We start from the raw sequence: 72089 nt of genomic DNA on the forward strand, positions 1-72089 counted from the left end.
TACTCCAGCATTCGTGGGTCCCTTTTCAGGGCAGAAAGCATCTGCCAAAATTTGGTTTAAAATCATGGATCTAACAGAGTGACAACCCAGTAGTCAGCAGTATTTCTAATCATAACAATATGGTGATCATGTTGCAGATAGTGCAGCAAGAAGGCACATGCTCATCTGTTCCATGAGGTCCAAGCCCATGCTGTGTTGGTGGCTGGGTAACACTGATGCTTATTTCCTTCATCCCCTCCTGCCAACCACAACAACAGAGAGGGGATGATTATCCTCTTCAACTCCTGACAGTTGTGTGCCCATCACCTCTTTCTCCTTGATTTGTTCCTCGGCCCTTTCACCTTCACTAACAGTTTGTCTGTTATCACCAGCCTCCCTCGATCACAGTAATCCACCCTCCCTTGGTACCCACCTGTGTGATGACAGTCTGGAACTTTGAGACAATTTTATCCCTTCTGCATCCTTTTTTACTTTCTCCTCTTCCTCTGGGACCATCACCTCCTCCTGTAGGCTATTCAAAGTCTGCTCCAGCAAATAGATGACCAGAATAGTGATGCTGATGATGAAATCATCAGCAATAACCATCTTAGTAGCCATTTTGAAACTGTGAAGAAATGTGCAGAGGTCCTTAATCTGTGCTCACTTCATAAACATGATATGTGTCATACTGCATGGGACCAAGCTATACAACATGACATACTGCATCTGGGCTCATCGCTGCTGCTACAGTCGCTGCAACATGTGCAGAGAGGAATTCCACCATGTCAGCACATCGCATATCAACCTATTTACTGGCATCGACAAAGACCTCTGTATATAAGCAAGTCGATGACCTGAGGAGTGCAAAAAGCAGAAGTGACCACACATCTCTCGTACTTCTGGAGCAGCTCACCCATGCCAGGATAGTAGAAGAGAAAACATTGTACCACTCAGTTGATGACATGAGCCATGCAAGGAACATGTGTGAACTTGCCTCGTCATAGGGCCGCCACAAGGTTCACACCATTATCGGACACGGCTTTCCCTGGATTTGGGTTCAGTAGAGTCAACCATTGCTCAACTTTTCAGCTGTATGACTGTGATCTTAAAGGCATATCAATTTTAACACTGCCTGGGTGCGCACTGCGGAGGTGGTGGAGATTTTCTCTACACTGTTGGAACGTGTGTCTCATTAAGGCAGAGTTTGAGGGCGCAGTTGGGGGCCCTAAAGGAGGTGGATGAGTCAGAAGCAGTGGAGGAAGTGTGATATATATACAGTTAGGTCCATATATATTTGGACAGAGACAACATTTTTATAATTTTGGTTATAGACATTACCACAATGAATTTTAAACAAAACAATTCAGATGCAGTTGAAGTTCAGACTTTCAGCTTTCATTTGAGGGTATCCACCTTAAAATTGGATGAAGGGTTTAGGAGTTTCAGCTCCTTAAAATGTGCCACCCTGTTTTTAAAGGGACCAAAAGTAATTGGACAGATTCAATAATTTTAAATAAAATGTTCATTTCTAGTACTTGGTTGAAAACCCTATGTTGGCAATGACTGCCTGAAGTCTTGAACTCATGGACATCACCAGACGCTGTGTTTCCTCCTTTTTGATGCTCTGCCAGGCCTTCACTGCGGTGGTTTTCAGTTGCTGTTTGTTTGTGGGCCTTTCTGTCTGAAGTTTAGTCTTTAACAAGTGAAATGCATGCTCAATTGGGTTGAGATCAGGTGACTGACTTTGCCATTCAAGAATATTCCACTTCTTTGCTTTAATAAACTCCTGGGTTGCTTTGTCTTTATGTTTTGGGTCATTGTCCTTCTGTAGTATGAAATGATGACCAATCAGTTTGGCTGCATTTGGCTGGATCTGAGCACACAGTATGTCTCTGAATACCTCAGAATTCATTCGGCTGCTTCTGTCCTGTGTCACATCATCAATAAACACTAGTGACCCAGTGCCACTGGCAGCCATGCATGCCCAAGCCATCACACTGCCTCCGCCGTGTTTTACAGATGATGTGGTATGCTTTGGATCATGAGCTGTACCACACCTTCCCCATACTTTTCTCTTTCCATCATTCTGGTAGAGGTTGATCTTGGTTTCATCTGTCCAAAGAATGTTCTTCCAGAACTGTGCTGGCTTTTTTAGATGTTTTTTGCAAAGTCCAGTCTAGCCTTTATATTCTTGATGCTTATGAGTGGCTTGCACCGTGCAGTGAACCCTCTATATTTACTTTCATGCAGTCTTCTCTTTATGGTAGATTTGGATATTGATACGCCTACCTCCTGGAGAGTGTTGGTCACTTGGTTGGCTGTTGTGAAGGGGTTTCTCTTCACCATGGAGATTATTCTGCGATCATCCACCACTGTTGTCTTCAATGGGCGCCCAGATTTTTTTGCATTGATGAGTTCACCAGTGCTTTCTTTCTTTCTCACGATGGACCAAACTGTAGATTTTGCCACTCCTAATATTGTAGCAATTTCTCGGATGGGTTTTTTTCCTGTTTTCGCAGCGAAACATATGACATAATGACATAGAGAAGGGATTGCCCACACCTGTCCATGAAATAGCCTTGGAGTCAATTGTCCAATTACTTTTTGTCCCTTTAAAAACAGGGTGGCACATGTTAAGGAGCTGAAACTCCTAAACCCTTCATCCAATTTTAATGTGGATACCCTCAAATGAAAGCTGAAAGTCTGAACTTCAACTGCATCTGAATTGTTATGTATAAAATTCATTGTGGTAATGTCTATAACCAAAATTAGAAAAATGTTGTCTCTGTCCAAATATATATGGACCTAACTGTATATAGGTTTGTCCTGCAAGCCTTGGAGATTCCAAGACTTGTGGAGCAGCGCCTAACCCAACAGCCACCAGAATCACCCAGTGCTCACTCAGCGAGATGGACACCTTTGGCCACGCTTACTTCCTCCAAGTGTCTATGGTGAAATGTTTCCGTGGCCAACAGAATGGAGATAGTGGAGTTCAACCTCTTAGGTTTTTCATGCGTAGGTTGAAACAATCTTTTACGTGATAACAACTGCAGGACTGTGGGTTGACTGCAGTGCTGAGAGAGGGTGGAGCACATCCAACTGGACAAACTGCTGGACTGTGAGGGAGATACAGGTGGAGATGTTACGATGGATTGGTAAAGTTGAGGTTTGTTCGTTCTCTGAGATCGGTCAAAAACAGCAGGCATATCCGCTGCCGTTACAACTGACAGCGGGCTCTCTATCAGCTTGACTGGAGCATGTAAATAACCTGAGGTTCTGCGGTCAGAGACCTGCATCACAATATTTGGCACAGTAACAGAGGAGGAGGAAAAAGCAGCAGATGCAATTGATGGGGGGCTGATGGATGTTAAGGTCTGGTGGTCCACATTTTGGTGCTGTGGGATTCCCAGAGTAACGCATGTTGATTTTGCATGTGAAGGTTCATACAGGTTGTAGCCAAATTATTGCACTTTGTCCCTCTACTGATTTTTTGCAAAGTTGCCAGATTACATGAGTTGAATCATCCTTTGCGGTATCAAAAAAGGCCCAGAATAGGCAACACTTGTCACCCCTGGGAGCTGCAAATCTGCTAATGCTGCTAGTCATAGCCACAGTTGTGGTTAAGGATGCATTGCTCATTGTGGCTGCATCACTACATGTATGCGACATACCAACATTACCTCCTCGTCTTTCTCCTTAGATGACCTACTCAGCTGTGTGCCTTTGTGTTCAGTCCAACTGGGATTTAACACATCCTCATCCTCTTTGTTATCACATTCCTTGCCCTTAGTGTCACCCTATTCCTCTTCCTGCACTGACAGCACAGTAAAGTCCGCGTGGACCTCAGATATCTGAGTCTCATCAGGATCACCTCCCTCCCTGGGGAATAACGTCTGGTCACAAGGGTCAGGATGCTCTTCAGACCCTACTTCATCTTGCCCTGTGTCTAAGCTAGAAACATTTTGGGCATCACTGCAGATTTCCTCCTCTTGACTCTTTGAAGCTTTTGAGTACACTTCTAATACCCATGGCATCAAATGTGTGAACAGCTTTTCAGACTCACCCATCTGTGGTTCCCTACAGAAGAATTGAGTGATTCCATAATTTTTCCCCTATGCTCGGTTAAAAAAAGTAACCATTACTGACTACCACATTTTTTGTTCTTGATATCTTTTAGTGTTTCTTAAAGCCAGAAAGTTGCCATTTGAAATGACTTTAGTTTTGTGCCATGTCTGATCTGATTTTTTTCTACAAAATTAAACAACTGAATGAACATCCTCCAAGGCTGGTGATTCCATAATTTTTGCCAGGGGTTGTAGATAAACTGTCCGAGTAAGAAACAAATGCCTAGCTTACTGTCCAAAATCTAGCTGCTAAGAGTGTCTGGCGTCAAAATGACGTGAAAACAAAATGTCTGCTCTTTATTTGGTGAGGGACATGTGATTTCAGCAGCCAATGACACAAGCTGTTGTGTCAGGACATTGTGGATGCTTCCTGTGCCCTGATTGGCTAGCCGCAATGTGCACACATAAAGTTAGAAAAAAAATACTGTTTACAAGAATGCCGCGCCTCTGAGCTCTACAAACCTCCTCACCTCATCAAACACATGACCCATGCTCATGATACACCACCATTATCGTAGCCAAACTGCAGAAAATACTTTTGTGGCAATGCAAATATTTTCCAACACTTTTACCCAATGTTACCGTTTTTTTTCAAATTTTATAAAATTGTGTTCATGTTTACGATCATGAATCCGAATATGCCATATTAGTACTGAACATATAACACACACTGCACTGCTATTACACTAGCATGTATGGATTTTTATTATCACTGAATCCGGAGCAGAGGGGTGGGCAGGATTATGGGAGTGAGGAGCAGTGCATATTCATTTTGGATTTACATATGCTTGACTAGCAGGTGTGTGGCTGTAAATTCTCTGTTGCTTACAGCAAGAAAACAGGAGAAGCTACAGCAATAAAAGTTACATATTCTGAAAGGGTTATCCAAGCCCTATTTCAAGATCCCATTAGTATCCTACTATGTATAAAGTCAAATAAATAATTTCCATATTGCTCAAGAAAATATAAAATGCAAAGTTTATGTCAGTATTGCCATATAATTCTCATATAAAACAGAAACATTTTACATCTATATGTGATTATTAATTTAGCCTTATTGCTTTATACTTTTTTCTCCTATTGCTAGCATGTAATTTAAGATAAAAAATCACTGTGTATTTTATCTAATATTGTCTAATAACATAATTTTTTGTCAAAGCATTTGAAATTTCAAATAAACATTTGTGATAGGTACACATTCAAAGAAGGCTATTTTGAATATACTGTAGCTCATCATATCTCCTAGTAGATTATATAAATTATATAAATGGTAGTTCTCAAACGAGCAGACAGAGCTAAGTAAATTCCATATTAAATTTTCCACCCTTACCTTACTGTGATCTGTCACACTAAGCATCGAGACCTTTCTGTTATTAAAAAAAAAATAACTTCTAAGCTAGATCAAAAAAGATTATTTTTTACCTTTTTTGTCTTATAAGCTTTATTTATTTCAGATTTTTGGGTATTGCTTTTATTGCAGATAATCTTAAATCTGACTCTGTCTTTGCAACTGAACTCATAAAAGAAAACTGGTTGCAACGTGATAATAATTACAAGCAAAATGCAGTTTTAAACCTTGAAATGCAAGAGACAAGAATTAATTCATAGTATTATTCAATTTGTTTCCTAAAAGAAAAAAATACAAAGATTTTACACTATAGACAAGTTTATGATTAAGATTTGCAGCAATAAATTAACTCAAGATTTTTACACTGGAAGACACTTGAACAATTAATGAAATTATCATATGCTCCAGTAGTTAGCAATAAAAATAAGTATGAAGTGTGTTGGGTGCTATCACAGTTTGCATTGTGCTTTAACTTAACAGAAAAACAAAACTGAATTTTGAAAATAAAATCTATGTATCTATTCCATCAGATATCTAAAGATAAGAAGAGGCAGCACTCCATTATTAGGCAAAAAGTGTGGACTGTATTAGTCCATGTGGCGATATTTCTGTCCTATCACAGAGCCTTTATCAAGCAGATAAACGTCGCCATATGGGCTATTAAAGTCCACACTTTTTGCCTAATAATGGAGTCCTGTCTCTTCTTATCCTCATCTATCTATTTATCTATCTATCTACAGTGAGGAAAAAAGTATTTAGTCAGCCACCAATTGTGCAAGTTCTCCCACTTAAAAAGATGAGAGAGGCCTGTAATTGACATCATAGGTAGACCACAACTATGAAAGTCAAAATGAGAGAACAAATCCAGAAAATCACCTTATCTGATTTGGCAAGACTTATAAACCTGTCACAAGCAGCCAGCCAATTATAACCCGAATTCCAACATTTACAGAGGAGAGCAGTGATGTAGCGGATATAATTAATACATTTTGGGGGATGCTTGCCAGGTGCCTTCCAATGGTGGAGTGATTTAAAAAAACACCTTTTTTCATATAGGAAGAGCAGGAATATTAAAGACCATCTAGTACAATCAGACCAACACTTCGTTACATTTAATCATACTGAGAAACAGCTTCGGTTCAGAATAATTGATATGATTCCACCGCAGAGAAGAAGAGGCGATAGGGTGTGTCTTCTGAAGCCTAGGGAATAGTGTTGAGCATTCCGATACCGCAAGTATCGGGTATCGTCCGATATTTGCTGTATCGGAATTCCGATACCGAGATCCGATACTTTTGTGGTATCGGGTATCGGTATCGAAACAACATTAATGTGTAAAATAAAGAATTAAAATAAAAAATATTGCTATACTCACCTCTCTGACGCAGCCTGCACCTTACTGAGGGAACCGGCAGCGTTGTTTGCTTAAAATTCACGCTTTAACTTCCTTATGCGAAGTCCCAGCTTGTGATTGGTCGCGCGCCGCCCATGTGGCCGGGACGCAACCAATCACAGCAAGCCGTGACGTAATTTCAGGTCCTTCAGGATTTTAAAATTACGTTCCGGCGTTGTGATTGGTTGCGTCGCGGTCACATGGGCGACGCGACCAATCACAAGCCGTGACGTCACGGGAGGCTGGACATGCGCGCATTTTAAAATGCGCGCGTGTCCAGCCTCCCGTGACGTCACGGCTTGTGATTGGTCTCGTCGCCCATGTGACCGCGACGCAACCAATCACAACGCCGGAACGTAATTTTAAAATCCTGAAGGACCTGAAATTACGTCACGGCTTGCTGTGATTGGTTGCGTCCCGGCCACATGGGCGGCGTGCGACCAATCACAAGCCGGGACTTCGCGTAAGGAAGTTAAAGCGCAAATTTTAAGTAAACAACGCTGCCGGTTCCCTCGGTAAGGTGCAGGCTGCGTCGGAGAGGTGAGTATAGCAATATTTTTTATTTTAATTCTTTATTTTACACATTAATATGGTTCCCAGGGCCTGAAGGAGAGTTTCCTCTCCTTCAGACCCTGGGAACCATCAGGAATACCGTCCGATACATGAGTCCCATTGACTTGTATTGGTATCGGGTATCGGTATCGGATTAGATCCGATACTTTGCCGGTATCGGCCGATACTTTCCGATACCGATACTTTCAAGTATCGGACGGTATCGCTCAACACTACTAGGGAACTAAAATGGATTTATGACCTAAATACCCTTAAACCAATGAATTTGATTGTGGATTTTAAAATCCACTCCATTATTTAATCATTATCATAGTTTGCATCTTCCCCCTCTATGATGTACCACATTCTCAGTAGTATATATGGGGATCTCAGTATCTTATAGGATATCTAAATATTTTATTTTTTTAATTTTGGTTGTGTATGTTTATCTTTTCAGATACATCACTATTGCTCGAGAATCACCATCACGTTATATACTCACCTAAGAGGATACATTTCTATATGGAGGATGGAAATTCAACTTTTCCTTAATTTTTTCCTTATTATTTTTTTATTAAAATGATTTTTTTTATTACTCATTGTCTTGTCATAGACAGTGAGCCAATGTTAATAGATAATCGAGAATCAGGTTATACTTTCTTGCTCTAAATTGATTTTGGGGATATGTTGTGTTGGTATAGGTACATATACCCATTTTTACTTTTATGGAAACATTGGTTGAGGCATGTTGGTCCGAGAGGACTACATGCCTCCCATTAGTGTCATTAGTATCTGGAAGTGCCACCTGACAGGGGTCTGTCCGGAATGCCAGGGTAAGGGTTGATACCAATATCCTTATTTTCACTATACCCCATTTGTGTTGTATTACTTACCAATTTAGCCATTAGTATAAAAAGAATGGTGAGCTTTAGAAACATGTTATTATGATGAGAGAAAATGTACCCAGACATAATGTGATAAAATACATTGGTGGTGCTAGGTTAGATGGAGTGCGGAGCCTGATAATTAATTTTGTGCAGGCGCAGTGCTGTATTGTCGGTATTGACAATATTGACTTATGATTTATTCACACTGCGGGGCTGGGATTCACAGGCAGGGCTTTTGCACAGGCGCAGTCACCGAGACTGCATATGAGGCAAGACGGGCAGCGCTCACTGTGCCTGCCCAAAGCAGAAGAAAAGAGTGCAGGTGCCGGCAGATTTCAAAACAGCGGTGAGGAGGCGGCGCCCGGCGCCAAGAAGACATGACTGACGGCTGTGTGGCGTCTGAAGTAAGGGGGAAAGGCCTGCCTCCTTGAGTGAAGACGAGGTATTTTGGACAAATTACAAAACTGATTATTTCGGCAATTACAGCACCCAGAACTAAAAGAGCCACCTTGTCAGAATGCAGCATTACTACTGCACAAGGTGGCTCTTTTAGTTAAAATGCCTGGGGCGGGGGGTGACAGGTTCCATTTAATTGATAATTGTTAAACTATTACTATATATGGCTAGTTTCAAATTTGCGGTTGTGTCTGCTGCATATCGTCCGCAAACACAAACGCACGGAAAACCGCATGCAAACGCATACAAATGCAGCGTTTTTTAGCCGCATCAGCTTATGCATGCGGTCAAAAAAATGCAACGTTTGCATGCATGTTTACAACAGAGTATTTTTGACCTCACTGTGCTCTTTTCTGGTTCTGTTTCTGGTTTGCATGCATTTGCATGCATTTTGCATGCGTTTGCGCTTTTTATGCGCATGAGTTGTAAGGGTGAAAAATGTACCAGGAGAAAAATCTAGATAAACAAACACCACCAATGGGCGTGTCTCATGTGAATTCTTTATATAGACACTTTGTACAGCTGAAATATTCAGATTTTGCTCCTGTATTCTGCTTCTCGATGTATCTTCGCATGGAGAGCTGTTATTTCAACCTGGGATTAGATCTCAAGCTGTTTCTTGCCTTTGCGTTTGCTTGTGAGCAACAAAGAAACAGAGAAAGACAGAGAAGAACACGGCATCGGCATTTTTGGAGACACCCCATTATCGAAGTCCGGGAGAGCCGTGGTACCACACCCTTTACAGTGAGCTCCATGCCATCCCGGAGAAATTTGTGGACTATACAAGGATGTCTCAAGAGACCTTCCAGGATTTGCTTGATCGTGTCCAAGGAGCCATCAAGATATAGGACACCCAACTCCATCGAGCGATTCCTGCTGAGGAACGTCTCCTGGTCATATTAAGGTATGTAATATTTTAAAAAAGCCTGTCATAATTATTATTGTTCTGCCATGTATTATTGTTTTCCTTTATGTGTTTAGCATTAGCAAAACCTCATCATAAATATAATTTTTCGTAATTTGTTTATTTCTTTTTTTTGGCAGATTCCTGGCTACGCTCCATTTTCAGTACCGGCTTGGAATTTCCACCTTGTCTGGAATAGTTGCGGACACCTGCCGGGTTTTGTGGAACGTTCTCCAGGAAGAATTTATCCCCTTACCCAGTGCAGAAATGTGGTAGCAAATTTCTGAAAAATTCTGGCAAGTCTGTAATTTCCCCAACTGTTTGGGAGCAGTGGATGGAAAACACATTCAGATTATCAAACCCACCTGAACTGGATCTGAGTACTTCAACTCTAAAAAATATTTTTCTGTAGTGCTCATGGCGATTGCCATTGCTGACTGTTGCTTCGTTGCCATGGACATTGGAGCTTTTGGCCATTGCAATGACTCCCAGACTTTTAAAAACTCTGACATGGGCCAATGCTTGCATGGAAAACATTTTAATTTCCTCCTGCCACGACCTCTTCCCAACACTAAAGGCCTACCAATACCATTTGTTATGGTTGGGGATGAGGCCTTTCAGATGTGTGATAACCTACTGAAACCATACTCCAGTCGGGACTTGAACCACACCAAAAAATGTTTTAACTACAGACTGAGCAGGGCACGAAGAACTGTTGAGTGTACCTTTGGGATTCTTGTCTCAAAATGGTGCATTCTTGGAACAGCCATTAATCTAAAAATAGAGACAGTCGATGAATTTGTCAAAGCCTGTGTGGTTCTACATAACTACATAATGGCTAAAGAGCGACCCAACATTGAACTTGATGAACCAGTTTCAAACCCATTGCCAGATTACCAGCATCACCCTCTGTGGTCAACAGTAGAAGTTGCCCAAATGAGGACCCAATTTGTTGCTTACTTGGTTTCTGATATCGGACATGTGGCATGGCAAGATGGAATGGCTTAATAAAATGTTCTGTTGTGTTTGTGTATGTACTTGTAATGTTAAACTGTTCCTGTAATATTTTATGTAGCTAGAAAACCTGTTTTGAAACCTGTACCGAGTGCCCTCTGTCTTTAATCAACTCAAATCCACTTATGATGTCAGTTCTATGGCAGGTGACTTCTGATTCGATCCAGCGTCTCTTAAGTCTGCAGTATCTATTGGACGCAGAATGAAGGGACGATGGAGGTAATACAAGGCATATCTATACTCACCACGCCAGGTGTCAGAAATAGTGAAATTAGGATGCTAAGTTTTGTGCATCCTGAGTTCACTATTTCTGTCACCTGGCCAGGTGAGTATAGATATGCCTTGTATTACCTCCATCATCTCTTCATTCTGTGTCCAATACATTACGCAGACTGAAGAGATGCTGGAGAAAATGAAAGTCATATTTGTTTTTGACAACTCATAGCTCCATGACAGACACAAGAAACAAAGCTGCAGTGCAGTGCTTAAGTTGTGTCTGCCCTGGAGACATGAGGTGGCAAAAAACAAAGTGTATGGCGCAGTGTGTTTAGTCGGTGCATGGTGTGTGTTGCCAGCGGTGGAAAACAAAGAACCAAACAGTAGTAGGGCCAAAAAAAATACACATTTGTTTTAAAAAAATTGCATTAACTACGGCAACTTGGGGAAATGTGACGGAACTGGGGTGTGTTTAGCTTAGACGTTTGACTGGGTAAAGATGATAAAGGGGTTGCAGGGGAAGGGACGACAAAAGTAGTGGGGTCAGGGAGGTCAGGGATGGTAGTGGAGGCATGGGACGGGACAGACACACTGGAAGGGGGAGACAAACGAGACATCACCGACACATTTTGAGGTGAGGGGGTAGGGAATGGGAGAGTCCGTTGTTTTTTTTTCTTCCTCTCCGGTGTTTTGTGATGCTGTCTTCTGGGGAGTGTTGGCATGGTGTCTACAGACGGGATTGTGCGAGTGGATGGCCTGGCATCATCTGGTTGCTGCTGCTGCTGTGGCATGGTGCGGGTGGGCAGCCTGGCAGTATCCGATTGCTGCTTCTGTTGCTGTGGCATAGTGTGGGTTGACGGCTTAGCAGGGTCTGATTGCTGCAGAATGTCAGTGGTTTTATTTACAGCAGCGTGGCACTGCCATGGGCGCGGCCTGTGCGCCCTCCTTCGCCAACCTCTTTCTGGGATACTGGGAGAGGGAGATTTTTGGTGGAGGGGGCCCGAGGGCCGTGGACCATGTGCAGTGCTGGTTACGCTATATTGATGACCTGTTCATAATTTGGCAGGGACCTGATGATGCATTGCATGAGTTCATGCAACAATTGAATAATAACGCATATAACATCAAATTGACATATCAGATGAGTAAGACCGAGGTGGACTTTCTGGACGTCAAAATTGAGGTGGACAGTGAGCGATATCTACAGACGGATGTATTCAGAAAGTCCACGTCGGTCAACTCTCTCTTGCATGCTGATTCAGGTCACCCTCAGAACACCATTAAAGCCATCCCAGTTGGTCAGCACCTAAGGATGAGGTGGATCTGCTCCTCTGCCACCAAATTTGAAGCGCAGGCAGTGGATCTTAGGTCTAGATTTCAAAATAGGGGATACAGCAATCGAAGCATTAAGAAAGGCTATGTGAGAGCCAAATATACACCACGTGAGGAATTATTGTGCCCTGTGAATAGGGGCAGTAAAAGAAAGGCAGAACAACAGGACCTAGTCAGGTTCATTTCTACTTTCAATAGTGAGTGGCCCACGATGAGGAATTGTCTCCAGAGACATTGGGGTGTCCTTAGAAGTGATCCTACACTTTCCAAATGCCTGAAGGAGTACCCCTCAATGACCGCTAGACGTAGCAAAAATTTGAGGGACTTGCTGGTATCCAGCCACTATGTCCCTAAATTGCATGAATACAATTTTGGGTCTAGAGGTCCATTGAGGGGTTGCTTCCCGTGTGGCAACTGTATTTCATGCCCCAACATTAGTCGCATTGCCTCTTTTGACACAACAAATGGTGAAAGGACTTTCACCATAAACCATCATATAACCTGCAATACTATGCAGGTTATATATTATGCGGTATGTAGCTGTCCTAAAGTATACGTTGGGCTTACCTCTCGACGCCTCGGTACACGTATACGTGAACATGTACGTGATATAATGGCTGCAGTAAAGGAAACTGATATGGGAAAACTTAAGACCATACCACGCCATTTTAAGCAATTTCATAAATGTGATCCCAGGTCCTTTATGGCACGGGGGATCGATCACGTACAATGTGGCATTAGAGGCGGTGATGTTGGGCGTATTTTGGCGCAACGAGAATGCCGCTGGATCTCCACCTTGGGAACCATGACACCCAGAGGCCTCAATGAGGCACATGGTTTTTCATCATTTTTATAATTTATGCCTGAGAGGTTTTTATGCTGTCCCTGCTCCTGACCTTCAATTTTAATTTAGTTTCTTCATTTATTTTTTAACTTTAGTGCGGTTATATTTATGCCAGCGTCTATATGATATCTGATGATGAGGTACATATGACAGAGAATACATGATGGATGGATCAACTTACCTGCGGATGATAGAAGAATATCGATGTCTGTTGGTGGACGGTTCCACCTATAAGAAATCCACAGATGAAATTTATATATATATATATATATATATATATATATATATATATATGATGGGGATTACCATCTGATGGACTCTACAGTTGTAGAATATCATATTTAATGACTGCTCCATCTAAAAGAAATTTACAGATGAAATTTTTATAAAAATATATATATATATGGTGGGGGCCACCATCTGATGGACTCCACAGTGGTAGAATATTATATTTAATGATGTGTTATATGGTATATATATTTTTGTATTCTCTTATAGTTCTTCTTACAATTTATATCTATTGGATGCATTGAATGGTATATTTTAATGTTTTAATATAATGGTGAAATAAAGTTGGTATATTGCTTTATAATGATGTTATTCACTCGGTTATTTTACATCACTAGGCACGGGTCACGTTAATGTATTTTCACTTTTATAGCGTAGGTATATTTACAAACGCTATATTTACTTTTGGCTTTTAGCACCAACTTGAATATTTATTATAGTCACCTACATTTGTTATTTACCTTGGGTCTCTGTTTTGTTGCCGGCGGTCCGGTGTCATGTGTGGTGGGCGTGGCGCCGACCCGCTCATGTGACCCGGCCCTACCTAACGAAATCGAGGCTTGAGGCGCTATACGGCATTTTCACTTGCGGTTCACCGTAGCGCACTTTGTAAACATCACACATGATCGGAAATGAACTGTATTTATACCGGATGGAGAGCCGGATTTAGCCACGCCCCCCTGAGGAAGCGGCACCACGTGAACGCGAAACGCGCGTTGGGGTACGGGACCGGGACTCAGTTTGGACACTTCACCACTAATGGGTAATTAATCTATTCACCTCTTTTTTAACCTATACAATATGGGCAATACTGATGTGATGCATAATGATGGTATTGATTGTGGCAATATAGCCCTGTTAATATAGTTATACCCTGTTACGTGCGGACACATTGGGCCCATGTTCTGTGGGTATGTACTGAATACCCTTTACTATTTTGATTACTAGTGCCCTTTTTGCGTCCCGGTCTATGGGTTGCACCTGTTTTGATCAATCACTTTATACCAATTTTGTGTGAATTATTAGTTATTATGTGTATATTTATGGTAATAAGATTTTATTGGTTTCATAACCCTAATAAAGTATATCTTTTACATATTTAGGCGTAATATGACTCATTTTTCTCCAGTCTAAATAGAATGTCAGTGGTGGTGTTGGAGGATGACCAAGCAGGAGCAGCACTCGGCATGTTGGTGGTGCTGGTCTCTGGAGGTCAGCTTCCAGACGGTTAAGGCGCTGGTTGACATCCTGGAAAAGTGTGTTAATATGAGTCAGACCACTTTCCAGTCTATCTCCCAGTGCCTTTAGGCCATTCTGGAAGACCAAGCTCAAGTGAAGAAACTTAGGCATGAGTGACCTGGCTGAGGCCTTCTGCCACTGGAGGGAAGAGCCCCCTAAAAAGAGGCAGAGGACTAGGACAGGGGAACACCTGATGGACCAGCTTCTTGGTCTCCAGTCTGTGTTGCAGGCCCACTTGCTGCTGCGCTGGTGGATGGCTGGGACGGGTCCGTGGCTGTTCGATAAAGGACAGCTTCAGATCCAGGTTCGAGGGTGCTGCTCCAGGTTCTGTGAAATAAAAAGAAAAACATTAGTACCAAAAATTTACAATAGTAAAAGCACCATCTCCTGTGGACTAGAAAAAAAAACAGATTAGGGAATAAAACACCATATGATACAACACAAAAATACTTACGTTCACTGGGCAAGGACCAGTCTCAAAAGCACCAGCATGCGATGATTGTCATGGTCTCAATGGCAAGAGAACATAGCATAAGCATATATAGGAACTAGCTCTTGGAAGATGGGAACTGAGCTGACCATGAACTAAACCTAACGCACAACTAGCAGTGGCCGGGTAGCATGCCTACGTTGATTCTAGATGCCCAGCCCAGCCGGAGGACTAAATAAAGCTAGCAGAGGAAAATATTAGTCCTAGCTCACCTCTAGAGAAATACCCCGAAAGGAGACAGAGGCCCCCCACATGTATTGGCGGTGAGTTGAGATGAAATAACAAACGTAGTATGAAAATAGGTTTAGCAAATTTGAGGTCCACTTACTACATAGCAGAAGACAGAAAGGACACTTTCATGGTCAGCTGAAAACCCTATCAAAAACACCATCCAGAAATTACTTTAAAACTCTGGCATTAACTCATAACACCAGAGTGGCAATTCCCGTTCACAAGAGCTTTCCAGACACAGTAACGAAACTACAGCTGTGAACTGGAACAAAATGCAAAAACAAACATGGACAAGAGTCCAACTTATCTAGTAGTTGTCTAGGAGCAGGAACAAGCACAGAGAGGCTTCTGATAACATTGTTGACCGGCAAGCAACTAACAGAGCAGCAAGGTTATATAGCGACACCCTTCTTGATGGGAACAGGTGAACAGAGAAGATGAAGACACCAGTTCAATTCCACCAGTAGCCACCGGGGGAGCCCAGAATCCAAATTCACAACAGTACCCCCCCCTCAAGGAGGGGGCACCGAACCCTCACCAGAACCACCAGGGCGATCAGGATGGGCCCTATGAAAGGCACGAACCAGATCGGAGGCATGAACATCAGATGCATTCACCCAAGAATTATCCTCCTGGCCGTATCCCTTCCACTTGACCAGATACTGGAGTCTCCGTCTGGAAACACGAGAGTCCAAGATTTTCTCCACAACGTACTCCAACTCACCCTCAACCAACACCGGAGCAGGAGGCTCAACGGAAGGCACAACCGGTACCTCATACCTGCGCAATAATGACCGATGAAAAACGTTATGAATAGAAAAGGATGCAGGGAGGTCCAAACGGAAGGAAACAGGGTTAAGAATCTCCCTGCATCCTTTTCTATTCATAACGTTTTTCATCGGTCATTATTGCGCAGGTATGAGGTACCGGTTGTGCCTTCCGTTGAGCCTCCTGCTCCGGTGTTGGTTGAGGGTGAGTTGGAGTACGTTGTGGAGAAAATCTTGGACTCTCGTGTTTCCAGACGGAGACTCCAGTATCTGGTCAAGTGGAAGGGATACGGCCAGGAGGATAATTCTTGGGTGAATGCATCTGATGTTCATGCCTCCGATCTGGTTCGTGCCTTTCATAGGGCCCATCCTGATCGCCCTGGTGGTTCTGGTGAGGGTTCGGTGCCCCCTCCTTGAGGGGGGGGTACTGTTGTGAATTTGGATTCTGGGCTCCCCCGGTGGCTACTGGTGGAATTGAACTGGTGTCTTCATCTTCTCTGTTCACCTGTTCCCATCAAGAAGGGTGTCGCTATATAACCTTGCTGCTCTGTTAGTTGCTTGCCGGTCAACAATGTTATCAGAAGCCTCTCTGTGCTTGTTCCTGCTCCTAGACAACTACTAGATAAGTTGGACTCTTGTCCATGTTTGTTTTTGCATTTTGTTCCAGTTCACAGCTGTAGTTTCGTTACTGTGTCTGGAAAGCTCTTGTGAACGGGAATTGCCACTCTGGTGTTATGAGTTAATGCCAGAGTTTTAAAGTAATTTCTGGATGGTGTTTTTGATAGGGTTTTCAGCTGACCATGAAAGTGTCCTTTCTGTCTTCTGCTATGTAGTAAGTGGACCTCAAATTTGCTAAACCTATTTTCATACTACGTTTGTTATTTCATCTCAACTCACCACAGACATAGCTCTCCAGTCGAGGACTGGGTTGTGAGATTGCAGCCAAGGCAATCCTAGCACCAAATCATCATGTAGATTATACAGCACCAGAAAGCGAATAATCTCCTGGTGATCCGGATTAATACGCATAGTTACTTGTGTCCAGTATTGTGGTTTATTATTAGCCAATGGGGTGGAGTCAATCCCCTTCAGAGGAATAGAAGTCTCCAAAGGCTCTAAATCATACCCACAGCGTTTGGCAAAGGACCAATCCATAAGACTCAAAGCGGCGCCAGAGTCGACATAGGCGTCCGTGGTAATAGATGGCAAAGAGCAAATCAGGGTCACAGATAGAATAAATTTAGACGGTAAGGTGCAAATGGAAACAGATTTACCAAGCTTTTTAGTGCGCTTAGAGCATGCTGATATAACATGCGTAGAATCACCACAATAGAAACACAACCCATCTTCCCGTCTAAAATTCTGCCGCTCGCTTCGGGACAGAATTCTATCACACTGCATACTCTCTGGCGACTTCTCAGTGGACACCGCCAGATGGTGCACTGGTTTGCGCTCCCGCAAACGCCTATCGATCTGAATAGCCATTGTCATGGACTCATTCAGACCCGCAGGCACAGGGAACCCCACCATAACATCCTTAATGGCATCAGAGAGACCCTCTCTGAAAGTCGCCGCCAGGGCGCACTCATTCCACTGAGTAAGCACAGACCATTTACGGAATCTTTGGCAGTAAATTTCCGCTTCATCTTGCCCCTGAGATAGGGACATCAAAGTTTTTTCTGCCTGAAGCTCCAAATGAGGTTCGTCATAAAGCAACCCCAAGGCCAGAAAAAACGCATCCACATTGAGCAACGCAGGATCCCCTGGTGTCAATGAAAAAGCCCAGTCTTGAGGGTCGCCCCGGAGCAAGGAAATCACAATCCTGACCTGCTGTGCAGGGTCTCCGGCAGAGCGAGATTTCAGAGACAAAAATAATTTGCAATTATTTCGAAAATTCTGAAACCCGGATCTATTCCCCGAGAAAAATTCCGGCAAAGGAATTCTCGGCTCAGATACAGGTGCATGACAAACAAAATCTTGCAAATTTTGTACCTTCGTGGCGAGATTATTCAAACCTGCAGTTACACTCTGAAGATCCATTACAAACAGGTGGACACAGAGCCATTCAAGGGTTAAGAGGAGGTAAGAAGCAGCTAGACAGCAATTAAGGGCTAGGCAGCAAAACTCTGAGGGGAAAAAAAAAAAAAATTTCCCTTCAACACTTCTTTTTCTCCTGCTTCAGCCCAAACAATTAACACTTTGCGGGCCGGTCAAACTGTCATGGTCTCAATGGCAAGAGAACATAGCATAAGCATATATAGGAACTAGCTCTTGGAAGATGGGAACTGAGCTGACCATGAACTAAACCTAACGCACAACTAGCAGTGGCCGGGTAGCATGCCTACGTTGATTCTAGATGCCCAGCCCAGCCGGAGGACTAAATAAAGCTAGCAGAGGAAAATATTAGTCCTAGCTCACCTCTAGAGAAATACCCCGAAAGGAGACAGAGGCCCCCCACATGTATTGGCGGTGAGTTGAGATGAAATAACAAACGTAGTATGAAAATAGGTTTAGCAAATTTGAGGTCCACTTACTACATAGCAGAAGACAGAAAGGACACTTTCATGGTCAGCTGAAAACCCTATCAAAAACACCATCCAGAAATTACTTTAAAACTCTGGCATTAACTCATAACACCAGAGTGGCAATTCCCGTTCACAAGAGCTTTCCAGACACAGTAACGAAACTACAGCTGTGAACTGGAACAAAATGCAAAAACAAACATGGACAAGAGTCCAACTTATCTAGTAGTTGTCTAGGAGCAGGAACAAGCACAGAGAGGCTTCTGATAACATTGTTGACCGGCAAGCAACTAACAGAGCAGCAAGGTTATATAGCGACACCCTTCTTGATGGGAACAGGTGAACAGAGAAGATGAAGACACCAGTTCAATTCCACCAGTAGCCACCGGGGGAGCCCAGAATCCAAATTCACAACAGATGATATTTGTACTGTCTGATCCTTGCTGCAGCACCACTGTGAACCAGGCACTCATGACGAAGGTCCTTGTTGAAGTGATCCTTCGTCGAACGCCAAAGGCTTCAGAATTTGTTCACTGGAAAAACAATAAAAAAAAAATTTAGTCAATGCACTTTTGGTTGTGATCACACAACTGTGTGTGATGCGAGAAGCTCGGAGGAGTTTATCGCATCACACACAGTTGTGTGATACCGGCCAAGGTGAATGGCGCATCACACAACATTTAAATACTTACAAAATTCCTTGTGGACCATGGCGTGGCATTTTCCCAGCCATCCATCATCGCTTATGCCACCTCATTCCACAGCCTCCGGATGACCACATTGTCCGAGTGCTGCTGAACCCGGGTGTCCCACAACGGGACTCGCTCCTCAACCAGGAAAATGAGAAGGTCATTGTTAAGGAGGTCTTCATCCCGTTCTGGAACCTAGAAAAGAAAGAAAGACATTAATGTTGTAAAGATAAGAAAAAAAAAAGAAAACAAGAGATACAGAAAACAGGAAAGAATGAGTTAAAGTCAAGAAAAAAATAGTAGTCAAGACAAAAAAGGAAGATAGAAGCAAAGTGAAGAAATAAAAAAACAGGCAAGAATTAGTATAGTCAGGAAAAAAAACCAGTCAAGTATACTTACACGCCGTCTTGCCACCCGAACATGTGCTGGCTGCTCCTTGTCGTATAAGAAAAAAAAATTACCACATGTGTATGTGACAGAGAATGCCAATGGATTTTGGCAAGTATTGGATGAATTGCTGATGAGGCCTGAGCACCCGCCAATGTAGTGTTATGCTGTTCCATTTTTTTCAATATCTATCTATCTATCTATCTATCATCTATCTATCTATCTATATCTATCCCATATCTATCTATCTATCCCATATCTATCTATCTATCTATCTATCTATTATCTATCATCTATCTATCTATCTATATCTATCCCATATCTATCTATCTATCCCATATCTATCTGTCTATCTATCTATCTATCTATCTATCTATCTATCTATCTATCTATCTATCTATGAATAAGAAAAACAGGCAATTTGTAAGTGAAAAATTGGACTTTTATTTGCCCATGTGGTGTGGCAACATTTCTTTTGTGAACAACCTTCCTCAAGCTTAAGGAAGGTTGTCCACAGCCAAAATGTTGCCACACAACAAAATGTTTCTTCACTTCTCTTTAGGTCAGTTGATATGTTCTTTGGCAAACTGTATCCACTTCAGTACATGGATTTATTTTTAACAGTGGTTCTTTGCGGGGACTTCTTGCTAAGAGATTAGCTTCAGACAGTCTTCTAAGTGTCACAATACTCACAGATAACTTGAGACTGTCTTTGATCATCCTGAAGCTGATCATTGGCTGAGCATTTGCAATTCTGGCTATTATTTCATCCATTCTAATGGTAGTCTTCCATTTTCTTCCACATCTTTCTGGTTTGGCTTTCCATTTTAAAGCATTGGAGGTCATTTTAGCTGAACAGGCTATCATTGTCTGCACTTCTTTATAAGTTTTACCCTCTCCAATCAACTTTTTACGTCTCGAACGACCCATATTTCTCAGGCTTTCAAGGAGAAATGCATGTACAACATATTCTGGCTCACCCTTAAAAACGACCACCTGATTCACACCTCTTTCTTCACAGAATAATTGACCTCACTAATTGCACTCCACACTGCTATTATTTTGAACACACCTCCTTTCAATTAATTATTCTAATATACAGACTCAAAAACCTGCAGATCATGAATACTGAGCCTGTTGGTTTCCTTAGAATCTACTATACCAACTGGTAAATTGTTTGACATGTGACATATAGTAATATTATTTATAACAAAAACATTGATTAATCTGGTTGGTCATATTGGACTACTATATTATTTTGAACTCTACTGTAATAATAATAATAATAATAATTTTTATTTATATAGCGCCAACATATTCCGCAGCGCTTTACAACTTATAGAGGGGACTTGTACAGACAATAGACATTACAGCATAACAGAAATCACAGTTCAAAATAGATACCAGGAGGAATGAGGGCCCTGCTCGCAAGCTTACAAACTATGAGGAAAAGGGGAGACACGAGAGGTGGATGGTAACAATTGCTTTAGTTATTTGGACCAGCCATAGTGTAAGGCTCGGGTGGTGTTCATGTAAAGCTGCATGAACCAGTTAACAGCCTAAGTATGTAGCAGTACAGACACAGAGGGCTATTAACTGCATAAAGTGTATGAGAACACGATGCAAGGAACCTGATTATGTGTTTTGTTTTTTTTTTCTATTTTTAATAGGCCACACAGGGATAGTTAGGTTAATGCGTTGAGGCGGTAGGCCAGTCTGAACAAATGCGTTTTTAGGGCACGCTTAAAACTTTGGGGATTGGGGATTAATTGTATTAACCTAGGTAGTGCATTCCAAAAAATCGGCGCAGCACGTGTAAAGTCTTGGAGACGGGAGTGGGAGGTTCTGATTATTGAGGATGCTAACCTGAGGTCATTAGCAGAGCGGAGGGCACGGGTAGGGTGGTAGACTGAGACCAGAGAGGAGATGTAGGGTGGTGCTGAGCCATGGAGTGCTTTGTGGATGAGGGTAGTAGTTTTGTACTGGATTCTGGAGTGGATGGGTAGCCAGTGTAATGACTGGCACAAGGTAGAGGCATCGGTGTAACGGTTGGTGAGGAATATGATCCTGGCAGCAGCATTCAGGACAGATTGGAGCGGGGAGAGTTTGGTAAGAGGGAGGCCGATTAGTAGAGAGTTACAATAGTCCAGACGGGAATGAATAAGAGAAACAGTAAGAGTTTTTGCAGAGTCGAAAGTAAGAAAAGGGCGAATTCTAGAAATGTTTTTGAGATGCAGATAAGAAGAGCGAGCCAGTGATCGGATGTGGGGGGTGAATGAAAGCTCGGAATCAAGGATGACCCCAAGGCAGCGGGCATGTTGAGACAGCGGTAAGACAATCACTGGTGTTTTCTAAGAAGGTCGGAGTGAAAGCAGGAGAAGAGGTGTATAATTGGGTGTCATCAGCATAGAGATGGTACTGGAACCCAAATCTACTGATTGTTTGTCCAATAGGGGCAGTATACAAAGAGAAGAGGAGGGGGCCTAGGACTGATCCTTGAGGAACCCCAACAGTTAGGGGAAGGTGAGAGGAGTACTGTATATTACAACTGGACAAGTGTATGGGAGGCCTTGCGCCCATTGTTTTATGATGCTGTTCTAGTTTTCTTCTTTAAATCTTTCTATCCATCTATTTATCTATTGTAAAAAGTGGAACAGCACAATACCATATGGCGGGTGCCCAGCCCTCCTCAACAATGCATCCAATACTCACCCCAATCCAGACAAAATAAAAAAAGAAGGCAGCACTCCATAGATTAAAAATGAAAAAAGTGAGCTTTATTCAGATCCACATTAAACGGTGACCTTTTGGCTCACACTGAGCAGTGAGTCTTGTACATAGGTGAGTATATTTACACAATATTTACACAATATTTAACAATCAGAAATCATTCATAGTTAACAGTACAAAGTGCAAAAATACATGATTCTTTATGATCCATATAATTCAGTTAATAGTGTAACAGCCATTTATCTTCTATAACCATAACAAGTGATTTAGTGCATAAAGTGTCAAGTGGATATATTATTAACAGTCCAAAACCCATATTGAGATAATTATTAACATAATAAGTGCAGCTGAGTTCATATTAATTAGAAACTTCCTTAGGGACCTCTGAACCACTTAGTACCTTTCCACTAGGCCACCTAGGTCATCTGCATTTCCAGGGTCCACTTGAGCAACCCAGGTTTGCACCAGCCTAGGAAGGGAGTAGATAAATCTGTCCAATACAACCCATTATACAATCTGGGCTGAGGTGGAGAACTTTGGCTGCAATCACTTCTCTACCAGATATAGCAGGTCGAACATCAGGGCCGGCTCCAGGTTTTTGAGGGCCCCGGGCGAAAGAGTCTCAGTGGCCCCCCTTTAACACATACCACGATTCATGATGCACAGATACAACAGAGAAATATAGGTATAGTACAATGCCAGATTTTACTTCTTACATGAGTGATAGCTATTGTAAATTCTACAATACCATACAGCAGAGGGGCTTTATATACAGTTATATGAAAAAGTTTGGGCACCCCTATTAATCTTAAGCTTAATGTTTTATAAAAATTGTCATATTCAATGTATGCAGTTTTTTCTTTGCATCAAGTTTAGTTAACAATAAAATGCCTACTGGTAACTGAGGAAGAGGGAGTAGGTCAGAAAAATTGGCATATAAGTGGTTGACTTACTGTAAGTCAACCACTTATATGCCAATTTTTCTGACCTACTCCCTCTTCCTCAGTTACCAGTAGGCATTTTATTGTTAGCTAAACTTGATGCAAAGAAAAAACTGCATACATTGAATATGACAATTTTTTAATGGAAAACTTTTTAAAGTAAACATTAGAAAGTATTAACATTTGTAAAAGTGCAAAATATGTAGCATATAGCACAGCCACATAGTATATAGCACCGCCATGTAGTATATAGCACAGCCACGTAGCATATAACACAGCCCAGGTAGTGTATAACACAGCCCACTTAGCATATAACACAGCCACGTAGTACATAGTACAGCCACATAGTATATAGCACAGCCCACGTAGGATATAACACAGCCCACGTAGCATATAACACAATTTTGGTGCCATTTTTACCCATTTACCAGAGAGAAAATGTAAAATCTTTGGCTAAAACAAAGTGTTCGTGGTAAAAATGTAATTATTTTTTTCTTCCTTGACCAAAGGTATAAAGTTCCGTTACCCACTTGTGGTCTTCAATATGATCATTGCAGCCCTAGATGAATTAATTGACAGGTGTAGTTTATAAAATAGGTTCTTATATTGGGGACTTCTATTGTTCTGGCACTTCATGGGCTCTGCCAAAGTGATATGGCATGCTCCAACCTGCAAGCAAAATGTGAACTCTAATATGTTGCTTCTTCCCTTCTGAGCTTTGCACTATGCCTCAACAGTAGCTTTCAACCACATATGGGGTATTGGTGTACTCAGGAGAATTTGCTCAACACATTTTTGGATCTATTTTCTCCTGCTATCCTTGTAAAAATAAAAAAAATGGAGTTTAAATAACATTTTTGAAGAAAAAATGTTTTTTTTTTGTTTTTTTTAAATTTTCACTGGTCTGTGTTATAAACTTCTGTGAAGCAGCTGGGGGTTCAAGGTGCTCACCAAAGATCTAGATACGTTCCTTGAGGGGTCTGCCTTCCAAAATTTTGTCACATGTGGCTTTTTTCACTGTTTAGGCACATCAGGTGCTCTCCAAATAAAACATGACACTGGCAGACCATCCAATCAAAGTCTGCGATCCTGAACGTCACTCATTACATTCCATATAATCAAAAACTCCGGCACTCAAAAAATCGTCTGCAATTAAGATTTATTCAGATGCAATCCAAAATTCATTCATATGACGTTTCGGTCAATAACTTAGACCTTCCTCAGACGGATTGCTGTGAAAGAAAAGGTATCAGCTTACATAGCGCGTGGTGTAGGATAAGCTCCTGTGAGTAATGGCGCCATTACTCACAGGAGCTTATCCTACACCACGCGCTATGTAAGCTGATACCTTTTCCTTCACAGCAATCCGTCTGAGGAAGGTCTAAGTTATTGACCGAAACGTCATATGAATGAATTTTGGATTGCATCTGAATAAATCTTAATTGCAGACGATTTTTTGAGTGCCAGAGTTTTTGATTATATGTTTAAGGGGGTGGTATCCCTCTCCGAGCACCACCTGATTACAGAGTGACGTGCACTATATTGTTATATGACTCATTACATTCCAAGCCCTGCTGTGCACCAAAACAGTTGTTCCCCCACTTATGGAGAATCGAGGTACTCAGGAGTAATTGCATGGCAAAATATATGGTGCAATTTCTTCTGTTACACTTGTGAAAATGCAAACTTTGAGGCTAAAATCATTATCTGCTAATTATTCCAACAAATTAAAAGTCAAGTGGCGCTCCTTCCCTTCCAAGCCCTGCCGTGTGCAAAAACTGTGGTTTTTCCCACATTTGGGGTATCGGTGTTCTCAGGAAAAGCTGCATAACAAATAAATTAAGATGACTGAATGGACAAACACATGGTAAATGAGATTTAATGTAGATAAATGTAAAGTAATTCACCTAGGACAGAGTAACCCTATTGCTGCATATACATTAAATGGGAGTATACTCGGGATTACAGAACAGGAGAAGGACTTGGAAATTCTCGTTACAAGTAAGCTGAGCAGCAGTACTTAATGTCAAGCAGCAGCTGCAAAAGCAAGCAAGATTTTAGGATGTTTAAAGAGAGAGTTAAAATCCCACGATCCCTACATATTATTACTAGAGATGAGCGAATATTTCAATGTTCAGTTCGGATTACGATCGCCAAATTTGCAATATTCACCAATTAATTCTTCGAATATTCGCTGAACATAACTGAACACCATTCAGATCAATGGTAGGCAAAACCAAACGCATGCAGAACACCTAATAAAGGCCCCAAATGATGCCAAATCACATCAAATAAGGGACAGATACCAGGTAAGTGACCTCATTTCACCCACAGTTTAAATGATTGCATGGAACTGTCAACTGGCAATCAGCCAGGCATGAGGTATCAGGGTCTGGGACAGCATTTACAGCTTTCAATTGAACATCACAGTAGGACGAGGTGGGTGAGGGATCAGTGTAGGCCCCCTTTGCTGGGAGCCCTGATACCACATGCAACCCCTCTACCTGCTTTCATGTTGAAAAACACTCAGGTGGCACAAATATCAGCTGTACACTACAATTGTCAGAAAAGTTTAAGGATAGTAACATGGGTAGTTTAGTCCAAGGAAGTGGAGGCCCTACGGCCTCTGAGGCCTACTGCTACAGATAACACACATTAAGGAGACCCAACCAGAAGTGGTCACATTTCCAAAAATTACTGGCAGACACCACAATAATGGTATCAATTTCACCACAGTATAGATAGTATAATAGGGACCAACAGATCTTCCACTACACGCAATCCAACAGATGGACATCCAACCAGGAGTGTTCACAATGAAATGAATAAGGGTCTTACACCACAGAAGTGACATCAATTTCCCCACAGTAGAAATAGTATAATAGGGACCGACAGGTCTTCACTACAGCCAATACATTAAATGGACACCCAATCAGGAGTGTTCATATTTCCAAAAAAGATTGGCAAACACCATCAAAGTGGCATCAATTTCACCACAGTAGAAATAGTATAATAGGGACTGACAGATCACCCAATACAGCAGATGGACACCCAATCAGGAATGTTAACATTTTAAAAAATGAGAGCCTGACACCACAGAAGTGGAATAACTGTTGCAAGAATAGAAATACTATAATTGAGATCGAGACGTCTTCCAATAAAGCTAACTCAGCAGATGAATACCAACCATGACTGTTCACATGTCCACAGATTTGTGTTAAAATCATCATCAGCGGCAGTAGTAGCCACAGCAGGCACAGAAGCCACACTAAAGATTTCACAGAATGCAGTTATGTGACATTAATGCATCATAGTAAAAAATGCATTATCACCTACTCTGTACAGTCTGCGATTGGGATGCAAATGTCCTTGGAGATCGATGACTTGTTCATCTTGTTAAAAGTAAGGCTGTCTAAATTTTCAGAGGACAGCTAGCTGCGCTTGTCTTTCAGGACACCACCAGCAGCACTGAAGACACGTTCAGAGAGAACGCTGCCTGCGAGCAAGATATAACCTCCAAGGCATGTGAGGTGAGATCAGGCCACTCATCCATTTTGGAAGACCAAAATTTGAAAGGGTCCAAACCCTCCCTAATGATATTTATATTCAGTTCTAGATACTCCTGCACCATTCTCTCCATTCGTTCACCACGTGTAAGACTTGGACTCTGTTGTGCTGGTGCACAAGTTGGTCTAAAAAAAAGTGTAAAAGGACTCACAGAAATTGCTTCTTCCACTTCCTCCAGTTCTGCTGCTGCTAATGTTTTGGCGTTGACGAATTGACGTGCCAGAGGTTGGAAGTGTAGAGCTGCAATGCGAACTGTGTGCTTCAGTGCTGTCTTGGGGAAAAGCTCATTAAGGTTGTGTAAAAGTGTGTTTCGATACTCCAGTATTCTTAGGTCCTTTTCCAGGGCAGGAAGCATCCAGCAAAATTTGGTTTTATAATGTGGATCTAACAGAGTGGCAACCCAGTAGTCAGAAGTATTTCTAATCATTAGTCCTTGTAAGAAAAGCAATGAGGGCACTCACCAGTCTTCAAAAAGTTACTTCTTTATTAATGACAACTCCAGATAAAATTCATGGCCGGGGGAGAAAGAGCCGAAGCTCATGTGAGCAGGGGAGGATGATGGCAGTTTTGCGCTGTGCCTGCGCTTCTACGGGTCGATTTGTGCTCAGGATAGACAGCGGATATAGTGCACCGGCCATGACACACCCCGCCACCAAATCCCTCCCACAAAACCACAAAGATACAAAATATAAAAAGCACATGTTAAAAACATTATAAAGCTATGACAATGGCTATATAATCAAGCTCAAAATGTCACTAGAAATCAAATCAAATATACAGTCTTTTAGCCCACTACGCCAACGTGACGTTACACAGCATTCTACTCCTACGCCACCTACAGGAATATAGACATATCGACCCTATCATTGAAGCCAAGCGGACCCATTGCATTACTCTGCATGATCCACCTGGCTTCACATCTTAAGGGCAAGTTATCCAAATCCCCCCCCTGTGAGGGCAAGCCGACTTTTTCGATCCCGGCAAAGGTAAGACAATCAGTGCTACTACCATGCTCCTCCCTCATATGGGAGATAAGTCGCTGAACCCCCTTACCTGACACTATAGATCTGCAATGCTCACGGAACCGGACGTACATCGGCCGAATAGTCTTCCCTATATAATATAGTTTACAAGGACAGAACACTATATAAACTACAGGATCTGTCCTGCAGGTGATAAAATCGGTGACAGTGTGTTCTACCGCCCCCATATGGAGAGTCCGCTCTGTCAAATGTTGTTTACAACATGGGCAATGCCCGCATCTAAAATTACCTTTCGGGACCGCTGTATTTAACCAATTCGTGTTTAATCTGGTGATACGATTCCTGACTAATCTATCCCTTAACCTTACGCTTCTTCTGTTAGCTATAAGGGGGCCTCTAGCTGCAATCTCAGACAACTCCTTATCACGTCCTAACAGATGCCAATTCTTTTTTATGGCTAACCTAATTTGTTGATCCATATTACTATATTTAAAGCAGAAAGCAAATCTCTTCCCTGCTTCTTGTTTCTGAGTCGGCAGCTTTCTCCTAGTTCCCTGTTCTCTTTCATTCTTCACTCTATCCAAGGTAGATGTCACTAACCTATCTGGGTAACCCCTTTGTTTAAGTCTGACTCCCAGCTCTGCAGATTGATGACAAAAACCTTCCTCAGTATTATTCACCCTACTTACCCTCAGGAATTGGCTGTAAGGCAAAGCCCGTTTTGTATGCATGGGGTGAAAACTATTGAAGTGCATTAATGTATTGGCTGCCACCGGTTTCCGAAAAAGTGATGTGCAGATACCTCCTTCCTTAATTTCTACCACGACATCCAAAAACTCTAATCGTTTGCCCCCAAACACTGATGTAAAAACCATATTCATATTATTGATCTGATTCAAATGTACCACAAATTCGTTGAAGACTTCCTCAGTGCCATCCCAAATCATTACTATGTCATCGACATATCTTCGATAATACTTGATATATTGCAAGAAAACATTACTACTCGAGTACATGTATTTCTCCTCAAAGAAACCCAAAAACAAATTCACAAAAGTACAAGCTGCCGGAGTCCCCATCGCAGTCCCCACTTCCTGTAAGTACCAATCATCCAGAAAAGTGAAGGCATTGTGAGTCAAAATAAAACTTAAACCCTTACAAATAAATCCAATGAACTCATAACTTTTGCCTGTGGTACTCAAAATGGACTCAATAGCCTCTACCCCCATTCTCTGGGGGATCCTTGTATATAAACTCTCGACATCTATTGATGCCAGAGAAAAACTGTCCTGCCAATCAAACCCTCATATGCTCTTTAGAAAAGAGTCAGTGTCTTTTAAATAAGACAGAATATCTTTCAACATCGGGCGTAACAACCAATCTATGTACTGGGATAGGGGCTCAGCGAGCGACCCTATCCCAGACAAAATCGGGCGCCCAGGAGGACAATCAATGGATTTGTGTACTTTAGGGATGTGATACCAGTGGGGTCTGGTGGGGAACTCCGGCAGCAACTTTTCCGCCTTCTTCTGCAAAACTATTCCTAATTCAACATATTTCCTTAGGTACGACCTCAGTTCATTCTTATACCTCTGCAACGGGTTCTTGGGGAGCAATTTATATACTGTGCCATCCGATAATTGCCTCTTAGCTTCGTTAATATAATAAGACCTGGGAAGCAATACTATCTTACCCCCCTTATCAGCAGCACTAATAACCGTATCTGTCCACGAGCTCATCTCTTGCAACGCTTTTTTCTCCTTTTTTCTCCTTATCGGGGGCCCTATGGTAAAGGAGTGCTTCCACATCCTTTATAACCTGCGCTTCAAACAGATCAATTAGGTTATCGGGAGACACTACCTGCATGAATCTAGAAGGAACTCCTCCCTTAAAAGGGGCTACCTTCACTTCATCTCCGTTACTCTGATTACTCACTTCTTCTGTTAACCCCAATAATAATTCTGCATCTTCCCTCAAATCAGCCAATGCACCTGCCCCTGCCATAAAGCCCAATGGGCCAATGGTACAAGGACTCTCTCCTTCCAACATATTACTGGTAGTATTTTTATTAACAAATGCTTTAAAAAGGTGAATTTTTCTGATAGACTTAAACAGATCGATTTTAAATTCAGTTAAATCGAAATCTTGCGGGATACTATAGCCCAAACCTTTAGATAACAAAGACAAATGAGCTGGGGCTAAGACATGATCAGTCAGGTTAATCACCGTCTCCTCCACTGGGACGGCTAATACTTCCGTGTCCAAGCTACGTGTCTCCGTTTCCGTTGCTTCCTCACACCGGTTCTTCCTTCTGCCCCTCCGGATCTTTCTCCTAAAGGAGTAGACACCCCCGGGGCCTCTGTCTCAATAGTCGGCAATAGATCCAAAGAGCCGGCGGAGGCACTAACACTATCACTCAGACTCGACTCCGATTCCGTTGTTAAATAGTCTCTTTTACGGTTCCTACTATTGTTAGTATTCTTTCTTCTCCAGTTAGCAGTATATCTATTTTTTCCATTGCCATCACCGGATATATTCCAGGAGAAAACTCGGCCTGTATCAAAATCCGCTTTATCACGTATATACTTGTCTCTTTTCCTCTGTTTAATATTGGCTTGAATAGGTGTCAGTCTGTTGTCTAATTTTATATGAAAAACGTCCCACTGGTTTTCTGTGAATCTCGACTTGAGTTCCTCTTGTGTCTTATTCAATTCAGCATTAACTGCATCATAATTTTGTAAATTAGTTCTTAAAACCAGTGCTAACAATTCCTGTGAGCATTTCAACATGATGCTTTCCCATTCTGTGCGAAAAATCGCATCATCATTATGCTGTGAGATCTGTTTCCAAACTCTCAATCCTCGTGGGACTCTTCCACTGTCACAATATGAATTCAATGACTTGTTCGTCCAGAATAATTTAATTTCTCTTTCAGCCAAATTAGTCATCTTATGTTCTAAAGCTTTAGTACTTAATGACTGTATCTCATCCACCTGCTCACACTCTTTGAAATAATTCTCAACATCCACCAGGCCTGCTTGTAATCCTAATTTCTAATCATTACTATATGGGATCATGTTGCAGATAGTGCAGCAAGAAGGCACTCATATGTCGGGCTCCACCATGAGATTCAAGCCCATGCTGTGTTAGTGGCTGAGTAACAATGACGCTTGTTTCCTCCATCCCCTCCGTCCCTTTTTAGGGCTGTCCACAACTCTTCAGCTGTATGACTGCGATCTCCAAGACATATCAATTTTAATACTGCCTGATTGTGGTGAGCCATAGATGCACAGTACGGAGGTGGTGGGGACTCACTCTGCACTGTTGGAACACGTGTCTCATTAAGGCAGAGGTTGAGGGCACAGGTGGAGGCCCTAGAGGAGATAAAGGAGGCAGAAGCAGTGGAGGAAGTGTTAAATGTAGAGGTTTGTCCTGCAAGCCTTGGGTATTCTGAGACTTGTGGAGCAGCACCTGTCCCCACAGTCACCCAGTGCCCAGTCAGCAAGATGTATCGTCCTTGGCCATGCTTACTCGTCCAAGTGTCTGTGGTGAAACGCACCATGGCAGACAGAGATTTGTGAAGGAACAGGTGATGTTGTCTGCAACATGCTGGTGTACAACAAGCACAGTTTTCTTAGAAAATTAATGGCAACTGGGTAATTGGTACTGGGGGACTGCGACAGCCATCAGCTTTCAGAAACCATCTGCATCTACTAGGCGGAAAGGCAGCATTTTCCATGGCAAACAGATTGGAGATGGTAATGTTCAACCTCTTAGCTTTGTCATGCGAAGGAGGAAATAATCATTTACATGACTTCAACTGCAGAACCGTGGGCTGGCTGCAGTGCTGATAGAGAGCAGAGTATGGTGAACCATACAAACTGCTGGACTATGAGAGAGATGCAGGCAGAGATGTTACAGTGGATCGAGAAACTTGTGGTGTGCTCATTCTCTGAGGTTGGTCAAAAACAGCAGGTATGTCTGCTTCCATTACAGCTGAAAGTGGGCTCTCAGTCAGTGGTTAAAGAACCTGAGGTTCTGTGTTTGAAGACCTGCGTCTCAATACTTGGCATGGTAACAGAAGAGCCAGAAGCAGCAGATGCGATTGATGTGGTGGCTGATGGTTGTTGAGGTCCACTGGTCTATATTTTTGCACAGTGGAATTCCCACAGTAAAGCATGTTGATTGCGCATGTGAAGGTTCATACATGTAGTAGTCAAATTATTGCACTTTCTACCTCAACTCAGTTTTTTTGCAAAGTTGGCAGATTACGTGAGTTGACTCATCCTTTGCTGTGTCAAAAAAGGCCCAAGCTAGGCAACCCTTGCCACCCCTCCAAGCTACAGACCCATGGATGCTGCTGGTCACAGGCACAGTTGTGGCTGAGGATGCATTGCTAGTCATGGCTGCATCAGTAGGTACCTGCGATGTAAGGCACAACGTAACCTCCTCCTCATCTTCCTCCTCAGATGACCTACTCAGTTTTGTGTCTCTATGTTCACGCCATCTGGGATCTAACACCTCATCATCATAATCCTCTATGTTATCACATTCCTCACCCTTGGAGTCACCCTTCTCCTCTTCTTGCCCTGACAGCACAGTACAGTCTGCATGAGCCGCAGATATCTGAATTTCATCAGGATCACCTCCCCCAGGGGTTAACATCTGATGACGATGCTCAGGATGCTGTTCGGGCCCAACTTCATCCTGCCCCTGATCCAAGCTAAAAATATTTTGGGCATCGGTGCAGATTTCCTCCTCTTGACTCTGCGAAGCTTTTGAGTACACTACTGATGATCATGGCATAGAATGTGTGAGCAACTCTTCAGACTCATCCATCTATGGTTCCGTACAGTCAGTTAATCTGTTGGATAGATGAGATGCGGGGGGAAGCAAGAGGAATTTCGGTGCCACCTCCTTGGACTGTACTGGGTGTGATGTTGAGGTGGAGGAAGAGGAGGAGAGGCCATTGAACCTGCGCTAGCCATCCACTCGAGTACATGTTCTTTCTGGGCATCATCGACAAGGCGTACCACTGTGCGTCTGACAAAGAAAAGTAGTGGTGTAGCCTGTCCAGTAACAGAAGTTGTCCATTATCTTTGCATGCTTCACTAGTGCTTTCACAAAGATTACCACCTACCCCATTTACACCTTGAACACCAAGCCTAACTCCCCTTCCACCATGACCTTTGCTTTTCCCTGTCATGTTGCTCAGATAGTGTGGTAGGAGCACAGTATTAGCAGCAAAAAAAATAGATTTTAAACTCTGCATCACCTTTGCAAACAGCTGAATTTTAGCAACAGTAAATTCCAAGTTGAAATATGGCGTGCTGTATCGTCTTAGTCACAGAAAAAATAATTGAGTGTGGATGAGGCCTGTATGACAAATAAGTTATACTACAAATAATTTGATATTCAGGTCCCCTACTGTATGAAGTTAATAACAGAAGAATGTTTTGTGGCCTATGGATCAGGCCTCTATAACACACTAGATGTTGCAAAGTAGGTATTTTAAAGTCAAGTCCCCAACTGTATGACACTAGTAACAGAAGAATTGTTTGTGGCCTCTGAATCAGGCCTCTATAACACACTAGATGCTACAAACTATTTTAAAGTCAGGTCCCCTATCGTATGACACTAGAAACAGAATAATTTTTTGTGGCTTCTGGATCAGGCCTTTATAACACACTAGAGGCTACAAACTATTTTAAAGTCAGGTCCCACACCATATGACACTGGGAACAGAATAATTTTTTGTGTACTCTGGAACTGGCCTCTATAACACATTAGATGCTACAAACTATTTTAAAGTCAGGCCCCCTACTGTACAACGTTAATAACCGAAGACTTTTTTGTGGCTTACAGATCAGGCCTCTATAACACACTAGGTGTTACAGATGTTACAGTGTCAAAATGTTACTAAAACAAGATGTCTGCTATTTATATGGAGAGGGACATGTGATTTCAGCAGCCAATGACACACGCTGTTGTGTCAGGACATTGTGGGTGTTTCCTGCAACCTGATTGGCTAGCCGCAATGTGCACACATAAAGTAAGGAAAAAAAATGTCTCTTTACAAGAACGTCACGCCTCTGAGCTCTGCAAACCCCCTCCACTCATCAAACACGTGCCAAGCACTCATCATACACCACCATTATCATTGCTAAAGTGCTGAAAATAATTTTGTGGTAGCGCAAATATTTTATCATATTTTTACAGAATGTTAACGATTTTTACAGATTTTTTAAAATTTTGCTCGTGTTTCCGCTAATGAATCCGAATGTGCCATATTCGTGCCGAATTTGTTTGGCGATCGTTTTCCGAGCACATTTTCTCATCACTAATTATGACCCCTTTATAAATCACTGGTGAGGCCACATCTAGAATACGGAATCCAGTTTGGGCTTCACATTTTAAAAAGGATTTTCAGAAGTTAGAATCAGTTTAATGACGGGCAACTAGATTATTACAAGGGATGGATGGCCACTCATATCAGGAGAGGTTGGAAACGTTGGGCTAGTTTAGATTAGAAAAAAGATGCCTCAGAGGGGGGATCTCATTTATTTGTATAAATATAAGTGTGGCCAATACAAAACACGTGCATATGACTTGCTCCTTCCAAGGACTGTGCTGAGGACTAGGGGGCACTCATTACAGATGGAAGAAAGGAGCTTACAACAGCTAAACAGGAAAGGGTTCTTTACAGTTAAGCAGTCATACTGTGGAATGCTCTACAACAGGAGGTAGTAATGGCATTCACTGTAACAGCTTTTAAAAAAGGGTTGGGTGATTTAATTGATACACATAACATTGCGGTTAATAGCTAGATTAGTGACAAAATGTTTGGTTGGTGGAGAAAGGTTGAACTTTGATGGACCTAGGTCTTTATTCAACCTATGTAACTATGTCAATAAATTTTTTGTGACAAAATGTTAAATGTTTATTTTTTCTTCCAGATTCCAAAAACTCCAGTTAAACACCTGAAGGGTTAATAATCCTCTTTAATGAGGTTTTAGAATGGTGTCACTTTCAGGTATTTTCTTTCTGTCATATAGGCCCCACAAAGTCACTTCAAATGTGATATGGTCAGGAAAAAATTGTCTTTGTAAATTTTGTTGGAAAAATGAGAAATCAGTGGTCAACTTTTAACCCTTGTAACTACTTAAAAACAAATAATTATGTTTCAAAAATTGTGCTGGTGTAAAATAGACATAAATATTATTTATTAACTATTTTATGTGACACACCTCTCTGATTTAAGGGCATAAAAAATTAAAATTTGAAAATTGCTAAGTTTAGAAAATTTTAACCAAATTTACACTTTTTTCATAAATAAACGCAAGTGCAGCGCCCCAGAGTCCTAGTCATTGCAGTAATGTCGTTCTTCCACCAGGGGGAGTGATATTATATCTGATGGTACTAAAGGAGTTCACCTGACCAGGTATCACAGTCACACACTACCCAGTCCGCCAGGGGGAGCAAAGGTACTATCTACTAGGCCACTCCTCACACACGGGTAAAACTGGTGGGTTGGATAGGAAGTGAGTGAGAAGCTACTTGGGTTTGACCCAGAGAGGACCTGTCAGGCAGACAGGGGGAAAGGAGGAACATCTGAGCTGCAGACAGAGGGTCCCTGTCAGGGGTGGGATCCTGACAGAGACCAAGCACAAGATAGAACATTACAGAGCTGCGCCTGCACCTATTGTGGCAGCATCCTAAGAAAGGACATGAAGCGAAGTATATTGTGGAGAGTGAGAAACGAAGTCACAGCACAAGGAGATAATACCGGGAGGAGTTCTGCCCCAAGATCGGCAGCCTCCTTCTGAGGCGCGTAGCCGGTGGCCGGAACACCGAGGGAGTAATAGGCTCTACGCATTACTTCAGAGACCGGCAGGACAGTTGATTCCAAGTTGGCTGCCCGACCTTAATACCTATGAAGACACGGAGGCAAATTGTGGGAAAGGGGCATCTCTAGGGTCCCTATAAAATAGCTCCAGGCCTACAACGTCATACGGTTGTCCTATCCATATCATCTGGGGGACAGAGAGAGAGAGAACATCAGAAACATCCACGAAAGTTGTGAGGACTATCCCGTGGTGCTCAGCAGGGAGGTATTACAACACACAGGCGCTAGTAGGAAGGCTACTGACTTCCACCTGGATAAGGGAACTCTGGATGTGCCTTCGGACCGGCTGGACTCTGCTTGCCCTGTGAATGGTACTCTGGACTGTGGACTCTGAAGTCTTCAGTAAAAGGTAAAGAGACTGCAACCTTTGTGTCCTCGTTATTCATTGCGCCTTACGACATCCACCATCACCACCTACACATCTGGGAAGCCCTGGGGACATACTTCACCTGTGGGAAGGTACACCATCTAGCTGCCATTCCATCACCCGAGCCGACCCCTAGCAGCATCGGTCATCCTGACCGAATACCACAGGTGGCGTCACGAGCACCGTACAAACAACTACACCTTTAATTGGACCCCCGTCAGAAGGGCCACAGACCGGGTCGGGCCACCGTGACATCCCCAGAACCAAGAGAGAGATAGACCCGATACCGAGTACCCCATTGCCCTACGCGTGGGGGCGCTCCACAAGCCATATTGAACAAATTTTATAACGACTATGAAGTACTATATGTCGCGAAAAAACTGTCTCAAAATCCGTAGGTTAAGAGGGTTAATATAATTTTCAGTTGCATAACCATTTTTCTCCTATAGTTATTATGATTATTATTCATAGTTAAAAAATAGTTTTTGGAACAATCTAAAAGAAGGACACAATCCTATTAAAAAACAATCAGGCACTTTTTTTTAAAGCTTTATGTTATTGAGCTGAACACTTGAGCAAAAGACATTCAATTTTATCAGTATTCAGACCCAGCAAAATTTCACCTAAATGTTACTGTTGAAAAGAAGATGAAAGAAAAGGTCTCAATTGATAATGTTTGCACTTAATATCACTTATATTGGACAGTGAATGTGTATTTTTTTATTTTGTTTGTAACTGTTAATTATAGACCTGAGTGAATACAAGTATTATATTAATAAATTAAATATATGTATATATATATATATATATATATATATATATATATATATATATATATATATATATATAAAAATATTTCATTTTTACTCTTACTTGCTTAAAACCTATTAATGTTTCCATTTACAGAAAATATTTCCAGTTTTAACTATGTGAATCCATTTTGATTTTATTCCCTTCAGTTAATCTCATCTTTGATTATTGGTCCGAGTTCAGCCTTTTTAAAAAATTCAGTAAAGTGAAAGTTGCCTATAAAATATTAATGTTATTAAGTTCTACATCATGTTTCCCTGGTTACTAGAGCATCAAAGTTCTCAACCCATTAGATGCATTAGTATACTGCTTATTCCATTTTATTTCTCCCAAATGCTTTCTTAACATACAGAGGGGGAAATTCTTTGATCCCTTGCTGATTTTGTAAGTTTGTCCACCGACAAAGAAATGAACAGTCTATAAATTTAAGGGTAGGTTAATTATAACATTGAAAGGTAGAATATTAAAATAAAATCCAGAAAATCACATTGTATAAATTATTTAAAGGTATTTGCATTTTTCAGTGAGAAATAAGTATTTGATCCTCTATCAACCATTAAGAGTTCTCGCTCCTACAGACCAATTAGACACTCCTAATCAACTGGTTACCTGCATTAAATACAGCTGTCTTACATAGTCCATTTTGTAAAAGACTCCTGCCCACAGTCTCAATTAATTAGTCAGACTCTATCATCTACAACATTGGCAAGATCAAAGAGCTCTATAAGGATATCGGGGACAAGATCATATACCTGCACAAAGCTGGAATGGGCTACAAAACCATAAGTAAGACGCTGGGTGAGGAGACAACTGTTGGTACAATAGCAAGAGAATAGAAGAGATACAAAATGACTGTCAATCGACATCGATCTGGGGCACCATGCAAAATCTCACTCGTGGGATATCCTTGATCATGAGGAAGGTGAGAGATCAGCCTAAAACTACACAGGGGGAACTTGTTAATGATCTCAAGGCAGCTGGGACAACAGTCACCAAGAAAACCACTGGTAACACATTATGCCATAAAGGTTTAAAATCCTGCAGTGCCCACAAGGTCTCCCTGCTCAAGAAGGCACATGTGCAGACCTCCAGAAGTTTGCCAATGAACACCTGGATGATTCTGTGAGTGATTGGGAGAAGGTGCTGTGGTCAGATGAGATAAAAATTGAGGTCTTTGGCATTAACTCAACTCGCCATATTTGGAGGAAGAGAAATGCTGCCTATGTCCCAAAGAACACCATCCCCACTGCCAAACATGGAGGTGGAAACATTATATTTTGGAGGTGTTTATCTGCTAAGGGCACATAACTACTTCAATGGGAAAATGGATGGATCCATGTACCATAAAATCTTGAGTGACAACCTCCTTCCCTCTGTCAGGACATTAAAATGGGTCGTGACTGGGTCTTCCAGCAAGACAATGACCCAAAACATACAGCCAAGGCAACTAAGGAGTTGCTCAAAAAGAAGAATATTAAGGTCATGGAGTGACCTAGCCAGTCTCCAGACCTAAATCCCATAGAAAACATATGGAGAGAGTTGAAGCTCCGAGATGCCAAGCGACAGCCTCAAAATCTTATTGATTTAGAGATGATCTGCAAAGAGGAATGGACCGAAATTCTTCCTGACGTGCGCAAACCTTGTCACCAACTACCAAAACATCTGACTGCTGTGCTTGCCAGCAAGGGTTTTGCCACCAAGTATTAAGTATTGTTTGCCAGAGGGATCAAATACTTATTTCTCACTGCAAAATGAAAATAGATTTATATAACTTATACAGGGTGATTTTCATGATTTTATTTTTGATATTCTATATCTCAATGTTAAAATTAACCTACCCTTAACATTATGGACTGTTCATGTCTTTGTCAGTGGGCAAACTTACAAAATCAGCAAGGGATCAAATATTTATTTTTCCCACTGTACATCTAAAGCACAAAGTGAGTGAATTTATACTTTTATCACTTTAAGAAAAATAGAATATATGATGTCAAGTAGTGATGAGAAAATTTGTTCGGAAAATGATCGCCAAACATAAATTGGGAAAGAATATGGGCCATTCGGATTCGTGTTCGGAAACACGAGCAAAATTTTAAAAAATCAGTACAAAATCGGTAACATTTGGCAAAAAGTGCAGGAAGATATTTGCGTTGCCACAAAAGTTTTTTCAGCACTTTTGCAACAATAATGGTGGTATATTATGAGCATTTTACATGTGTTTGATGTGAAGAGGGGGTTTGCAGAGCTCTGAGGCTTCTTGTAAACTTTATTTTTTCCTAACTTTATGTGTGCACATTGCGGCTAGCCAATGAGGGCGCAGGAAACATCCACAATGTCCTGACACCACAGCTTGTGTCATTGGCTGCTGAAATAAGTCCCTCTCCATATAAAGAGTGGACATCTTGTTTTAATGCCATTATGACACTGTAACAGTGCAGAGAGGCTGTGTTAGGTTTGGCGGATTGCACTAAATAAAATATAAAATAAAGTGCAATCACAATCCGGGGTCCACTGTGCAGAGATGAGCCTGCTGCTAGTGTGAGCAATGTCGGAATAATACAGTGAGCATTACCTTAAATACACTGTGTTCACGCCACAGAGAGTGATAGGAACACAGAGTACCAGCTCAGTTACTTCAAAGAGAGGGAAGAGAGGGATGTTAGCATGTGGATTGAGCTTGCTCTGCAACTATCCGCACATAAAAATGAAGCAGAAGCTGTGCCAAGAGAAAGAACTCATATGACGCTAGGTACAATTCCCTATCGACTTCATTGAGAAGAAGCATAAGGATTGAGCTTGCTCTGTAACTGAACTGTGCTTACCACACACATCAACGAAACAGATGCTAAGCCAAGTGGTAGTTACCCGAGTCCTGATGCTTCCGAACTTGTGCCTGACCGGCACCCTAAACATGTAGCAAACTAGAGACTCAGGTGTTGAGCTAAGGGTACGAAACCGCATAAGTGTGCTACCTGCCTGTCAACGTGTACAGTCTTTGAGCACAGACAGACAGAGTGGTAGAGTAACAACCCACTCACACCAAAACAAATGGCACTAGTGTGCCACTGAGAGCCTTTTATACTTTAGGCTCCACCCCAAACACTCATGCCCAGTCAGTCGAGACAATAAGAAGACGCTACATCAGAGACATGCGCAATAAAGTGATCTCTAGAGTTAGATTCCAGAGTGCAAGGCCGCACCTGCATATCACTGATTACCATAGACTTGGCTGAAGAGACAGCAGTAACTAAATGTATACCACGAGCCTGAGCAAGATGCTGGGACCAACATTTGTGCTGAGCAGCAATTGCTGAGGCCTGACCTGAATGGGAGACCACAGAACCAGATTATGCTTGGGATCTATCCCATGTAGCGGGAGAATCCCGAAGCCTAACAGGCTGCTCCTGACTTCCACTGTTAGTAGCAAGATTTATCTAGTTAGCTAGGCGGTTGTATATTAGTCAAATAGTGTAGCTAGCTAGTGTGGCTGTCAAATTTACCAATTTTAATTTACAGCTGACAAAATAGGGTACACAGATAAAGATCCATCCCCAATATTTCGGCGTAATTGCCTTTATCAAGGGTATCTGTGAAGGGTGTCCATCGGCGTGCTTCAGCTATAAAAGTGGTATCTGTTAAATACTTGCAGCTCAGATTCTGCACTTATTCACTTGTAGCAGTGAATAAGTGCAGAATCTGAGCTGCAGTGGGCAATGGATGGTGAGTTTCCGGTGCATTGTGCTGATACATGCTGCAACTCAGATTCTACACTTATTCACTGCAACCCGGTTCACGTATTGGTACAAGATGGGGATGGACCTTTATCTGTGTACCCTATTTTGTTGGCTGTAAATTAAAATTGAAAAGTAAGTTGCAAAAGAACTTCTCTGTGATTTGAGTGCTGAAGGTCTCCGCTCTACAGTTGTACTTTATTTTCCTTTGAGCACCACCTCTCTGTTTAGAGTGCACCCCTTTTGACCTACTTAATCTGTTAAGTTTACCTTCCAGCATTTTTTTGGGCCATTCCTGAGATCCACAGACATAGCCAGCAGGGCACATGTCCTACAAGTGTGTTATGCACTGCTTCTACTGTGCTCCATGCAAGAGTATAGCATTCTAAATAATATTTTTTCACTAGGTAAATGTGAAACAGCCTGCTGTATCCCACCTTGTCATTTAGTGCTGTGGTGATATGAAACTGTCTGCAAACCTAACGTACATTTAAAAATATATATAATTTTTCAGTTGCTAAAAGTTAGGCAGTCTGTCGTATCACACTTTGTCATTTTGTTGGGTTGAAATTAAGCTGTCTGCAGATCTCACAAAAAATTATTCTGTTCCTAGTGCCATACAGTAGGGAACCTGACTTTAAAATAGTTTATAGCATCTAGTGCATTATAGAGGCCTGATCCACAGGCCACAAAAAACTTATTGTGTTCCTAGAGTAATACAGTAGGGGACCTTACTTTAAAATAGTTTGTAGCATCTAGTGTGTTATAGAGGCCTGATCCAGAGGCCATAAAAATTCTTGTGTTCCTAACGTCGATCAGAAGGGGACCTGACGTCAACCCCTTAACCCTCGGAGCTTTTTTCGTTTTTCGCTTTCCTTCTTTCCAGAGCCATAACTTTTTTTATTTTTCTGTCAATATGGCCATGTGAGGGCTTATTTTTTGTGGAACGAGTTGTACTTTTGAATGATACCATTGGTTTTACCATGTCGTGTAACAGACAACGGGAAAAAAATTCCAAATGCGATGAAATTGAAAAAAAAGTGCAATCCCACACTTGTTTTTTGTTTGGCTTTTTTGCTACGTTCACTAAATGCTAAAACTGACCAGCTATTATGATTCTTCAGGTCACTATGAGTTCATGGACACCAAACATGTCTAGGTTATTTTTTTCTAAGTTGAAAAAAAAATCCAAAATCTGCTTTAAAAAAATTGCGCAATTTTCTGATACCCGCAGCGTCTCAATTTTTCGTGATCTTTGGTTGGGTGAGGGCTTATTTTTTGCATGCCAAGCTGATGTTTTTAATAATACCACCTTTGTACAGATACGTTCTTTTGATCGCCTGTTATTGCATTTTAATGCAATGTTGCGGCGAACAAAAAAATCGTAATTTTGGCATTATAATTTTTTTTCTCGCTACGCCGTGTAGTGACCAGGTTAATTCTTTTTTTTCATTGATAGATCAGGCAATTCTGAACTCAGGTTTGATTTTTTTTTATTGTTTTATTTTGATCGAGGCGAGAGGGAGGCGATTTGAACTTTTATTTTTTCTTATAGTTTTGATATTTTTAAACATTTTTTTTAATTTTGGCATGCTTCAATAGCCTCCATGGGAGGCTAGAAGCATGCACTACTTGATCACCTCTGCTACATAGAGGTGGCCGGAAACGCCGAGGAAGTACTGGCTCCAAGCCTTACTTCAAACCAACGGCAGGACAGTCTGTTATAAGCGGGCTGTCTCACCTAAATCACCTAAGCAGACATAGGGGGCAACAGTGGGAGAGGGGCGACTCTAGGGTCCCGGAAGAACTCCAGGCCTACCCGTCATACCGGTGCGTCCTAGCCATATCATCTGGGGGACGGAGAAGAACATCAGAATCAGTTGTGAGGGAACATCAGAAACAGACACAACAGTTGTGAGGACTATCCCGTGGTGCTCAGCAGGGAAGGACTACAACACACAAGTGCTAGAAGGAAGGCACAGATTTCCACCTGCAAAGGGAACTCTGGAGGTGCCATCGGACCGGCCAGTCTCAGACAGCCCTGTTAACCGTACTCTAGACTGAGGATCCTGAAGCCTTCAGTAAAGAGGTAAAGAGACTGCAACCCTGTGTCCTCGTTATTCATCGCACCCTGCACCACACATCATCACTCTCAACTTTTACTGGACGCCCCTTAGCAGGGTCACGGACCGGGTCTAGCCACCGTGACATTCCCAGAACCGAGACAGAGAGGCCCGGTACCGGGTACCCCTCGGCCCTGCGACAGTGGGGGCGCCTCACTATGTCATATCAGGCAGCCACTTTCTGCCTCGTTCATAGTGTTGTGTTATACCACTGGGCCAGAGTTGTGGTTCAGTGTCTCCCCCCAAAAGTGAGATAGTAATTCCCACACAGTTTATATTCTGCAGTACTGCTAGTGTGTCATATATCAGGCAGCCACTTTCTGCCACGTTCATAGTGTTGTGTTATACCACTGGGACAGAGTTGTGGTTCAGTGTCTCCCCCCAAAAGTGAGATAGTATTTCTCACACAGTTTATATTCTGCTGTACTGCTAGTGTGTTGTATATCAGGCAGCCACTTTCTGCCACTTTCATAGTGTAGTGTTATAACACTGGGCCAGAGTTGTGGTTCAGTGTCTCCCCCCCAAAAGTGAGATAGTAATTCTCACACAGTTTATATTCTGCAGTACTGCTAGTGTGTCATATATCAGGCAGCCAGTTTCTGCCACATTCATAGTGTTGTGTTATACCACTGGGACAGAGTTGTGGTTCAGTGTCTCCCCCCAAAAGTGAGATAGTATTTCTCACACAGTTTATATTCTGCTGTACTGCTAGTGTGTCATATATCAGGCAGCCACTTTCTGCCACGTTCATAGTGTTGTGTTATACCACTGGGCCAGAGTTGTTGTTCAGTGTCTCCCCCCAAAAGTGAGATAGTAATTCTCACACAGTTTATATTCTGCTGTACTGCTAGTGTGTCATATATCAGGCAGCCACTTTCTGCCACGTTCATAGTGTTGTGTTATACCACTGGGACAGAGTTGTGGTTCAGTGTCTCCCCCCAAAAAATGAGGAAGTCTGGTGGAAGAGGCCGTGGGCCGGGGTTGCCAGTTAGTACTGATGGTGGTGGTGGTGCTGCATCTGGTGGTAGTGGCAAAAGCACAGTAGCACCTAAGGCTGGAGGTGTTGAGCCTGCATCATCGTCTGGCTACACAAGGCCTCAAAGGCTCCCTTACCTGGGAGTAGGAAAACAGATTTTAAAGCCGGAGCAGCAGGAAAAAGTTTTGTCTTTCCTTGCTGACTCTAGCTCTTTCGTCTCCTCTTCCCAAAGTTCAAAATCTAAGAGCAACCAGTCATCAGTGGATGCTTCCGGTCTGGAAAAAGATGTTTCCTTGTGTCCTTCTCCCAAACTAAAAGTGAAGGATGCATCAGGCGACACTACAGGTTACTCCATGGAGCTCTTTACCCATACCGTGCCAGGGTTAGAAAGGGAAATTGTACACTGCCCATTACAAGAAGCATCGGACATGGAGTGCACTGATGCAAAGTCACAGCTAGATTATGATGCTGTTCCATTGACTCAGATCACTACATTGACCTCGCAGTTTCCTGAGCCAGAATCTGACCCAGATGAGACTATGGTGCCCTGTCCTGAACGCTATAGCTTACACGGTGACACTGAGGAAGGTGCACATGACATTGTGAAGGAGGAGGTGATAGATGACCCAGTTGTTGACCCAGATTGGCAGCCATTGGGGGAAGAGGGTGCCGCTGGCACTAGCTCACAAGCGGAGGAGGGTTATCCGCAGCAACACCAATCTACATCGCAACAGCTGTCATCAGCCAGGCCCGTATCAGGCCCAAAACGTGTGACAAAAACAGTTTTAGGACAGCGTGGCCAACCGCTGAAAGTTGCACAGCATGCAATGCCTGAAAAGGAATTCCATAGTAGGAAGAGTGCAGTGTGGCATTTTTTTGACCAAGATCCCAATGATCAGTCTAAAGTGATCTGTAAGAAATGCTCACAGACCTTTAGCAGAGGGAAGAAGCTTCTAAATTTAAATACAATGTGCATGCGTAGACATTTAACCAGCATGCACTTGCAAGCCTGGACTAATTACCAAACGTCCTGTACTGTTGGTGCACCTGGTTAGAATGAAGGTAGTCAGCAACGCTACATTGCTTCCCTCACTGTAAGCCCACCGGTTCGGACACCACCAGCAGCAAATGTGGAGGGATCGTCGCAAGGCCAAAGCAGGCAGGGAATCAGAAGGTTATTGGTAGGAAGCACTGTATGTAGGCCAACATCACCAACTGTCTCTCAATCCGCCATGTCCACCACCACCACCACCGCTAGTTCCACCGTCTGCAGGTCTCCTGTCCAGCTGACCCTAGAAGAGACTCTCATGAGGAAAAGAAAGTACTCATCCTCTCATCCACGTACACAGGGTTTGAACGCCCACATTGCCAGATTAATCTCGTTAGAGATGATGCCCTACCGGTTGGTCGAAAGCAAAGCTTTCAAAGATCTGATGGCCTACGCAGTACCACGCTATGACCTACCCAGTCGCCACTTCTTTGCGAGAAAAGCCATCCCAGCCCTCCACCAGCATGTCAAAGACCGCATTGTCCATGCACTGAGGCAGTCTGTCAGTGGAAAGGTGCACCTCACCACAGATGCATGGACCAGTAGGCATGGCCAGGGACGTTACGTGCCCATCAAGGTGCACTGGGTTAATGTGGTGGATGCAGGGTCCACAGGGGACAGCCATAGTGGGACAGTTCTGCCTAGCCCACGGTCTAGGAAACAGTTGGCAGTAGGTGTTCGACACCCCTCTTCCTCTCCTCCAGAAGCGACAGCTCATCCACAGAGCGCTGTCGCCTGGCAACTCCATCCGTAGCTGCCAGTGTTGCACACGAGGTGTCTCATTATGGAACAGCTAGTGGTAAGCGTCAGCAGGCTGTGTTGGAAATTAAGTATTTGGGCGACAACAGACAAACCGCGGAAGTACTGGCCGAGTTCTTGCAGCAAGAAAGTGAGTCATGGCTGGGCACTGTACATCTTGAGGCAGGCAAGGTAGTCAATGATTACGGAAGGAATATTATGGCTGCCATAGCCCTTTCACAACTTAAACACATACCTTGCTTGGCTCACACTTTGAACCTGTGGTGCAGTGCTTCCTGAGAAATTATCCGGAGTTACCAGCCCTGCTCCTGGAGGTGCGAAAACTTTGTTCGCACATCCGCCGGTCGCCCGTACACTCAAGCCGTATGTTGAACCATCAGCGATTGCTAAATCTTCCACAGCAATGCCTAATTATAGATGTTGCAACAAGGTGGAACTCCACACTGCACATGGTTCAGAGGCTGTGTGAACAGAGGCGTGCTGTCATTTATTTGTGGGAGGATACGCATACACGGGCAGGCAGTTGGATGGCAGACATGGAGTTTTCTGGTGTGCAGTGGTCGAAGCTACATGACCTCTGTCAAGTCCTTCAGTGTTTTGAGGAATGCACATGGCTGGTAAGTGCAGACGACGTCATCATAAGCATGAGCATCCCACTTATGCGTCTGCTGATGCAAAGTTTGATGCACATTAAGGAGCAGGCGTCTGCAGCCGAGGAGGAGGGAAGCCTTGATGACAGTCAGCCATTGTCTGGTCAGGGAACTGTCCAGGACGAGGTGGCGGACGAAGAGGATGAGGAGGGTGATGATGGGGATGAATATGTATGGGAGGAGGGAGCTTCTCAGGGGGCAATAGAATCTGGTGCCGTTGAAAGGTCTGGTACAGGTTTCTTGCGGGACACTTGTGATGTAGATTTGCAAGAAAGTGCTCCTCAACCCAGCAGAAGCAGTGAATTGACACCTGGAACATTGGCCCACATGGCTGAGTATGCCTTGCGTATCCTAAAAAGGGACCCCTGCATTGTCAAAATGATGACCGATGACGATTACTGGTTGGCCTGCCTACTGGATCCACGCTACAAAGGGAAATTGCAAAATATCATGCCACATGAGAACCTAGAGCAAATATTGGCTACCAAACAAGCAACTCTTGTAGACCGTTTGGTTCTGGCATTCCCAGCACACAGCGGCGGTGATGGTTCTCACACGACCTGTAGGGGGCAACATGGCAGAGGTGCCTGCAGTGCAGAAATCTGAAGTGGCGTTGGACAGAGGGGTTTTATGACAAGGTTGTGGAGTGATTTTTCAGTGACCGCTGACACGACAGGGACAGCTGCATCGATTCAAAGTGACAGGAGACAGCTTGTCCAGTATGGTTACAAACTACTTTTCCTCCCTTATCGATGTTCTCCCTCACAGGTCATTCCCCTTTGATTACTGGGCATGTAAACTAGACACCTGGCCTGAATTGGCAGAATATGCATTACAGGAGCTCGCTTGTCCTGCTGCCAGTGTGCTATCAGAAAGAGTCTTCAGTGCTGCTGGTTCAATACTGACCGAAAACAGGACATGTCTGGCTACCCAAAATGTTTATGATCTAACCTTCATTAAAATGAACCAATCATGGATTTCAAATTCTTTTGCCCCACCTTCCCCTGCTGACACGTAGCTTTCCTTTAAAAAAGTCTTGCTTTTGGACTCCTCTTACTGACTGCTCCAATTCCTCCATTTGCTGCTGCTGAATGTCCACCATAGGCCATTTTTAACACCTCCCTAAATGGGCTGACTCCCCCCATGGGCCCGTGGTCACCACTTGGCGCAAGCACCCGTGCGAGTGCCGTTTGCCTGGACAGGTGGGTGTGCCCAGTTTTGGCCGACGGCACTGGCACAGGGTCCCTCATAGTACAATTAAGTGTCTCTGGCGGTGCGGTTGCACACCCAACGTCAGACACACCGTCGTAATATGAGGGGCCCTGGGCCAGTGCCGCCGCCCACGAGAGAGTGTTCCCCCCCAGCTCAAACAGTGCTCCACCGCTGTTTAGTCGGTGCTGTTAAATCCTTCAATGGCACTGCCAATACAAATTGAGAGATGATAGTAAATATATACAGGGACCATGCCCTCCATTTTGACCTGTGAATACTGTGCACGAACCATCACTATCTGGTACTCAGCAGAGGAACCCACCCCTGTACGTTGCTTTGCCAACTGTTTATTTACGAACATTTTTTTTGCAGACATTTAGCCCGCTTTACTATTTAGGCCAATGTACTGTGTCAGCCACTTATTCCAGTTGTCCTCCACCGAACAAAGCAGTGCCACCAGTTTACTCCTGTTACCAGTTTAGAACTGCATTGAGCCAACTTTTTTATTTTAGGCCTAGTACGTCTGTCTGCGCCACTCCTACTAATCGTCCTCCGCTGACCAAAACAATGCTGCCTGTGTACCCGTTACCCATTTTAAACTGCATTGAGCCAACTTTTTTATTTTAGGCTTAATAAGTCTGTCTGCGCCACTCCTACTAATCGACATCCGCTGACCAAAACAATGCTGCCTGTGTACCCGTTACCCATTTTGAACTGCATTGAGCCTACTTTTTTATTTTAGGCCTAGTAATTCTGTCTGCGCCACTCCTTGCAATCGTCCTCCGCCTAACAAAACAATGCTGCCTGTGTACCCCTGTTACCAATTTTTAACTGCATTGTGCCTACTTTTTTATTTTAGGCCTACTAAGTCTGTCTGGGCCACTCCAGTCCTGACAATCGTCCTCCGCTTAACAACGCTCTGCTGCCTGTGTACCCCTGTAACAAATTTTAAACTGCATTGAGCCAACTTTTTTAATTTAGGCCTACTACCTGTGTCTGTCTGTGCCACTCAATACAGCTGTCCTTCACTGCACAAAGCAGAGCCTCAATTTGCAGCCGATATCACATATTAAAGTGCATTTGGCCTACTAGTTTGGTTGGGCCTACTAACGGTGTCTGCCGCTCCTTGGTATTCTCCTGTGTTTTTCTCCTGAGCTTCAATCTTCAGGCTTTCGGCCTATAGGAATTTTAAAATTGCATTTGGCCTACTGGTTTGGTTGGGCCTACTAACGGTGTCTGCCGCTCTTGCTGTTCTCCTCCACTGAACAAAGCAACAAAGCAATGCTGCCTGTTTACTCATGTTACCAATTTTGAACTGCATTTAGCCTACTTTATTCTTTGGGCCTATATCTGTGTTTCCTCCTCATCCTGCCCATTGCCCAGCCACTGCTAGATGAGTCTGCCGGTACATTGACTCAGACCACTACATTCCCCTTGCACTCTACATAGCCAGTATCTGACCCTGCAGAAAGTATGGTTCCCCTTCCTGCATACTATACCACCTTACACGGGGACAAAGAGGAAGGTGCAGATGAAAGTGCAGGTTCCTTCAACAGGTGGGGGGGCATACTTGTTGGCGACGTCACTGGCACAGGGCCCCTCATAGTACGCAAAAGTGTCTCTGCCGGTGGGAGGCGCCCCCGCCGTCAATCACAACGCCATACTTTGAGGGGCCCTGTGCCAGTGGCAATGCGAACGAGTGTGCCCCCCCCTGCTTGCTCAGGATCACAGCACTTGCAAAGTTGAAATACCTCTCCCTGCTCCACCACCGTGACGTAGTCCGCGTTTCCTGGGCCCATGAAAAACTTGAGCCAGCCCTACTCCCCCCACAACTGTTGCCAAATGACCCCCAAATTTTCAATGGCTAACTATTATTGTAAGGTAAATTAAGATTGACAAGCTTAAGTAACAAGAATTGATGTTTTTGGCATTAAAATGGGCTCTGTTGGTGTTTTCTTGTCCTCCACTCACTGCCGACTTTGATTCTCCATTGACTTGCATTGGGTTTCGTGTTTCGGTCGGATCCCTTACTTTTCGAAATAATCGGCCGATTTCACCTGGCCCGACTTTTGACAAAGTCGGGTTTCGCGAAACCCGACTCGATCCTGAAAAAGTAAAAGTCGCTCAACCCTAATGTCAATACTTGGTAGAGCCTGTTATGACCCCAATGGCGAGGGTCTCAGAGGAACGTGGAAGTCTGCAGAATACAAAAATCCAGCTCATAGGGCAGTGGTAACTGGGTTGACCATATATCTACTCCTAACGCCAACACTAGAAGTAGCCGGGGATCATTCCTACGTTGATTCTAGATGACACGCGCCAGCCGGAGAATCTAGCTACCCCTAGTAGAGGAAAACAAAGACCTTTCTTGCCTCCAGAGAAGGGGACCCCAAAGCTGGATAGAAGCCCCCCACAAATAATGACGGTGAGGTAAGAGGAAATGACAAACACAGAAATGAACCAGGTTTAGCACAGAGAGGCCCGCTTACTGATAGCAGAATAAAGAAAGGTAACTTATATGGTCAACAAAAACCCTATCAAAATCCACACTGGAAATTCAAGAACCCCCGAACCGTCTAACGGTCCGGGGGGAGAACACCAGCCCCCTAGAGCTTCCAGCAAAGGTCAGGATATAGATTTGGAACAAGCTGGACAAAAATACAAAACCAAAACAAATAGCAAAAAGCAAAAGGCAGACTTAGCTGATATAACTGGAACCAGGATCAGTAGACAAGAGCACAGCAGACTAGCTCTGATAACTACGTTGCCAGGCATTGAACTGAAGGTCCAGGGAGCTTATATAGCAACACACCTAACTAACGACCCAGATGCGGATAAAAGGAATGACAGAAAAACCAGAGTCAAAAAACTAGTAACCACTAGAGGGAGCAAAAAGCAAATTCACAACAGTACCCCCCCCTTAGTGAGGGGTCACCGAACCCTCACCACGACCACCAGGGCGATCAGGATGAGCGGCATGAAAGGCACGAACTAAATCGGCCGCATGAACATCAGAGGCGACCACCCAGGAATTATCCTCCTGACCATAGCCCTTCCACTTGACCAGGTACTGAAGCCTCCGCCTGGAGAGGCGAGAATCCAAGATCTTCTCCACCACGTACTCCAACTCGCCCTCAACCAACACCGGAGCAGGAGGCTCAGCAGAAGGAACTACAGGCACAATGTACCGCCGCAACAAGGACCTATGAAATACATTGTGAATAGCAAACGACACAGGAAGATCCAGACGAAAAGATACAGGATTAAGAATTTCCAATATCTTGTAAGGCCCAATAAAACGAGGTTTAAATTTGGGAGAGGAGACCTTCATAGGAACAAAGCGGGAAGAAAGCCACACCAAATCCCCAACGCGTAGTCGGGGACCCACACCGCGGCGGCGGTTGGCAAAGCGCTGAGCCTTCTCCTGTGACAACTTCAAGTTGTCCACCACATGATTCCAGATCTGCTGCAACCTATCCACCACAGAATCCACCCCAGGACAGTCAGAAGGCTCCACATGACCCGAAGAAAAGCGAGGATGGAAACCAGAGTTGCAGAAAAAAGGCGAAACCAAGGTGGCGGAACTAGCCCGATTATTAAGGGCAAACTCAGCCAACGGCAAGAATGTCACCCAATCGTCCTGATCAGCAGAGACAAAACACCTCAAATAAGCCTCCAAAGTCTGATTGGTTCGCTCCGTCTGTCCATTAGTCTGAGGATGGAAAGCAGACGAAAACGACAAATCAATGCCCATCCTACTACAAAAGGATCGCCAGAACCTGGAAACGAACTGGGATCCTCTGTCTGACACAATATTCTCAGGGATGCCGTGCAAACGAACCACGTTCTGGAAAAACACAGGAACCAGATCGGAAGAGGAAGGCAGCTTAGGCAAAGGAACCAAATGGACCATCTTGGAGAAGCGATCACATATCACCCAGATAACGGACATGCCCTGAGATAGCGGAAGATCAGAAATGAAATCCATGGAGATATGTGTCCAAGGTCTCTTCTGGACAGGCAAGGGCAAGAGCAAACCGCTTGCACGAGAACAGCAAGGCTTAGCTCGAGCACAAGTCCCACAGGACTGCACAAATGACCGTACATCCCTTGACAAGGAAGGCCACCAAAAGGACCTGGCCACCAGATCTCTGGTGCCAAAAATTCCCGGGTGACCTGCCAACACCGAGGAATGAACCTCGGAAATGACTCTGCTGGTCCACTTATCCGGGACAAACAGTCTGTCAGGTGGACAAGACTCAGGCCTATCAGCCTGAAATCTCTGCAACACACGTCGCAGATCCGGAGAAATAGCTGACAAGATAACTCCATCTTTAAGAATACCAACAGGATCAGCGACTCCAGGAGCATCAGGCACAAAGCTCCTAGAAAGAGCATCGGCCTTCACATTCTTTGAACCTGGTAAATACGATACAACAAAATCAAAGCGGGAGAAAAACAATGACCAGCGGGCCTGTCTCGGATTAAGGCGTTTAGCAGACTCGAGATACATCAGATTTTTGTGATCAGTCAAGACCACCACACGATGCTTAGCACCCTCGAGCCAATGACGCCACTCCTCAAATGCCCATTTCATGGCCAACAACTCCCGATTGCCCACATCATAATTTCGCTCGGCAGGCGAAAATTTCCTAGAGAAAAAGGCACAAGGCTTCATAACAGAGCAACCAGGGCCTCTCTGCGACAAAACGGCCCCTGCCCCAATCTCCGAAGCATCCACCTCAACCTGAAAGGGAAGTGAGACGTCAGGCTGGCACAAAACAGGCGCCGAAGTAAACCGGCGTTTCAACTCCTGGAAAGCCTCCACGGCAGCAGGAGCCCAGTTAGCTACATCGGAGCCCTTCTTGGTCATATCCGTCAAAGGTTTCACAATGCTAGAAAAATTAGCGATAAAACGACGGTAGAAGTTAGCGAAGCCCAAGAACTTCTGAAGACTCTTAACTGACGAGGGCTGAGTCCAATCAAGAATAGCTCGGACCTTGACTGGGTCCATCTCCACAGCAGAAGGGGAAAAAATGAACCCCAAAAAGGGAACCTTCTGTACACCAAAGAGACACTTTGAGCCCTTGACAAACAAAGAATTTTCACGCAAAATTTTAAAGACCAACCTGACCTGCTCCACATGCGAATCCCAATTATCAGAAAAAACCAAAATATCATCCAGATAAACAATCAAAAATTTAACCAGATACTTCCAGAAAATGTCATGCATAAAGGACTGAAAAACTGAAGGCGCATTGGAGAGCCCAAAAGGCATCACCAAGTACTCAAAATGACCTTCGGGCGTATTGAATGCGGTTTTCCATTCATCACCTTGCTTAATGCGCACAAGGTTGTACGCACCACGAAGGTCTATCTTGGTGAACCACTTGGCACCCTTAATCCGGGCAAACAAGTCAGACAACAGCGGTAAAGGATACTGAAATTTGACAGTGATCTTATTTAAAAGCCGATAATCAATACAAGGTCTCAAAGATCCGTCCTTTTTTGCCACAAAAAAGAATCCCGCACCAAGAGGGGAAGAAGACGGACGAATATGTCCTTTTTCCAGAGACTCCTTGATATATGAACGCATAGCGGTATGTTCAGGTACCAACAGATTAAACAGTCTTCCCTTAGGAAATTTACTGCCTGGGATCAAATCTATAGCACAGTCACAGTCCCTATGAGGAGGCAGTGCACTGGACTCAGACTCACTGAAGACATCCTGATAATCAGACAAATACTCCGGAACTTCCGAAGGCGTAGAAGAAGCAATAGACACAGGCAGGGAATCCTCATGAATACCACGACAGCCCCAACTTGAGACTGACATAGCCTTCCAGTCCAGGACTGGATTATGGGTCTGTAACCATGGCAGCCCTAAAACGACCAAATCATGCATTTTATGTAAAACCAGGAAACGTATCACCTCGCGGTGTTCAGGAGTCATGCACATGGTAACCTGTGTCCAATACTGCGGTTTATTTGCTGCCAATGGTGTAGCATCAATACCCCTAAGAGGAATAGGATTTTCTAATGGTTCAAGAGTAAATCCACAGCGCTTAGCAAATGAGAGATCCATGAGACTCAGGGCAGCACCTGAATCTACAAACGCCATGACAGGATAAGATGACAGTGAGCAAATCAAAGTTACAGACAGAATAAATTTAGGTTGCAAATTACCAACGGTGACAGGACTAACAACCTTAGCTATACGTTTAGAGCATGCTGAGATAACATGTGTAGAATCACCACAGTAGTAGCACAAGCCATTCCGGCGTCTATGAATTTTCCGCTCATTTCTAGTCAGGATTCTATCACATTGCATTAAATCAGGTGTCTGTTCAGACAACACCATGAGGGAATTTGCGGTTTTTCTATCACATTGCACCGAATTAGGTGTCTGTTCAGACAACACCATGAGGGAATTTGCGGTTTTGCGCTCCCGCAACCGCCGGTCAATTTGAATAGCCAGTGCCATAGTATCATTCAGACCTGTGGGAATGGGAAAACCCACCATAACATTCTTAATGGCTTCAGAAAGGCCATTTCTAAAATTAGCGGCCAGTGCACACTCGTTCCAATGTGTCAGCACGGACCATTTCCGAAATTTTTGGCAATACACTTCAGCCTCGTCCTGCCCCTGAGACATAGATAGCAAGGCCTTTTCTGCCTGAATCTCAAGATTGGGTTCCTCATAAAGTAAACCGAGCGCCAGAAAAAACGCATCAAGATCAGCCAATGCCGGATCTCCTGGCGCCAGCGAAAAAGCCCAATCCTGAGGGTCGCCCCGTAAGAACGAAATAACAATTTTTACTTGCTGAGCAGAATCTCCTGATGAACAGGGTCTCAGGGACAAAAACAATTTACAATTATTCACGAAATTCCTAAACTTAAACCTGTCTCCGGAAAACAGTTCAGGAATCGGTATTTTAGGTTCTGACCTAGGATTTCTGATAACATAGTCTTGTATGCCCTGCACACGAGTAGCCAGCTGGTCCACACTTGTAATCAAGGTCTGGACATTCATGTCTGCAGCAAGCATAGCCACTCTGAGGTAAAGGGGAAGGAGAAAAAAAAAACTCAGAATCTTCTTTCTTATAATCCCTCTTCTGCAATGCATTAAACATTTAATACTGGCCTGGCAAACTGTTATGACCCCAATGGCGAGGGTCTCAGAGGAACGTGGAAGTCTGCAGAATACAAAAATCCAGCTCATAGGGCAGTGGTAACTGGGTTGACCATATATCTACTCCTAACGCCAACACTAGAAGTAGCCGGGGATCATTCCTACGTTGATTCTAGATGACACGCGCCAGCCGGAGAATCTAGCTACCCCTAGTAGAGGAAAACAAAGACCTTTCTTGCCTCCAGAGAAGGGGACCCCAAAGCTGGATAGAAGCCCCCCACAAATAATGACGGTGAGGTAAGAGGAAATGACAAACACAGAAATGAACCAGGTTTAGCACAGAGAGGCCCGCTTACTGATAGCAGAATAAAGAAAGGTAACTTATATGGTCAACAAAAACCCTATCAAAATCCACACTGGAAATTCAAGAACCCCCGAACCGTCTAACGGTCCGGGGGGAGAACACCAGCCCCCTAGAGCTTCCAGCAAAGGTCAGGATATAGATTTGGAACAAGCTGGACAAAAATACAAAACCAAAACAAATAGCAAAAAGCAAAAGGCAGACTTAGCTGATATAACTGGAACCAGGATCAGTAGACAAGAGCACAGCAGACTAGCTCTGATAACTACGTTGCCAGGCATTGAACTGAAGGTCCAGGGAGCTTATATAGCAACACCCCTAACTAACGACCCAGATGCGGATAAAAGGAATGACAGAAAAACCAGAGTCAAAAAACTAGTAACCACTAGAGGGAGCAAAAAGCAAATTCACAACAAGAGCCTCCTTTTGCAGCAATTGCAGCTACAAGTCACTTTGGTAAGTCAGTATGAGCTTTCCACATCTTGCCATTGGGATTTTTGTCCATTTCTCAAGGCAAAGCTGCTGCAGCTCCTTCAAGTAAGATGGTTTCCTCTGGTGAACAGCAATCTTCAAGTTTGCAACAGATTCTCAATTGAATTAAGGTCTGAGTTTTGACTAGGTCACTCTAAAACATTCACAAGTTTCCCCAAAAATCACTCGAGTGTTACTTTAGCAATATGCTTTGGTTCATTGTTTTGTTGGGAAAGTCAACTTATGTCCCAGTCACTGACAGATTAAACAGTTTTTTTTAAAGAATATCCCACTTATTTGCACCATCCATCTTTCCCTCAACTTACACCATTTTCCCATTCCCTGCTGTCAATTAACATCCTTGTGGCATGATGCGGTCACCATTATGGGGATGGTGTTCTTGGGGTGAAGAGCTGTGTTGGTTTGGTACCAGACATAGTGTTTACCTTGGTGGACAAAAAGTTTAATTTTGGTCTTATCTGATTACAGCACCTTCCTCCATACATTTGGCGAGTCTCCCCCGTGTGTTTTTTACAAACTTATAATCAGCCTTACAATTTTTATGTGCAAGCAAAGGTTTTTTCTGCCCCTTCTTCCATAAAGTCCACCTCTATGAAGTGTATGGTTTATTGTGGTCGTATGGACAGATACTTTAGTCTCAACTTGGGAACGCTGCAGCTCCTAAGGGTTACCTTTGGTCTCTGTGCTGCCTCTCTGATTAATGCCCTTCTTGCCCAGGCTGAGACTTTTGGTGAGCGGCCCTATCTTTTCAGATTTGTTGTAGTACCATGTTCTTTCCTTTTGATGATAATGAATTTGGCGGTGCTCCAGGAAATCATCAGAGACTGGGACATTTTATTACCCAACCTTGATTTGTTCTTCTTAACAACTTTGTCCCTGACTTGTCTGGAGATCTCCTTGGTCTTCGTGGTGTTGTTCGTTAATGGTTCCTCTTGCTTAATGGTGTTGCAGCCTCTGTGGCCTTTCAGAAAAAAATGTGCATATACTGACAGACCATGTGACACTTAGATTGCACACAGGTGGGCTGCCTTTCACTAAGCATGTGACTTATGAAGGGAATTGCTTGCACCAGAAATGTTTAGAGGTTTTATAACAAAAGGAGTGACTACTAGGGTTGAGCGACTTTCATTTTTTTAAGATCGAGTAGGGTTTTGGGAAACCCGATTTTGTCCAGAGTCGAGTCGAGTGCAGTCGGCCGATTATCGCTAAAAGTCGGGGATCGACCGAAACACGAAACCCAATGCAAGTCAATGGGGAAGCATAGTCGGCAGTGAGTGGAGGCCAGGAAAACACCTACAGTGCCCATTTTAATGCCAAAAACATCCATTCTTGTTTCTGAAGCTTGCCAATCTTAATTAACTGTATAATAATAGTTGGGCATAGGGAATTGGGTGAAAGTTGTGGGGGGAGTAGGGCTGGCTCAAGTTTTTCGTGGGCCCAGGAAATGCGGACTACGTCACGGCGGTGTTGCAGGGAAAGGTAAGTATTTAAAAGTTGCAAGTGCTGTGATCCTGAGCAAGCAGGGGGGGGGCCCACTCGTTCGCATTGCCACTGGCACAGGGCCCCTCAAAGTACGGCGGTGTGTTTGCATGGCGGGGGCGCCTCCCACCAGCAGCGACACTTTTGCGTACTCTGAGGGGCCCTGTGCCAGTGACGTCGCCAACGAGTATGCCCCCCCACCTGATGAAGGAACCTGCACTTTCATCTGCACCTTCCTCTTTGTCCCTGTGTAAGGTGGTATAACATGCGGGAAGGGGAACCTTACTTTCAGCAGGGACAGATTCTGGCTGTGTAGAGTACAAGGGGAATGTAGTGGTCTAGGTCAATGTACCAGCAGACTCATTTAGCAGTGGCTGGGCAATGGGCAGGATGAGGAGGAAACAGATATAGGGCCAAAGAATAAAGTAGGCTACATGCAGTTCAAAATTGGTAACAGGACTAAACAGGCGGCATTGCTTTGTTCAGTGGAGTAGCAAACCCAAGAGCAGCAGACACTGTTTCAAGGGCCTAACCACACTAGTAGGCCAAATGCAGTTTAATATCTGATAGTATAGGGCGAAAGCCAGAATGTGGAAGCTCAGCTTTGTTCAGTTGAGGACAACACCAGGGAGGGGCAGACACCTTTAGTAGGCCGGAAAAGCCTATTGCATTTTTTAAAATGGTAATTTGGAGCAGAAGGTTGAAGCTCAGCTTTATTTACTTGAGGGCAACACCAGGGAGGGGCAGAAGCCGTTAGTAGGCCCTAACCACCATTTTTTTTTTTTAAACCACATAATGAGAGCCGGAAGGTTGAAGCTCAGCTTTATTTAGTTGAGGACAACACCAGGGAGGGGCACACAGACAGACACCTTTAGTAGGCCTGAAAAGCCTATTGCATTTTTCAAAATGGTAATTTGGAGCAGAAGGTTGAAGCTCAGCTTTATTTAGTTGAGGGCAACACCAGGGAGGGGCAGAAGCCGTTAGTAGGCCCTAACCACCATTTTTTTTTTAAAACCACATAATGAGAGCCGGAAGGTTGAAGCTCAGCTTTATTTAGTTGAGGACAACACCAGGGAGGGGCAGAAGCCGTTAGTAGGCCCTAACCACCATTTTTTTTTTTAAAACCACATAATGAGAGCCGGAAGGTTGAAGCTCAGCTTTATTTAGTTGAGGACAACACCAGGGAGGGGCAGAAGCCGTTAGTAGGCCCTAACCACCATTTTTTTTTTTAAAACCACATAATGAGAGCCGGAAGGTTGAAGCTCAGCTTTATTTAGTTGAGGACAACACCAGGGAGGGGCACACAGACAGACACCTTTTGTAGGCCTGAAAAGCCTATTGCATTTTTCAAAATGGTAATTTGGAGCAGAAGGTTGAAGCTCAGCTTTATTTAGTTGAGGGCAACACCAGGGAGGGGCAGAAGCCGTTAGTAGGCCCTAACCACCATTTTTTTTTTAAAACCACATAATGAGAGCCGGAAGGTTGAAGCTCAGCTTTATTTAGTTGAGGACAACACCAGGGAGGGGCAGAAGCCGTTAGTAGGCCCTAACCACCATTTTTTTTTTTTAAACCACATAATGAGAGCCGGAAGGTTGAAGCTCAGCTTTATTTAGTTGAGGACAACACCAGGGAGGGGCACACAGACAGACACCTTTAGTAGGCCTGAAAAGCCTATTGCATTTTTCAAAATGGTAATTTGGAGCAGAAGGTTGAAGCTCAGCTTTATTTAGTTGAGGGCAACACCAGGGAGGGGCAGAAGCCGTTAGTAGGCCCTAACCACCATTTTTTTTTTAAAACCACATAATGAGAGCCGGAAGGTTGAAGCTCAGCTTTATTTAGTTGAGGACAACACCAGGGAGGGGCAGAAGCCGTTAGTAGGCCCTAACCACCATTTTTTTTTTTTAAACCACATAATGAGAGCCGGAAGGTTGAAGCTCAGCTTTATTTAGTTGAGGACAACACCAGGGAGGGGCAGAAGCCGTTAGTAGGCCCTAACCACCATTTTTTTTTTTAAAACCACATAATGAGAGCCGGAAGGTTGAAGCTCAGCTTTATTTAGTTGAGGACAACACCAGGGAGGGGCAGAAGCCGTTAGTAGGCCCTAACCACCATTTTTTTTTTAAAACCACATAATGAGAGCCGGAAGGTTGAAGCTCAGCTTTATTTAGTTGAGGACAACACCAGGGAGGGGCAGAAGCCGTTAGTAGGCCCTAACCACCATTTTTTTTTTTAAAACCACATAATGAGAGCCGGAAGGTTGAAGCTCAGCTTTATTTAGTTGAGGACAACACCAGGGAGGGGCAGAAGCCGTTAGTAGGCCCTAACCACCATTTTTTTTTTTAAAACCACATAATGAGAGCCGGAAGGTTGAAGCTCAGCTTTATTTAGTTGAGGACAACACCAGGGAGGGGCAGAAGCCGTTAGTAGGCCCTAACCACCATTTTTTTTTTTAAAACCACATAATGAGAGCCGGAAGGTTGAAGCTCAGCTTTATTTAGTTGAGGACAACACCAGGGAGGGGCACACAGACAGACACCTTTAGTAGGCCTGAAAAGCCTATTGCATTTTTTAAAATGGTAATTTGGAGCAGAAGGTTGAAGCTCAGCTTTATTTAGTTGAGGGCAACACCAGGGAGGGGCAGAAGCCGTTAGTAGGCCCTAACCACCATTTTTTTTTTTTAAACCACATAATGAGAGCCGGAAGGTTGAAGCTCAGCTTTATTTAGTTGAGGGCAACACCAGGGAGGGGCAGAAGCCGTTAGTAGGCCCTAACCACCATTTTTTTTTTTTAAACCACATAATGAGAGCCGGAAGGTTGAAGCTCAGCTTTATTTAGTTGAGGGCAACACCAGGGAGGGGCAGAAGCCGTTAGTAGGCCCTAACCAAAGTTGAAGGCCAAATGCAGTTTAATTTCTGATACTATAGGCCGAAAGCCAGAAGGTGGAAGTTCCGATTTAGACAGTGGAGGACAATTTGAATTAGGGACTGCAGACAGACTTAGTAGGCTGTCCCCTGTGGACCATGCATCCACCACATTAACCCATTGCGCCGTAATGGACACGTAATCTTCCGTGGCCATGCCTACAGGTCCATGCGTCTGTTGTCAGGTGCACCTTTGTACTCACAGATTGCCAGAGTGCATGGACAATGCGGTCTTCTACATGCTGGTGGAGGGTTGGGATGGCTTTTCTCGCAAAAGAAGTGTCGACTGGTTAGCTTGTAGCGTGGTACAGCGTAGTCCATCATGGCCTTATTAATAGTAAATAAAATATATAACTAGGCTCTATGAACTTTTAAATAGGTTCCAGGGGTACACGGGCAGCATTGGTGTGGTCAGTGGAGGAGTATTGCAAGTAGGGGCTGCAGACAGGCTATCAAAGGCCTAAAATAACAAACAGTAGGCAGTCATGGCAGTTTTACATCGGTTACATGGATACACAGGCAGGCACTCCAGGCAGCATTGTGGTCAGTGGAGGAGTATTGCAAGTAGGGGCCGCAGACAGGCTATCAAAGGCCTAAAATAACAAACAATAGGCTCATGGCAGTTTTACAGCGGTTACATGGATACACGGGCAGGCAGCTTGGTGGTCAGTGGAGGAGTATTTAAAGTAGGGACCGCAGACAGGCTTCAAAGGCCTAACATAAGAAAATGGGCTGGCTGTAGGCACTTTATAATTGGTTCCAGGGGTACACGGGCAGCAGTGGTCTGGTCAGTGGAGGAGTATTTAAAGTAGGGACCGCAGACAGGCTATCAAAGGCCTAACATAACAAACAATAGGCTCATGGCAGTTTCACAGCGGTTACATGGATACACGGGCAGGCAGCTTGGTGGTCAGTGGAGGAGTATTGCAAGTAGGGGCTGCAGACAGGCTATCAAAGGCCTAAAATAACAAACAGTAGGCAGTCATGGCAGTTTTACATCGGTTACATGGATACACAGGCAGGCACTCCAGGCAGCATTGTGGTCAGTGGAGGAGTATTGCAAGTAGGGACCGCAGACAGGCTTCAAAGGCCTAACATAAAAAAATGGGCTGGCTGTAGGCACTTTATAATTGGTTCCAGGGGTACACGGGCAGCAGTGGTCTGGTCAGTGGAGGAGTATTTAAAGTAGGGACCGCAGACAGGCTATCAAAGGCCTAAAATAACAAACAATAGGCTCATGGCAGTTTCACAGCGGTTACATGGATACACGGGCAGGCAGCTTGGTGGTCAGTGGAGGAGTATTGCAAGTAGGGGCCGCAGACAGGCTATCAAAGGCCTAAAATAACAAACAATAGGCTCATGGCAGTTTTACAGCGGTTACATGGATACACGGGCAGGCAGCTTGGTGGTCAGTGGAGGAGTATTTAAAGTAGGGACCGCAGACAGGCTTCAAAGGCCTAACATAAGAAAATGGGCTGGCTGTAGGCACTTTATAATTGGTTCCAGGGGTACACGGGCAGCAGTGGTCTGGTCAGTGGAGGAGTATTTAAAGTAGGGACCGCAGACAGGCTATCAAAGGCCTAACATAACAAACAATAGGCTCATGGCAGTTTCACAGCGGTTACATGGATACACGGGCAGGCAGCTTGGTGGTCAGTGGAGGAGTATTGCAAGTAGGGGCTGCAGACAGGCTATCAAAGGCCTAAAATAACAAACAGTAGGCAGTCATGGCAGTTTTACATCGGTTACATGGATACACAGGCAGGCACTCCAGGCAGCATTGTGGTCAGTGGAGGAGTATTGCAAGTAGGGACCGCAGACAGGCTTCAAAGGCCTAACATAAAAAAATGGGCTGGCTGTAGGCACTTTATAATTGGTTCCAGGGGTACACGGGCAGCAGTGGTCTGGTCAGTGGAGGAGTATTTAAAGTAGGGACCGCAGACAGGCTATCAAAGGCCTAAAATAACAAACAATAGGCTCATGGCAGTTTCACAGCGGTTACATGGATACACGGGCAGGCAGCTTGGTGGTCAGTGGAGGAGTATTGCAAGTAGGGGCCGCAGACAGGCTATCAAAGGCCTAAAATAACAAACAATAGGCTCATGGCAGTTTTACAGCGGTTACATGGATACACGGGCAGGCAGCTTGGTGGTCAGTGGAGGAGTATTTAAAGTAGGGACCGCAGACAGGCTTCAAAGGCCTAACATAAGAAAATGGGCTGGCTGTAGGCACTTTATAATTGGTTCCAGGGGTACACGGGCAGCAGTGGTCTGGTCAGTGGAGGAGTATTTAAAGTAGGGACCGCAGACAGGCTATCAAAGGCCTAACATAACAAACAATAGGCTCATGGCAGTTTCACAGCGGTTACATGGATACACGGGCAGGCAGCTTGGTGGTCAGTGGAGGAGTATTGCAAGTAGGGGCTGCAGACAGGCTATCAAAGGCCTAAAATAACAAACAGTAGGCAGTCATGGCAGTTTTACATCGGTTACATGGATACACAGGCAGGCACTCCAGGCAGCATTGTGGTCAGTGGAGGAGTATTGCAAGTAGGGACCGCAGACAGGCTTCAAAGGCCTAACATAAAAAAATGGGCTGGCTGTAGGCACTTTATAATTGGTTCCAGGGGTACACGGGCAGCAGTGGTCTGGTCAGTGGAGGAGTATTTAAAGTAGGGACCGCAGACAGGCTATCAAAGGCCTAAAATAACAAACAATAGGCTCATGGCAGTTTCACAGCGGTTACATGGATACACGGGCAGGCAGCTTGGTGGTCAGTGGAGGAGTATTGCAAGTAGGGGCCGCAGACAGGCTATCAAAGGCCTAAAATAACAAACAATAGGCTCATGGCAGTTTTACAGCGGTTACATGGATACACGGGCAGGCAGCTTGGTGGTCAGTGGAGGAGTATTTAAAGTAGGGACCGCAGACAGGCTTCAAAGGCCTAACATAAGAAAATGGGCTGGCTGTAGGCACTTTATAATTGGTTCCAGGGGTACACGGGCAGCAGTGGTCTGGTCAGTGGAGGAGTATTTAAAGTAGGGACCGCAGACAGGCTATCAAAGGCCTAACATAACAAACAATAGGCTCATGGCAGTTTCACAGCGGTTACATGGATACACGGGCAGGCAGCTTGGTGGTCAGTGGAGGAGTATTGCAAGTAGGGGCTGCAGACAGGCTATCAAAGGCCTAAAATAACAAACAGTAGGCAGTCATGGCAGTTTTACATCGGTTACATGGATACACAGGCAGGCACTCCAGGCAGCATTGTGGTCAGTGGAGGAGTATTGCAAGTAGGGACCGCAGACAGGCTTCAAAGGCCTAACATAAAAAAATGGGCTGGCTGTAGGCACTTTATAATTGGTTCCAGGGGTACACGGGCAGCAGTGGTCTGGTCAGTGGAGGAGTATTTAAAGTAGGGACCGCAGACAGGCTATCAAAGGCCTAAAATAACAAACAATAGGCTCATGGCAGTTTCACAGCGGTTACATGGATACACGGGCAGGCAGCTTGGTGGTCAGTGGAGGAGTATTGCAAGTAGGGGCCGCAGACAGGCTATCAAAGGCCTAAAATAACAAACAATAGGCTCATGGCAGTTTTACAGCGGTTACATGGATACACGGGCAGGCAGCTTGGTGGTCAGTGGAGGAGTATTTAAAGTAGGGACCGCAGACAGGCTTCAAAGGCCTAACATAAGAAAATGGGCTGGCTGTAGGCACTTTATAATTGGTTCCAGGGGTACACGGGCAGCAGTGGTCTGGTCAGTGGAGGAGTATTTAAAGTAGGGACCGCAGACAGGCTATCAAAGGCCTAACATAACAAACAATAGGCTCATGGCAGTTTCACAGCGGTTACATGGATACACGGGCAGGCAGCTTGGTGGTCAGTGGAGGAGTATTGCAAGTAGGGGCTGCAGACAGGCTATCAAAGGCCTAAAATAACAAACAGTAGGCAGTCATGGCAGTTTTACATCGGTTACATGGATACACAGGCAGGCACTCCAGGCAGCATTGTGGTCAGTGGAGGAGTATTGCAAGTAGGGACCGCAGACAGGCTTCAAAGGCCTAACATAAAAAAATGGGCTGGCTGTAGGCACTTTATAATTGGTTCCAGGGGTACACGGGCAGCAGTGGTCTGGTCAGTGGAGGAGTATTTAAAGTAGGGACCGCAGACAGGCTATCAAAGGCCTAAAATAACAAACAATAGGCTCATGGCAGTTTCACAGCGGTTACATGGATACACGGGCAGGCAGCTTGGTGGTCAGTGGAGGAGTATTGCAAGTAGGGGCCGCAGACAGGCTATCAAAGGCCTAAAATAACAAACAATAGGCTCATGGCAGTTTTACAGCGGTTACATGGATACACAGGCAGCTTGGTGGTGAGTGGAGGAGTAGTGCAAGGAGTGTCTGTCCCAGTACTCCCAAAATATAAATAGATGTTAATGTCTCGCAAAACAACCAAAACAAAAAAAAAAGGTGGCATACTTAGGTACAGGGGTGGGCTCATCTACTGAGTTTCTGACATAGTAATTTGGCAGTAACTATTTAATGGTGCCAATATAGGACACAGACACAGACTACTTTAAGTTGCATCATAGATGTCTACAAATTTGTATTGTCAGTGCCAGACATTGAATGATGTCAGCGAATAGACTAAAGATTGGTGGAGCTGTGCGACATAATTTTGCACGTGGTAGAGCACATTTTGAGCTGGGGTAGGGGGGAACTCTCTTGAGGCCGGCGGGACCGCCCCAGGGCCCCTCATGTTACAACGGTGTGTCTGACGTTGGGTGCGCACCACCACCGCCAGAGACACTACATTGTACTATGAGGGACCCAGTAGCAATGCCGTCAACCAAAAGCGAGCACACCCACCTCTTCAGACAAACAGCAGTCTCACGGGTGCTTGCGCCAAGTCGCGATACCACGGCCCCGTGTGGGGAGTTTTGCCATTTAGGGAGGTGTAAACATGTCGTATGCTGTACAATCAGCTGCAGCAAATTAGACATTAGAAAAGTAATTCACAGGCAAGAGCTTTTCATAGGAAAGCTAGGTGTCGGCCGGGCAAGGTGGGGCAAAAGATTTCGAAATCCAGTTGTGGTTCATTTTAATGAATGTTAGATCGTCAACATTTTGGGTAGCCAGACGAGTCCTTTTTTCGGTTAATATTGAACCTGCAGCACTGAATACTCTTTCTGATAGGACACTTGCTGCCGGGCAAGCAAGCTCCTGCAATGCATATTCTGCCAATTCTGGCCAGGTGTCTAATTTGGAGGCCCAGTAATCAAATGGGAATGACGGTTGAGGGAGAACATCGATAAGGGATGAAAAATAGTTAGTAACCATACTGGACAAATGTTGTCTCCTGTCACTTTCAATTGATGCAGCAGTACCTGTCCTGTCTGCGGTCATAGCAAAATCACTCCACAACCTGGTCAGAAAACCCCTCTGTCCAATGCCACTTCTGATGTGTGCACCCCTAACACTCCTAGTCTGCTGCCCCCTGGAGCTCGTGTGAGAACGATCACGTGCGCTGTGTGCTGGGAATGCCTGAAGCAAACGGTCAACAAGAGTTGATTGTTTGGTTGCTAATATTAGTTCCAAGTTCTCATGTGGCATAATATTTTGCAATTTGCCTTTATAGCGTGGATCAAGGAGGCAGGCCAACCAGTAATCGTCATCGTTCATCATTTTCGTAATGCGTGTGTCCCTTTTTAGGATACGTAAGGCATAATCCGCCATGTGGGCCAAAGTTCCAGTTGTCAAATCTCCGGTTGTGATTGGTTGAGGGGCAGTTGCAGGCAAATCTACGTCACTTGTGTCCCTCAAAAAACCAGAACCCGGCCGTGACACGCAACCAAATTCCTGTGCCCCCGGGAAAGGTTCGGCATTAAAAATATACTCATCCCCATCATCCTCCTCGTCCTCCACCTCCTCTTCGCCCGCTACCTCGTCCTGTACACTGCCCTGACCAGACAATGGCTGACTGTCATCAAGGCTTTCCTCTTCCTCTGGTGCAGACGCCTGCTCCTTTATGTGCGTCAAACTTTGCATCAGCAGACGCATTAGGGGGATGCTCATGCTTATTACGGCGTTGTCTGCACTAACCAGCCGTGTGCATTCCTCAAAGCACTGAAGGACTTGACACATGTCTTGTATCTTAGACCACTGCACACCTGACAACTCCATGTCTGCCATCCTACTGCCTGCCCGTGTATCCTCCCACAAATAAATAACAGCACGCCTCTGTTCGCACAGTCTCTGAAGCATGTGCAGTGTTGAGTTCCACCTTGTTGCAACGTCTATGATTAGGCGATGCTGGGGAAGGTTCAAAGACCGCTGATAGGTCTGCATACGGCTGGCGTGTACAGGCGAACGTCGGATATGTGAGCAAAGTGCACGCACTTTGAGGAGCAGGTCGGAGAACCCAGGATAAGTTTTCAATAAGCACTGCACCACCAGGTTTAAGGTGTGAGCCAGGCAAGGAATGTGTTTCAGTTGGGAAAGGGAGATGGCAGCCATGAAATTCCTTCCGTTATCACTCACTACCTTGCCTGCCTCAAGATCTACTGTGCCCAGCCACGACTGCGTTTCTTGTTGCAAGAACTCGGACAGAACTTCCGCGGTGTGTCTATTGTCGCCCAAGCACTTCATAGCCAATACAGCCTGCTGACGCTTGGCAGTAGCTGGCCCATAATGGGACAACTGGTGTGCAACAGTGTCATCTGCCGATGGAGTGGTTGGCAGACTGCGTTCTGTGGAAGAGCTGTAGCTTCTGCAGGAGGACGAGGAGGAGGAGGAGGAGGGGGTGCGAACGCCTACAGCCAACTGTTTCCTAGACCGTGGGCTAGGCACAACTGTCCCTAAATTGATGTCGCCTGTGGACCCTGCATCCACCACATTCACCCAGTGTGCCGTGATGGACACATAACGTCCCTGGCCATGCCTACTGGTCCATGCATCTGTAGTCAGGTGCACCTTTGTACTCACAGATTGCCTGAGTGCATGGACGATGCGCTGTTTAACATGCTGGTGCAGGGCTGGGATGGCTTTTCTGGAAAAAAAGTGTCGACTGGGTAGCTCGTATCGTGGTTCAGCGTACTCCATCAGGGCTTTGAAAGCTTCGCTTTCAACTAACCGGTAGGGCATCATCTCTAACGAGATTAGTCTAGCTATGTGGGCGTTAAAACCCTGTGTACGCGGATGCGAGGATAAGTACTTCCTTTTTCTAACCAGAGTCTCATGTAGGGTGAGCTGGACTGGAGAGCTGGAGATCGTGGAACTTTCGGGTGTGCCGGTGTACATGGCAGACTGAGAGACGGTTGGAGACGGTATTGTTTCCGCCGGTGCCCTAGATGCAATATTTCCTCCTACAAAACTGGTGATTCCCTGACCCTGACTGCTTTTGGCTGGCAAAGAAACCTGCACAGATACTGCCTGTGGTGCGGAAAATGGTGGCCTTACAGTGACGGAAGGGATGTTGCGTTGCTGACTAGCTTCATTGGCCGAGGGTGCTACAACCTTGAGGGACGTTTGGTAGTTAGTCCAGGCTTGAAAATGCATGGTGGTTAAGTGTCTATGCATGCAACTAGTATTTAGACTTTTCAGATTCTGACCTCTGCTTAAGCTAGTTGAACATTTTTGACAGATGACTTTGCGCTGATCAGTTGGATGTTGTTTAAAAAAATGCCAGACTGCACTCTTCCTAGACTCGGATCCCTTTTCAGGGATTGCAGACTGAGCTTTAACCGGATGGCAACGCTGTGCTCCAACAGGTTTTGGCTTTGACACGCGTTTTGGGCCAGATACGGGCCCGGCAGATGTAACCTGTTGCGATGTTGATGCCTGCTGCGGCCCCTCCTCCACCTCCGCTTCTGAACTACTGCCGCCTGCACCCTGTTCCCCCAATGGCTGCCAATCGGGGTCAATAACTGGGTCATCTATTACCTCCTCTTCGAGCTCGTGTGCAACTTCGTCTGTGTCACTGTGTCGGTCGGTGGTATAGCGTTCGTGGCGGGGCAACATAGTCTCATCAGGGTCTGATTGTGGATCTGTACCCTGAGAGGGCAATGTGGTGGTCTGAGTCAAAGGAGCAGCATAGTACTCTGGCTGTGGCTGTGCATCAGTGCACTCCATGTCAGAATATACTTGTAATGGGCATGGCCTGTTAAATGTTTCACTTTCTAAGCCAGGGACGGTATGTGTAAAGAGCTCCATGGAGTGACCCGTTGTGTCGCCTGCTGCATCCTTCTCTCTTGTTGTAGTTTTTGCTGAGGAGGACAAGGAAGCGACTTGTCCCTGACCGTGAACATCCACAAGCGACGCGCTGCTTTTACATTTACCAGTTTCGGAAGAGGAGGCAAAAGAGCTAGAGGCTGAGTCTGCAATGTAAGCCAAAACTTGCTGTTGCTGCTCCGCCTTTAAAAGCGGTTTTCCTACTCCCAGAAAAGAGAGCGTTCGAGGCCTTGTGTAGCCTGACGACGAAACTGGCTCCACAGCTCCAGACTTAGGTGGAATATTTTTATCCCCACGACCACCTGATGCTCCTCTACCACTACCATCATTACCAGCTGACAATGAACGCCCACGACGACCTCTTGCACCAGACTTCCTCATTGTTTTAAAATCTTAACCAAAGTAACTTTATTTGTTGCTGTCAAACAACTTACACGGTGAGCTATAACTTCAGTATGATTTCAATATCCCTTAACAGGTTGGTGAGACCACAAGGAAAATCAGGCACAATGTTACACACTCTGTTTTCTGTGGCACAAAATCACAGAGATGACACACACGCAGGACTGTCACTCAAGCACTAATGTCAATATTAATCTCCCACCTAATTTATTTTTTTTTTTTTCTCAGGGAGACTTTAGAAACCAAATAATATTAAAAAAAAAAAAAAAAAAGGCTTTCTATGGCCCACAATTAGAGAGAGAGAGGTGGCACACCCAGGAGTCAAGACTGGCACACAAGCTGAAAGGGCAATATTACTCTCCCACTGTTTTTTTATGTATTTTTTGTTTTTTCAGGGAGACTTTAGAAACCCAATAATATTTAAAAAAAAAAATAAATAGGCTTTCTATGGCCCACTGAATGAGAGGGAGAGAGGTGGCACACCCAGGAGTCAAGACTGGCACACAAGCTGAAAGGGCAATATTACTCTCCCACTGTTTTTTTAGGTTTTTTTTTTTTTTTCAGGGAGACTTTAGAAACCAAATAATATAAAAAAAAAAAAAAAAAAAAAATAGGCTTGCTATAGCCCACTGAATGAGAGATAGCACACACAGCAGTGGCACACAAGCCCTGACTGAGGCCAATATTTTTCTCCCACTGATTGATGTAGTGTTTTTGTGTTGAGGTAGAATTTAGAACACAAATCACGGAAAAAATAAATAGGCTTTCTATGGCCCACTGAATGAAAGGGAGAGAGGTGGCACACCCAGGAGTCAAGACTGGCACACAAGCTGAAAGGGCAATATTACTCTCCCACTGTTTTTTTATGTATTTTTTGTTTTTTCAGGGAGACTTTAGAAACCCAATAATATTTAAAAAAAAAAATAAATAGGCTTTCTATGGCCCACTGAATGAGAGGGAGAGAGGTGGCACACCCAGGAGTCAAGACTGGCACACAAGCTGAAAGGGCAATATTACTCTCCCACTGTTTTTTTAGGTTTTTTTTTTTTTTTTCAGGGAGACTTTAGAAACCCAATAATATTTTAAAAAAAAAATAAATAGGCTTTCTATGGCCCACTGAATGAGAGGGAGAGAGGTGGCACACCCAGGAGTCAAGACTGGCACACAAGCTGAAAGGGCAATATTACTCTCCCACTGTTTTTTTAGGTTTTTTTTTTTTTTTCAGGGAGACTTTAGAAACCCAATAATATTTAAAAAAAAAAATAAATAGGCTTTCTATGGCCCACTGAATGAAAGGGAGAGAGGTGGCACACCCAGGAGTCAAGACTGGCACACAAGCTGAAAGGGCAATATTACTCTCCCACTGTTTTTTTATGTATTTTTTGTTTTTTCAGGGAGACTTTAGAAACCCAATAATATTTTTAAAAAAAAATAAATAGGCTTTCTATGGCCCGCTGAATGAGAGGGAGAGAGGTGGCACACCCAGGAGTCAAGACTGGCACACAAGCTGAAAGGGCAATATTATTCTCCCACTGTTTTTTTAGGTTTTTTTTTTTTTTTCAGGGAGAATTAGAAACCAAATAATATTAAAAAAAAAAAATAAATAGGCTTTCTATGGCCCACTGAATGAGAGGGAGAGAGGTGGCACACCCAGGAGTCAAGACTGGCACACAAGCTGAAAGGGCAATATTACTCTCCCACTGTTTTTTTAGGTTTTTTTTTTTTTTTCAGGGAGACTTTAGAAACCCAATAATATTTAAAAAAAAAAATAAATAGGCTTTCTATGGCCCACTGAATGAAAGGGAGAGAGGTGGCACACCCAGGAGTCAAGACTGGCACACAAGCTGAAAGGGCAATATTACTCTCCCACTGTTTTTTTAGGTTTTTTTTTTTTTTTCAGGGAGACTTTAGAAACCAAATAATATTAAAAAAAAAAAATAAATAGGCTTGCTATAGCCCACTGAATGAGAGATAGCACACACAGCAGTGGCACACAAGCCCTGACTGAGGCCAATATTTTTCTCCCACTGATTGATGTAGTGTTTTTGTGTTGAGGTAGAATTTAGAACACAAATCACGGAAAAAATAAATAGGCTTTCTATGGCCCACTGAATGAAAGGGAGAGAGGTGGCACACCCAGGAGTCAAGACTGGCACACAAGCTGAAAGGGCAATATTACTCTCCCACTGTTTTTTTATGTATTTTTTGTTTTTTCAGGGAGACTTTAGAAACCCAATAATATTTTTAAAAAAAAATAAATAGGCTTTCTATGGCCCGCTGAATGAGAGGGAGAGAGGTGGCACACCCAGGAGTCAAGACTGGCACACAAGCTGAAAGGGCAATATTATTCTCCCACTGTTTTTTTAGGTTTTTTTTTTTTTTTCAGGGAGAATTAGAAACCAAATAATATTAAAAAAAAAAAATAAATAGGCTTTCTATGGCCCACTGAATGAGAGGGAGAGAGGTGGCACACCCAGGAGTCAAGACTGGCACACAAGCTGAAAGGGCAATATTACTCTCCCACTGTTTTTTTAGGTTTTTTTTTTTTTTTCAGGGAGACTTTAGAAACCCAATAATATTTAAAAAAAAAAATAAATAGGCTTTCTATGGCCCACTGAATGAAAGGGAGAGAGGTGGCACACCCAGGAGTCAAGACTGGCACACAAGCTGAAAGGGCAATATTACTCTCCCACTGTTTTTTTATGTATTTTTTGTTTTTTCAGGGAGACTTTAGAAACCCAATAATATTTTTAAAAAAAATAAATAGGCTTTCTATGGCCCGCTGAATGAGAGGGAGAGAGGTGGCACACCCAGGAGTCAAGACTGGCACACAAGCTGAAAGGGCAATATTATTCTCCCACTGTTTTTTTAGGTTTTTTTTTTTTTTTCAGGGAGAATTAGAAACCAAATAATATTAAAAAAAAAAAATAAATAGGCTTTCTATGGCCCACTGAATGAGAGGGAGAGAGGTGGCACACCCAGGAGTCAAGACTGGCACACAAGCTGAAAGGGCAATATTACTCTCCCACTGTTTTTTTAGGTTTTTTTTTTTTTTTCAGGGAGACTTTAGAAACCCAATAATATTTAAAAAAAAAAATAAATAGGCTTTCTATGGCCCACTGAATGAAAGGGAGAGAGGTGGCACACCCAGGAGTCAAGACTGGCACACAAGCTGAAAGGGCAATATTACTCTCCCACTGTTTTTTTATGTATTTTTTGTTTTTTCAGGGAGACTTTAGAAACCCAATAATATTTTTAAAAAAAAATAAATAGGCTTTCTATGGCCCGCTGAATGAGAGGGAGAGAGGTGGCACACCCAGGAGTCAAGACTGGCACACAAGCTGAAAGGGCAATATTATTCTCCCACTGTTTTTTTAGTTTTTTTTTTTTTTTTCAGGGAGAATTAGAAACCAAATAATATTAAAAAAAAAAAATAAATAGGCTTTCTATGGCCCACTGAATGAGAGGGAGAGAGGTGGCACACCCAGGAGTCAAGACTGGCACACAAGCTGAAAGGGCAATATTACTCTCCCACTGTTTTTTTAGGTTTTTTTTTTTTTTTCAGGGAGACTTTAGAAACCAAATAATATTAAAAAAAAAAAATA

The sequence above is a fragment of the Ranitomeya variabilis genome, chromosome 5 (assembly GCF_051348905.1).
Source record: "Ranitomeya variabilis isolate aRanVar5 chromosome 5, aRanVar5.hap1, whole genome shotgun sequence".
Lineage (NCBI taxonomy): Eukaryota > Metazoa > Chordata > Amphibia > Anura > Dendrobatidae > Ranitomeya > Ranitomeya variabilis.